Genomic DNA, 60,948 nt, shown 5'->3' with positions numbered 1-60,948 from the left:
TTTAGTTTTTGTTTGGAGGATCTATCTGGTGGTGACAGGGGTATGTTAAAGTTACCCAGTATTATTGTGTTGTGGTCTATTTGATTCTTGAAATTGAGCAGGGTTTGTTGATGTACTTAGATGCTCCATTGTTTGGGGCATAAATATTTATGATTGTTATGTCTTGTTGATATATAATTCCCTAAAGCAGTATGAAATGGCCTTCTTTGCCCCTTCTGATTAACTTTGGCTTGAAGTCCATTTTATCTGATATGAGGATAGGAACTCCTGCTTGTTTAAGTGATCCATGTGAATGATATTTTTCCCCAATTTTTTTCTCCTTCACTTTATGGATGTCCTTGCCTATGGGGTGAGTCTCTTGGAGACAACATATTGTTTGGTCTTGTTTTTTAAAACCAATCTGCCAGCCTGTGTCTTTTGATTGATGAGTTTAGGTCATTTACATTGAATGTTATTATTGAGAAATGATTTTTTTTAGAGAGAATTTTTAAAAAATATTTATTTGTTTTTCTTATCAGTGGATACAACATCTTTGTTTGTATGTGGTGCTGAGGATCGAACCCGGGCCACACGCATGCCAGGCAAGCGCGCTACCACTTGAGCCAAATCCCCAGCCTGAGAAATGATTTTTATTCCCTGTCTTTTATTAAGAGAGAGAGAGAGAGAGAGAGAGAGAGAGAGAGAGAGAGAGAGAGAGAGAATTTTTAAATATTTATTTTTCAGTTTTCAGTGGACACAACATCTTTATTTTATGTGGTGCTGAGGATCAAACCCAGCGCCCCACGCATGCCAGGCGAGCGCGTTACCTAGCATGAGTCACATCCCCAGCCCTTGAGCCATGTCCCAGCCCAATTGACTATTCTTCTAGCATAGTTCCTCCCTTTGCTGGTTTTCACTTTTATTTTTCATCATGAAATGTTTTTTTGAGTATGTTTTGTAGTGCAGGTTTTCTACTTGTGAATTCTTTTAACTTTTTTTTTTTATCATGGAAGGTTTTTATTTCATTGTCAATACTGAAGCTTATTTTTTCTAGGTATAGTATTCTTGGTTGACATTCATTTTCTTTCAGAAGTTAGTATACATTATTCCAGGACTTCCTAGCTCTGAGGATCTGGGCTGAGAAATCAGCTGAGATCCAGATTGATTTCCCCCTATATGTAATCTGATATTTTTCTCCGGCAGACTTGAAAATCCTTATTCTGTTTGTTAGGCATTTTCATTATAATGTGCCTTGGTGTAGGTCTGTTGAAGTTTTGTACATTTGAGGTCCTGTAAGCCTCTTATATTTGATTTTCCATTTCATTCTTTAGGTTTGGAAAACTTTCTGATATCATTTCATTGAAAAGATTGTGCATTCCTTGTTTATATCTCTTATAAATCTTAAATTTGGTATTTTCATGCTATATTTCCTGAGAGTTCTGTTCATGGTCTCTTAACATCTTTTCTCCATAGTCAGCTGTCTATAACATTATACATTTTGTGTCCATTGTCCAAAACTCTGTCTTCCGAGTGGTCTAGTCTGTTGGTGATGCTTTCCACTGAATTTTTAAATTTGGTTTATTGATTCCTTCACTTCCAGGATTTCTGCTTGATTCTTTTTCAGAATCTATACCTCTTTTTTGATCTTTCACTTCCTGTATTTTCTTTCTGATTTCACTCCTTATATCATCCTTTACCTCACAGATCAGTTTGACTATATATACGTTCTAAATTTCTTCTCTGACATTTCTTCCACCATGGTGTCGTTAGATTCTCTTATTGAAGTATCTTGGTTTGTTTGGGGTGATTTGTTCCCTTGCTTTTTCATATTATTCGTGTGTCTACCCATCTAGAGTATGTCTCTGACACAAAAGAGTTTCTACCCTGTGAACTTGTAGTGTCCCGGAAGGTTTCCAGGACCTCACAGCATAGGGACAAATAATAACAACCAATGCAAACAACATACAGCATTAACCCAAATAGTTCCTACTATGACATCTACAGTGCTAATTGTCACAGAGAACAGAAATGATATGTTCAGTATTGCCCACAGTAAAAATAGTTAAGTTTGCAAAAGGGTTTATAATTTTGAATGGTTGCCTGGGAGAGAAGAGCAATGATGCAGCATGTGATGATTATGAAGGAGGAGGAGTTTTTTGTTTGTTTGTTTGTTTGGTGGTGTTGGGGATTGAACCTAGGACCTTGTCATGTGAGGCAAGCACTCTACCCACTGAACTATATCCTCACCCCCAAGGGAGGATGAGGGAAGATAGAAGTAAAAAACTAAAGGAAGAGTGAAAGAACAATAGAGACTGGCTGTTAGCAGAAGAAAAGAGAGAAAGAAATAGATGAGTGAAATATATATGTATATAGATTAAAAATTAGAAAAATAAAAAATATAGAATTTAAATATACTACCAAATATCCTAGTGCTCAAAATATTGACTCATGAAAAATAATTGGCTTCAGAAATGCTAGAAATGGGGGGAAAACAAACATGAATCTGTATAAATGTCCATGAACCATTAAGGTCACAATTAAAGAGAGAAAATAGAAAAGAAAAAAAGACATCTCCATGAAAAGTTAAAGAATTGAGTCCTTTGGAGTTCAAAACATTCTCAGTTTCCCTCTCAGCAGTGTTGGTGGGTGGCTGGGGTGAGAAAGGGGATCTTGGAGGCGGGACTCCCAGAGGCGGAGTTTAGGCTTAGGAGGGCTCAGGCTCTTTGCTAGGTGCTTGTTGGTCTGGAGGTTTTTAATCAGTGCCCCTCCATGGTTGGGCCATTATTTCTTAGAATATATTTTTCTGGAAGTTTTCTCTGAGAAAGAAAGGTCACTAGTTTTTGCATGGAAAACCACGGGTCTGGCGCTTTCTGGAGATCAGTTTCTTTAGAACAGGAAAATCAGTGGCAGGTGCCAGCATGCAGGTACACGTTAGGGCTTTTATTCATTTCTGCAAATGAACTGAAGCCCACACAGGCTCAGAGCCACTGACCTTCCACCTCTGTCTCTACTGGGGTCTTGCCCAAGCCCCACATCTAGTTCCCCAAATGCGTCCCCAGCCAGTGGGAGCTCACCTCACCACTGGGGCTGCTGCCGTCCAGCCACGCACCTCTAGGCCAGGTGATCCAGAAGGTTGAGCACCGTGGCCCCCTGCCCCCAGCCCTGGCCTACTGCAGGCCCCAGCCTCCCCTCCCCATTTCCTCTCCTGTACCCCCCAACTCACTCCCCACCAGGCCAGGCCACTCTGTGTGGCAGGTCTACCTCCTCACTACCCTGAGTTCAGCCACCCATCCAGGAAGATGAGGAAGACAAGCCCTGGCTCCGTAGGACAGGGACCTGAGTGTCAGGCCCCTGGCCTCCACCTCCTGCAGCCTCTGGTTGCTGGGTGGTCTGCTCAGGCCTCCAGGAAGGGTTGTGGACTGTAGGGCCCACATGATCCACTCCGATGCAGACCTCGGGGCCCCCAGCTGGCCTAGCTTCCTCCTCCGTGAAGCTGCCAGGCTGGGGTGTCTGCCACAGAAGTGGGGCCTGTTCCTGAGCCACTATGGGCAGCTGCCAATGGGGACTGTCTCAAGATTCAGGAGACGGGCCTGGCAGCTGGGCAGGTTCCAGTGAAGGGGGTGGGCTTGAGGGGGCCACAGCATGTGCTCGGCACCAAGAAGCCTGACCACTGACCACTGCCTTGGCTACTCCCCAGGCTCCAGGGCTGCATCCTGCAGATGCCCAGCCAGCAGCCACTTGCACAGCAGGGGCCTTCTAGGATCAAGGTGGTGGGGACAGTGATACCCTCAGGCTTGAAGCCCCAGAGCTGCAGGCACCCCGTGACGTAGGTCAGGGGAAAGAACTGTGGTGGCAGGGACTCCTGGCACAGGGTGCTGGCACCTGCTGCCTATTTTCACACAGCTCAGGGGTACTGTGGAAGAGTGTTTTTGAATGCCCTGTCACGGCTAAGATAAAATACCTTCTCTCCTTAGGAGGGACCATCTGCCTGGCTTTCTTGCCTAGGCCGCCACCTGGTGGCAACATCTTTGAATTGCAGCCACAAGGGTCTGGGGGTCAAAAGGAACGTTTGACCCCATGAGGAAACTAGCTGGGTCCCAGGCAGCACCCCACCCCAAGACCGCGGATGGAGAAGCAGACCAAGGCAGCAGACACTGGTGTGCTGCCACGTGATACAAGAATGATTTATTAGAACTGCATGACAAATCATATAAAATAACCATTTTCTGAAAGACACCCACGAGACCACCTGAGAACAGTGTACAGCCATACCTCCAAGAAGCCAGGCAGGTAGGTACTAATCCCAGGTCAGAGGTTGGAGGGGAGGAACACAGGGACTCGTGTGGGGGTGGGGACACCAATTTGTGCATAAAAAGAATTGTACAGCAGTGAGCAGGGGTGAGGGTGGATAAGTCTTGGACAAGGCAAGTGGCCACGGCTTGATTCTGGGAAACAGGATGTGGGCAGCTGGGAGGGGCATGCAGGGGTGGGCGGCACCCGGGCAGGCTGGACTAGCACCTCCTCCAAATGGACAGTGGGCTCTGGGGACAGGGCCAGGCGGGATCCCCCAGCCTCCCTGCACACACACACACACACACACACAAACACACACACACGTACACACACATAAACATGAGGTGGGCCAGGGCACGGGTGTGCAGGGCCCTGCACTGGACTCCACGCCAGCTATCTGTAAACAGGGAGCCCATAACCGTGGCCTGCAGCCACCTCCCACAGTGGAGGGCCCACCAGGGTCCCACGCCTGCACTGACACCAAGAGCAGCGCAGGCACAGCCACCATCTGATCCCGGGGCACGCCCCACCCTACCACAGCCAACAGGCTCTTTGGCTTGGTGGCCCCAGAAATGGCCACCGCTGCAGCAGGGGAGCAGGTTCTGCTCCCCCGCATGCTCCCAGCTGAAGGATCCTGAGAAAGCACAACCTTCCTGGGCCCGCCCATGCTCCCCACCCTGGGTCAGGCAGCAGGAGCCTGCTACGGAGGACTGACTTAATGCCACAGCACAGGGAGGACAGGGGAGCGAGAGGCAGCCATGTTGTCCAGACCACCAACCAGGGAGCTTCGGGGAACCTGCTTCCCAGCCCCTTTGGTCTTGCGCTCACCTCACCCGGGAGCTGTGCGCCCATGTGCCCACCCCCAGGTCCCCTAGAAGTCCAGGTCCCTGCCTGAGATGACCTCTGCCGCTCTTTGCAGTCAGTGTGCCGGCGGACCTGGGCTGGCTCTAGACGGACACTGTCTCCACAACTCTGCACCCGGGTCCACAGGCCAGCTTATGCCACCTGCCCACACGTGGGCCGTCTCCCTGGGGCAGCCTGAAGCTCCATGGGTTTGGCAGTTATGTTGGCACCAGAAGCTTAGAGTTGTGGGCTTTCTGCCTCAAACACCTCCAGGGTTGCTCACCTGCCCAGGCTGCTGACTGGGGCAGGTAGAGCCACCAGGGCAAGTCCTCTCCCTCCTGGACAGGAGTGGGAACATGCCCGAGCCCTCCCAAGCTCCACGTCTGGCACTGAATGACCCATGCCCAGCACACAGGGTGGCAACAGTTCAGAGCCTCCCAGTGAGTCCAGGCAGGGCCCTGACAGGCTGAGGGTAGCATTGTGGTCACCCGGTGGGACCTCCCTGCAATGGCACAAACTACATTTTTCTTTAAAGCTAAGAACAAAAAAAAAAAACAGTGATGAGGGGTGGGTATGTGTCCTGCAGGGCTTGCTCTTGGCAGTGGCCACACCAGACACTGGGCCAGGAGGCTTGTGGGGGTAGGGGCAGCCATTGGAGGCTGGATGAGGTTGGGGTGCTGGCTGGGGCTGAGGGGGCCTGGGCGTGGGAGGTGCTTGCCCATGGGGTTATGGCACATGTGGGGTTTTTCACAGAGAACTGCCCGAGTTCGGGCAGGTGGGACAAGAGGTGGGTGGGCAGGTGCAGGACACATGCGCACAGGGAGGCTGGCCTGGCCCTCCTGGCCTGGGCCTAGATCAGGAACCTCTCTGCATCGGGGAGGAAGGCAGGCTCCGGGAGGCCGGGGGGCCCACAGTTGGCCCGCTGTGGGAAGCTCCTTAGGGGCAGGGCTGGCAACAAGGTCTCCACTGAGGTGGGCGTGGACGGGCTCTGGGCTGCTGTCCAGCCCTTCCCGAGCCCGGGCTGCCCCGAGCTTGTGCAAATTCTGTTTCCCGTGAGCAGGTCCAGGTTCCCAGTGGGGTCCACGATGGCATTGATGACTGCAGGTTGGAGGTCAGGAGGGTCAGGCCACAGAGGGTCCAGCAGCAGGGTGGCCCAGCAGCCTCCCCCTCACCTGCCCCAGGGCTGGGCCACACCTACCTTCCAGCTGCTTCTGCACTCTCCGCAGTTCCTTCAGGATGGAGCTGATCTCCTGGGGGAAGAAACAGTGGGTGGGTGGAGCAGGACCACTGCGGCATCCCCTGCCAGGCCTAAGCGGGTCCCGCCCTGACCCTGCCCACCCAGCCTCACCTTGTTTGACGTCTTCAAGATGGGCACCTCATTCTCGGCGTTGATCCTGGCCTCCAGGTCCTCCCATGCCCGGCCCGTGTTCTGGAACAGGATCCTTCCAGGGGAGGGACAGGACAGAATGAGGATGCAGGGGACCTGGGCATGACACCTCCCAGACCTCTCCTTCTCACGTGACCCATTCCTGGGCCCCAGAGCATAAGGAGGGCCAGGCTGCTGGTGCTGTGGTCCCCATCTTCGTGCAGAACACTGAGGGACTAGGGAGGGAGGAGGTGGGGTTCTCCGAGCCCAGGTTCTGCTTGCCACGTGGGGCCGGGTTCAGGTGTGCAAGCGCACCATGGGGCCCTGCAGGCCATGGCTCGACAGGGTCTCGCCCACCTACCACATCAGCACCTGCCTGAGGGCCGGACTCACTTCATCTTCTCAGCAAGATGCTCTGTGTTCTCACGGATGGCATGTGACAGCTGGGACACAGGATTCAGCATCAGGTTATCGAAGATCACCTGGGAAGACCGGGCATTAGCATGGCCCAGCAGTGCCCAGGTGGCCCTGCTCACTCCTTGCACCTAGACAGCCGGCCAAGATCCCGCGAGCATGGTGGTGGGGCAGGAGGGGACCCGCACCTCCTCGCGGCTCCGAGGCCGCGTCTTGTTGGCCAGGGCACCCTCTCGGTTGTCGTTCATGTTCTGGTCGAAGTCCCGAGAGTTCATGGAGCCAGGTGGCACCTTCTGGAAGTTGAGGCTGGCCTCTGGGATGCGCTGCACCAGCTGCAGAGGGGCAGGGCGGGCAGCATTGGCACGCCTGGCGGAGGGCAACCACCAAGGGGTGGAAGGAGCGGCCCCTCTGCTACAACAGGCAGAGAGCATGAGGGGCTCTGCTCCCTTGGATGGGGCAGCTGAGCTTCAGGTGTGCTGGCCTCCCCAGGCCATGGCCTCTTGGGGGGGATGGCAGGGGGTCAGCCCAGAGGGTCAGAGCTCAGGGTGTGCAGGACTGGGGAGTGACAACAGCCCTCTGCCTTGGTAGCAGGTACTGTCCCTGGCACAGGCACCCAGGAAGCCAGGGCTTACCTCCTCACGGGCGGAGATGGTTGAGGCGGGGGTGCTGGGCACATTCCCAAGAGAAGGACTGCGGGTGGGCCCTGGTGAGCCCAGCGAGTCACCGTCTCCAGCTACGTCATGGATCTCCTGGGCCAAAATAGCCACGTCCTTCACCAGGGTCTGGCTTAGCCTGCAGCCGGCAGGAAGGACAGGTCTGTGGGGGTCCTCATGGAAACTCCCACCATGGGGAAGGGGCAGCAGGAGCCCACGAGCCTCGAGGTTGCCCCACCTGGTAGTGCACTTCCTCCAGGCACAGGTGGGACCCTGCCACGTTGACGTGGCACTGGATAGGGGACAGGGGCCTGGGATATGCAACCCCCCACTCTGGCCCCAAGCCATGTCCAACTAGCCATAGCAGCAATGGAATGGGCCAGAGCCCCACCAGGAGGTTCCACTCACCACTGCCCTGGGGAGGGACAGGGTGGGTCTGCCAAGAGGAGGGCAGTGCCACCCCCTGCTCCTGGGCAGGACTGGGCATGGTGGCTGCTGGGTGTGGGTGTGACTCAGCCACAGGGTGTGTGGGGCACAGGACCACCCCTGCAGGCAGGAGAGCTGAGGCAGGGAAAGGGTGGACCGCCAAGGCAACTAGAACCTGGGTTCCTAACACCCTGGGGGAGAGCGGGGCAGAGGGTGGGGGCAGAGCCTGGAGGCCAGGGGCCTTTCTGCAGGCAGCGGCCAGGGAGCAGCGAAACTCCCTGCACCCTGGAGAGGGCAACAGGCATGCCCCAGCAAGGCACCTAGGCAGCTGGAGGGGGCAGAGACCTGCTGGGGGTGGACGCTGTTCCCTGGCCCTACCACCCACATGGCCTTAGCTGGGGCCACATCCTGGTCCTGGGACCCATGGAGGACCAGGTCTCTGTCCCCAGCTGTCACAGGGTGTCCACTACCTGCCCCTCTGTGAACAGCACTGCCTCTGGCCCATGCTCCAAGCTGGGCTCTGTCTGATCAGCCTCCCCATGCTGCCCACCAGGACTGGGACCCCTCACTGGTTCCACCTCCTACATGACAAGAACATAGAAGGATGTCCCTCTGACGTGGGGGACGTGCCTTGTCTGCTGCTGTGGGCCCTCTCTGCCCAGGGGCACACTGGCACTCAGGATCCGCCGCCCCTTCGCCTCGCCCAGGCACAGTGCCTCCATCCAGGGACCACACCTCTCTTCTGGGTGGCCACACAGCCCCCATGCTCTGCTCAGGTGGCATCACCCGCACACCGTGGGTATCCAAGGGACAGCTCTGCCCCAGCCCTCCTCTCTCCACAGCTCCCAACACACCTACTCCACAGTGGCTTCAGTTGCCATCCCTGCCAACATGCCTGTGTCCCCCATCTTCTTGTGGGTCACTCTCTGGAGGGCCACCTGCCTCTCGTCAACTTCGGGGTGCCTCAGGGGCTCTCAGGCTGAGCATCAACAAAATACATGGCATCCACCTAGGTCCAGGACCTCACCTGTCCCTCCATGAACCTTTGAGGCCCAGCCTTTGTGGCATGACCACTGCTCAGGGGAGACCATGTCCACTCCACTTATCTCCCCACACCGTCCTCCCATCATCTGGGCTGGAGACCGACAGCTGCTGAATGTCCATGTGAGGAAGCTCATTTCTAATAGAAACACTGGGGTACCGCCTTGTTCCTGGGGTCCCTGATCCTCGTGGGCAGATCTCATTCATCCACTGCCCGTCCAAGCATTCTCCACATCTACCTGGGGCCAGGAGGAGGGCCCCAGCCCAGCCCCTGCCGCTCTCGGCCACTCACCTGGCTATCTCCGCGATCTCTGCTGTCTGCACGATGAAACCATAGGGGTCAGGCTCCTCCTCGTCATCAGTGTCCCGCAGGCCAGGGGCCCGGGGGCGAGCACGGCCAGCACCACTGGCCCGGGGGGTCTGCGTGGCTGTTGAGGCGTGGGAGCGCGAGTGTCTGGGGGAGCCGTGGTGGGAGCCGTACTCCTCCTCGGAGGTGGACGTGTAGTCCGAGCCCTGCTGCCGGCGACGCGCGTCTTGGGTGAGTGGGTTGGTTCAGGAGCAAGAACAGAACAGAGCGAGCTCAGCACCCATGCACCCTGGGGCCCTTGAGTCCCCAGACTGCAGGTGCCTGCAGCTGGTGCCCATCCCAGAAGCCCTTCAGCAGAGCACCAGCAGTCGCTGAGCTGTGGGGACCACAGGACACCACCAGCCACCACCTGCCCAGAGAACACGTGGGCTGAGTGGCCAGGTACTCCCAAGTCCACCTCAGTGACCCAAGTGACATCTATCCCTGATGAGATAGGAACCAGTCCAGGACAGCAGGGAAAGGTGCTGAGCCGACATGGAAAATGGGGGTGGACCTCGCCTGAGGGTCAGCCACACAGGGGGTTAGGGCACAGGGTGAGTCCAGGCACGCCCGTGGGCAGGGTCCTGGCTCTTGACCTAGCCCTGAGCTGAGGCTCTGAAGCAGCTTCCAACACACAGGCTCCGTGGCTGGGCTGGGCGCCTGAATGCCTGGGAGCATGGAGGTGTGGCATGCAGTGACAGTGGGTTCTGCCAAGCAGACTTCCTGCCAGTGCACCCAACAGCCATGGGTGGGTGGCAGGTAGTGGGGGCAGGTGGGCCAGCCCTGGGCAGGGCAGTGCGGTCAGAGCAAGGGCAGAGCTGCAGCTCCTCAGCCTCAAACCAATCTACTCCATGAGCACAGCTCCCTTGGCAGGTCAGGAGAGGGCAGGCTGTGTGTGTGAGGACCCTGTCAGCGCAGGTGGGCAGCAGCTCCAGCGGCCACTGTCGCCTGTCACTGGACACATGGGCCTCGGGTGCAGGGTGGGTCTCTCATGGGGTCTGACCCAGCCTTCCCTGGCGGAGAGGTCTGTGGGCTCAGAAGGCTGTCAGAGAGCCTCCCACCAACGGCACAAGAACCCAGCGCTCTCCCCTGGGCTTCAGTCACAGCAGCACGGGGAGCAGAGGACCATGGAGAGCACCCCCCCCCGCCCCCCAGTCCCCAGGCCCTGTGGTGGGTGGCTCAGGAGTCACAGGAGGACTCAGCTACAGCGTAAGAAGAGTGGCAGGGCCAGCGCCTGGGCCCAGTGGGGAGTGGGATGTGTCCCTGTCCCCAAGGAGGTCAGAGTCATCTGCCTGCATGGGGGCAGCAGGGACACTGCAAGTCGGCAACCCAACCTCCAGCTCTGGGAGCAAGGGCTCCCCTGGCTGCCACGGGGCAGGCAGACGTGCGGGAGGTGTGCAGGCGCTGGAGGCCACCCTGGTCCCGGCCCGCTCGCCAGCCCACCACCCACACTCACTGGAAGAGTATCTGGCGCTGCCTGGGCGAGCCCGGCTGAAGGGCTGGCGGGAGCCCGCAGTGGTGGCGGTGGCAGTGGCGGCGGCCTTCCTGGCAGCGGCGCGGGCTTCGGCCATGGTGGGCTTGCGGCTGGTGGAGTACAGCTCGACACTGCGGCCGGAAAAGCCTGCGCGGGCCGGGGCTGTCTCAGAGTCGCTGGGCCCTGTGAAGGAGCCTGCCCGCTTCCGGGGCATGGCCAGGATGTCCAAGCGCGACAGCTTCTTGGTCTGCTCAGGAGCTGGCCGGCTGGCCAGCTCGGGATTGGCCAGGGGCCCCCGATCACTGTCCATGGCCTCGGTGTCTGAGGTGTCCCCCAGTCGGGCTCGTCTCAGGCGGGAGGCCCGAGTGGGCCGGGGGGTGGACAGGCTGTTGGAGCGGGTCAGTGCCTGATGTACCTTCTGGGCACTGGTGGAGCTGCGGTTCTGCTCTTCCCGAGAAGCGGGCGATGGCGGGGGGGCCACTGGCTTCCGACGAGGTCCTGGCCGACCTGCCCCAGTGGCCTCCAGGGTCTCATGGTTGGAGATGACCAAGTCTGAGCTGGGTGGGTGGGTGAGGCCAGAGCCCCGCTCATCATCAGGCCAGTCCAGGGAACCTCGGGGCCCATGGCCCCGCCGTGCAGCCAGGCGTCTTGGGGGCTCCCCGCAGCCCAGGTCTGCTGGGCCTGGTGGGTGCTGCTGCTTCTCGGACAGCTGTTCCCGGGTGCTGCTCTGGGTGGCACCCCCAGGGTCTGGCACTGCTGGTGGGGAAGGCAGCTTCTCCTGTCGCCCTCGGGGCTGGGGGGTTGTTGGACTGGGTCCATTCTTGCCACTGAGCAGGCTGACGGTGCTGGCCGTGTCCACATCTGAGTCCCCAGACAAGGAGTCCTCTGGGGGCCTGGGGGTGCTGTCCCCCTCACCCTCTTCCTCTGCAGACTTGGAGAGCAATCGTGCCTCCAGGGCGGCCAGGGCTGACTCGGTCTCCTTCAAGATCAGCTGGGTGTCCTGCGAGTGGCAGTCCATGCGTGAGGCCCGGGCTGCAGCCAGGTCCTGCAGGAGGGGGTGACTGGAGATATGCGGGAGCTTGCCAGGTGCAGGGCAGCTGCTGGCCGGCTCCTTGGTGAAGCTTTCCTGCCGCACAAAGGCCACGGCTTCCTTGGGAGCGGGCAGGCAGGGGCTGTGGGGCTCTGGGGACGGCCCAGTGCGCAGCTGGATGACCATCCTCCCACTGGTACTGACATAGAGGCCATCGCTGGCTGGGGGGCTGGTCTGGGCTGCCCGACCAGGGCCCTGCACCTCCCCAGGAGCCAAGTACGGCTTCTGGGAGGAAGTAGCCTCCCTGCTCTGGCCTCCAATGAAGAAAGATGTGGGGGCCGGCTCCCCAGGAGTCCTGGGTGAGCGCCGTGCCCCAGCTGGCCCCTCCCGGGGGCCTCTGCGCCTCCCCTCCATCTGCTCCGCGCCTGGCTCTGGGACCCCGTCCGACCCGCTGGCATCACTCAGGCTGTCGGGCTCCAGGTCCTCCTGTCCCACGGGGTAGCTGGCCGGCTCTCTGCCCAGGTCGGGTGGCCCGGGCCCACTCCTTCTGGCAGCCTCGTGACCTGCAGGACTGGCAGCCCTGTCGCCGGGTAGCCGTGGGAGCAGTCGCCGCGTGCGTGCAGGCAGGGGCCCCTCGGCTTCTCCAGCCCTGGGCCCAGGGCCGTCGTCTGCAAGGCAAAAGGACAGCAGGTTAGAGCGCCTGCAGGTCTGCAGCCCTGAGCATGCGGCCCCACCCTGCTCTAGCCCAGGACAAGGCAAACCAAGAATGTGGCCGGTGGCCTGAGGCTGTCCTGACCTGGCCTCCACCCCCATGGCCTCCCTGGGTCACGTACCTGGCAGACCTGGGTCTGAGTAGCTGTCGGCCAGGCTGGCCCAGCGAGACACCCACTTCTGAGCCCCAGGAGAGCCCGGAACCAGGAGGCCCTGCAGAAAGAAGGGCAGGAGTATGTGTCCACAGCATGGGCAGCACACATCTGGAGGCCAAGAGCCAGGAGGGTATCCACTTGTGCTACCTGCACCTGCCACATGCACCCCCAGGCACAGACAGCAAGGTGACCCCACTCCCACGGTCTCACCTGGGCCTGTGTGAGCCCATCATGAATACCCACTGGGCAAGCTCTGCCAGAGGGGCAGAGTCGGGAGTCAGGGTTCAGCTCTGGTCAGCAGCTGTGGCTGTGCCCTGATCCTTGGCTCCATCTGTCCAGTCTAAGGCATCCCATGCCCCTGGTACCCAACTCAGCTTGGCCTCAGCACCTGGCCCTGAGTCCTCCATGCCAGAGCCCAGCCCAACTGCCCTGGGAGCCTGCCCTAATCAGAGGCCTGCTGACCTCGGGCCCCAGGCCCTCTCTGGAGGGCCACCTGGGCTCACACCTGGTGCTCCACCTGGGGTGCCAAGCCTGGTGGCCGGGAGGCAAACTCCTGCAGCAATGCCATGCGCTGGGCCACACCCTCATCACTGGACTCCTCTCTGTCCCCTTTGATGACTGGGCGAAAGGTGGCCGCTGACACCCTGGAGAGTTCGGGAGACTCGAATACCCCAAATACCTGCAAGACAGCACTGAGGGTCAGAGGTGCCTGGTCCCACTCCTACTGGAGGGGACAGGGCAGGATATAGCTGGACATGTCAAGTGGGAAATGGGCCCAGCTCCAGTCAGGTAAGAAGCTGGACAGGGCTGCTATGAGGCCTCCTGGAGCCCCTCCACCCAGCTGGACCAGGCATGGGGCCAGAGGCCTGGAGCAGACCAGTGGGAGTGTCCTCCGCCCGCACCCCATGGGCACTCTCCTAGCTGCTATGGCACCTGGTCAATCATTTTGCGGGCCTCCTCCACCTCCCTGTCCTGGGCCTCTGTCTCGATGGTGTAGGTGCCCGCATCGCTGAGGCTGTCCTCCTCTTCCTGTCTGCGTGCCTTGGTGAGCTGGGGGTCTGTGGGAGGTGGTGGGGGTGTTGGGGGTCCCACGGGGCTGGCCCCTCGGGGTGTCAGGGGGCCAGGCAGCACTGGGGGCACCTTCTCGGGGCCAGGTCTGGCGGATGGGGAGCTCTCCCGCAGACACTGGGCCATGAAGTCCTGGGCCAGGCGGGAGCGGCGCCCCACGCTGCCGAAGGGGCGGGCAGGTGCCCGGGGGGCGGGCGAGGTGCTGCCCAGCCGCTCCTCAGTCTTCTCCCGTTTGAGTGAGCTGGCCCTCTGTGGTCCCGAGCCGCTGCCTGCCGTGCGGGTGGGAGCACCCGGGCGCTCCCTGTCGGCAGTGCCCGGGCCTCGGCGCCTGTCGGGCTTGGGCTCCCCGGCAGGCGTGTGTGTGAAGGACTGAGAGCGCTTCTTGCGGGGCGTGTCCTCGTCAAAGAACTCGATGACAAAGGCCTGCTGGTTGTGCAGCAGTTCCTGCGGGTCCCGCTTGATCTGCCTCTGCAGCCGCACCTGCTCCCCGGAGCCCTCGGCGGTGGCCCCGGCCCCCGTGGCCGCCTTCCCCAAGGGGTCCTCGGAGTCGCTCTGCGTGCCGTCCTCATGCTTGTGGCCTGGGGGGGCCAACACATCAGGAGACAGCACTCAGCCCAGAAGCCTCGCTGCCCTGGACAGAGGTGAGCCATCACACGTGGTCTCATGTGGGGAAGGGCAGGGCAGGGCACCCCACATGCAGGACCCTGCCCCTCAGGCCTGTGGTTCTCGGGAACTCATCAGTGAAACCACCACTGGCATGGTGGACGTGCGGCCACCCACAGCCCCCACCCGCTAGCCCCTGGGCAGCACTCACCCTTCAGGGTGCGGGTGTGGATGGGCAGGTCACTCTTGGTGCTGTGGCGGTCATCCCCGGGGCCGGGCCGGCGCAGTAGGCTGGGGTCATTCTGCACCAGCCAGTCGGCCACCTTGGTCTCCGCCGAGACGGCCTCCACAGGCGTGGGCTCCTTGCTGGGCGGCCTTCGCTGCCGCAGGGAGAACTTGGTGATGTGATCCTTGATCTTCAGCTTGCCGGGGCTGCCGGCGTCGAACTCAATGGTGAAGGAGGCGTGGCTCTGCACCACAGGGGCCGCGCCCCCACCCCCCTCCTCGTCCTTCGTGGGCACCTCGTGCACAGGCGTCTCTGGGGGCCGTGTGGGCTGCAGGGCCTCCTTCGTGGGGATCTCGAAGTAGCTGGGCTCCCGCCGGAGCGAGTAGCCCTGGGGCTCCACAGGCACACGGAAGCCATCCAGCTCTCCATCCCGCTGGGCCGCCTCCTTGGGACGCTCTGGGGAAGCAATGTTCTCAGACCAGGCCTCAGGGCAGCCACCCTCTGCCACCATGCCCGTCTCCCCACAGGGCCCAGCCGTCCCCACCCCGCACCCCTGGGAGTGGGGAGGCATGTGCCAGTGTGGGGCCCACCTGGGCAGGGTTCCTCTTGGCGCCGGTCCTCAGGTGTCGTGCCACTGTCGTCCTCACCCCACCAGGAGGGCTGCCCATAGAGGGGCGTGCGGTAGGCCACTGCCTCTGTGGGGGGAGTTGAAAACTCTGGGACTGGAGCTGGGGGACAGGCGGGGCTCTGGAGCGGGCCCTGGCATCACCTCCTGGCTCAGACTGTGCTGCTGAAGACCCTGCTGGCAGCTCCCTGCTCTGAGCCACATGCCTGGGGAGGGACAACTGCCTGCAGGGCCTTATCCCTGCCTGAGCCTCCTTGGGAGTAGCCATGCAGGAACTCTCCCTAGGGGTATAGTCCTCCACAGCCCATCCCTGGGGCAGGCAATCTGGTCAGCCCTGGCTGGCCCTCTGCTCCTGGAGCCTGCCCAACACCCTCTTCTGGCCACGAATGCTCTGTAGACGGCTGGTCACCCAGGCCCACGTGGCACCTGGGTGCTTTGGAGCACTGTTTTTGTCTGAACACTGGCCTCCGAGGTTCAAATCACAGCTCATGTGAACTCTGGCTTTCTAATTCCTGCTTGCACTTGTTCCACCATCAGCATAGTGGCTGCGAGGTAGCAGAGGGTCTGGAGGCCAGGCCACCGTCCAGTACCCCGTGCTCCTGTGGTGAACCTCCCTGGGCAAGCACCCCTCCCCAGGACCTTCCTTGACCCAGCACAGCAGCACACATCTGCTTCAGGGCAGCCCTTCCCTGGTATCTGGCCCAGACCCTCTACTGCCCCTCAGGGCTGAACCACCTTCCTGCCCAGCTGACTGCTCTGAGCCACTGTCACCAGCTGTGTGTATTCACAGCCTAGACGCAGGCAGGTACTCCAGACGGCTCAGATAACTTTCTGGAAACCTTCCCAGTTCCAAAAGACAAGCTTGGGCTGGGCTCCAGAAAGCAAAAGGTGTGCAGCTGCCCCCGAGCCGGACACTGGCTGCTCGCAGCTCCTTGCTGCAGATGTGCAGGCTGAGGCTGGGGGAGGACAGGCAGAGTCCCTGGACACACGCCCTTCCATCTCCACCCCGCACACCCCACACACCCAGCCAGGTGCTCTCAGGCCTCCCAGTGCTACGCCCTCCCCCTGTGCACACCCAGAGCTGGGTGGCAGCTACCATCCCACGCAAGACACAACCAGGTTTTGTGGTGGAGGCCCCCAGCCCCCGGTGGCTCTGTGGTGCAGAATTGTGTCCAGATGTCTGATGCTGGGCAGTTTAGCCTTCAGCATCCACATTCTGCCTGCCTCTGACCTGCCTGAGACCACACGGGTGGCCAGTTGGTGGCCCACCAACTGCAGAATCTGGGATGTGGTGTGCCAGGGCAGGTGTGTACAGAGTGAGGGTGCAGGTATGTAAGGGCACCTGAGCCCGTGCACAAGCAGGCAAGGTGTGCCCTAAGTGTGCAAGCTGGGGTGCAGGGGCATGCAGGGAGGGGAGGAGGTACACTTTGGGGGAGATGGGGTACAGTGGGGAAGGACAGGACATGATGGGGGAGCTGTGGGAGAGGAACATAGTGTGAGGATAGTCACTAGGTGGAGGAAATATTGTGGGTGCATGGTAGATGGGACATGAGGATGGTCCACCTTGTCCCTGTTCATCACCAGCCCAAGGCCTACCTGCTCCAGGTCTCCGGTCCCCCTTCTCCGGCCTGGGATGCAAGGACTCGCAGTAGGGTGTGTGCTCGGGCAGTGCCTCGCCTTTCTTGGGTGCTGGGCCCTTGACGCTCACCTGCAGCTGGCTGGTGTACTTCTCATGCTACGGGCAGGCCGGCAGGGGTGAGGGGTGGGCACCAACATTGGGATACAGCCACCCAGGGTGGACCCAGCCTCTCCCTCCCACTTGGACAGAGCATGAGACCTGCCCATTTAGGCAGCTAAGGATCCACACCTCAGGCCACAGAGCTTTGAGGGGCAGATGGGGTTTGCTCTGATGGGAGGTGGCAGTTATGGACACCAGCACAGAGTGTCTGGACACTGCCATCTCCAGGCCCCACCAGAAACAGGTCCAGGTGGCAGGGTTTTAAGCACAGGAGTCCTCAAGGTTGGGGACCAGAGACACATGCATACTGGCAGAGTGGGCTCACAGGCCCTGCTGCTCTGGCTGTGCGACCCCATGCTGCCCACGGTCATTTGAAAAACAGGCTGAGGATGGTCCACCCACTGGGCTCCTCGCTGAGCTCTAAGCAGGTTCCCACACACCTGTGCTCCCACACAAACAAGCAAGGGCAGAGGGGACACCTGCCTCCTGTGGCTCCCCCAGGTCCCAATGAGGGCTCTGCACACATGACCCAGCATACTCAAGGGCACCTGCTCAGAAGGTGCTCCTGTGGCCTCCACACGTGTGCCTCCTCTTGCCCTCCTGCTCCTAGCCTCCACAGGACCCTTCTCATACCCAAGATGCTGGTGGGCCCTGGGCGGCCACAGGGGTCCAGTTTCTTGCCCCACCATTGGTGTACTCTGCTCCCAGTGAGACATCTGTTCCAACGGGTGACCTCAGCAGCCCCTCCCTGGGCTCTTGGCCACCTACCCAGCCTTAGAGGCCTGTCCTCTGAGCCACAGAGCCAAGCATCATGATGGCGGCAGGCTGATGGCTCAGCCTTACCCCACCACTCCCTCTCCAGCTGCTCCCCATCTGCTACTGCATACGCCTGGAGAGTAGTGGCTACTTCCTCACCTGCCAGACTGGGCTCTCTGGCAGGGCAGGACAGGTCAGACTGATTCATGGGATCCACAACCAGGATCTGGGCCTGGCGAATGTATGCCAGGGAGATAAGGCAGAGGAGGCAGAGACGGGGGGGGATGGGGTTAAGGTCTCACGGCCAAGGAGTCCAGGACTGGACCTGCTCAGTCCTGGGCTCACGGGCACTAACCTTGAGTGCCTCCTCAGGAACACGGTGCTGCACACGCTCTAGCACGTACATGTTAGAATGTGGACTTACGTTAAAGAGAACACAGAGCAGAGAGAGCTGGGAGGACGTGCACCCAGAGCATGCCCAGGGTGAGTGGGCCCACTCAAGCCCAGCCAGAGCTCCCTCACCATGTCCCACATGCTCAGAGCACAGGACATCCAGCCTGAAGAGCTTGCGGTCAAACCAGGACCCTGGTTCCAAGGAGTGGTTACTTGATCCCCAGCCCTATGTGACCTCGGGCTCAGCAAGTAGGCTGGCAAAGGCCTAGACAGGGACGGGAGCTCCCTGGGTCCCCAATAGGAGGTGGAGCCCAGCCATGGGCACGGTGCTCTTGAGTCGCCAGGACCTGGCTATGAATGTTAAGGCCCCTACACAGTTCCGGGACGAACTGTGATTCTGGTTCTGGAAGGAGAAGTCCAGAGGAGGGGAGTTTCTCAGGAAAAGGATATCGTAGCCAAAGCGGATGACATCATTGAGCTTCAGCGTGACATACTTCTGATCTGGGATGCGCACATCATTCACAAATGTCTGTAGAGGAACGGGGCAGTGCTCTGAGCTGTGAGGTCAGCCAGGGACAGCTGCTGAGGCTCTGCAGACCCTCCCTGCTGACCTGTGTCCCTGGCTGACCTCAGGGTGCCACAGACAGCCTACAGCTCTGTGACATTAGAGCCCAGTCAGGTAGCTGGCCCTCCAGGGCCCAGGAGTGCAGATCAGGTCAGCACTCGGGGGGCCCTCTCAAGCCCATGCAGGTAACAGAGGAACACCTGTTATTCATGCAGCCCTGTACAGGTGGGCTGCCCCATCTGATGAGTGGACTTAAGGGGAGGGGCCCGAGGCAGACCCCAGTTGGACCTGAGGCCCCCTTGCTGGGAGCATGTTGAGCGGCTACAAAGGGTAGGACTCGTGCTTGTAGGAGGCTCACAGTGTAGGGAGGGCCTGAGGCCATGGTGGGATCCCGATTCACAACTGCATGGGTGGGAAAAGGATGCACCCTGATGGCTTGTTCTCTCATTGAAATAGCATCCTAGGATGGCCCACGTCCATTAAAACAGAGATCCCAACAGTTACCTCCAGGATCGACATCTGCGGCCCTGTTTTTCCACTCCACACACTGGGCTCCTCTCAGCCAACCCTCCCGACTCCTGCAACCAGGGTCTCCCTCCTGGCCACCTCCCTGCTCCTGCCAGTGACAACTCACAGAAGGGAAGGTCACAGAACTCCCATACCCAGAGAGGGCACTTGGGCATGGGTCCTTCCATGGAGGTACACTTCCCAGCCCTGTCTCCTCTATCACCTGAGGTGTCCACTCACCGGGAAAAAGCCACGCCACCCCTGGAGATCAAGTCCCAGCCAGGGAAAGCCCTTCTGGCCTCTAGCAGAGAGGAGGATTCCTCCCTAGAGGAGCAGGAGGCTGGGAATAGACTAGGGAATGAGGGTGGGGCCAAGCTAGGAAATGAAGAAAGGGGGCAGAGCTGAGGGGAGGGGCCAAGGACAGGAGATGAGGCAGGGCCAGAGCTGAAGGGAGAGGCCAGAACTGAAGAGTGGGGCCAAGGTAGAGGGGAGGGGCTAGAGCTGAAGTGCATGGTCAGAGCAGGAGTAGGGGGTGGTGCTAGGGCTACGGGGAGCGCCACTGCAGAGTCCACCACACTTACCCCATTGAGGCTGCCCAGGTCCTTCACCCAGTGCTCGTCGCGGTCCTGGTCATAGTTGATGACGGCATGCTGCTTGTCCACGCTGCGTGACTGGGGAGGCATAGAGACAGCCTCAGATGCCTCATCTCAAGAGGAGAGGCACCCCTGCAGGCCCACCCAGGGTGGAGCACCCCATGCTGCCTGCACTCTTTAGCAATACCAACATTAGCCCCTGAGCCCCCAACCCCTGGCAGAGGGCACCCCTTAATGCCACCAGGACAGGCCACAGGGCATTAGGGCAAGATGCCTGGGCCACTTCTATCTTCTGCTGCCCCCTGGCCCTGCTTCCAGGAACGCCCTCTCCAATGCCCCCTCCCATTCAGCAGTGGGAGCCCATGGGAACCCGTGATCATCTGGGACAGGCTGTTCTTCAGAGGGCAGGCAGGGGCGTCCAGTAGAACCCAGAGGGAAGCAGAGCAGGAGACTTGTCTCAGGGAGGGACCTCCTCCTCCTCCTGGCCTTGCCCCACAGGGCACACAGCGTCTCAGTGTGATAGACACATATGCGTGTGAGTCTCAGGCTCACTCCTACGCTGAGAGTCACCCAATTCCACCTCTAGCTGCCACCCACCCTCCACACCCTGGTAGGCCAGGGCCTGGCACCTGCCCACAAACCCCTCAACATACACATGGTACTTCCACCTGAGTCTCAGTTTCCCTGGCCACCAGCCTACCCAGGACCCCTCTTCCCCCCTCTCTTTTAGAGAGAGAGAGAGAGAGAGAGAGAATTTTTTAATATTTATTTTTTAGTTTTCGGTAGACACAACATCTTTATTTTATTTGTATGTGGTACTGAGGATCGAACCCAGCGCCCCGTGCATGCCAGGCGACCACGCCACCGCTTGAGCCACATCCCCAGCCCCCAGGACCTTTCTTAAGGACAGTCACCCCAGCTCTCTCATGCTGTCAGCCTTGACTGGAAGACCATAACTGAGCCCCCATGCCCTACCAGGACAGAAGCAGAGACAGGTCACATTCTATTTACTTAGGGTCTGCCAGTAGGGGCCATGTCACCCGGTCTACAAGGTCATGTGTCTCAAGTCTCAGGTCTCAGCACCCAGCATCCCCACACCCCCACACCACAAATCACGTTGCACAGCTTGGGGCTGTGGGTGTCTGGGTAGTGGCTGCATCCCTGCTGACCCTCTCCCCCACGTGAGAAGCCACAGGCCTGGGGCCCAGCCAGCAGGACCAGCCAACCCTGGGAAACCATCAAGGACAGTGTGTGCTCCAGGATGCACCCCCGCAGGACACTGAGGTCAGCCTGCAGAGCCCCTGTGGTGAGATTAAGGCTGGCACGACTGCTCCCTCCTCCCTTCAGGATGGCCCCCAGCCACAAAGGTGGTCCAGGACCTGTGTTCCAGTGGGACCTCCCCCCAAGCTGGTCATTCACACCTATGGCCACTGCAGAGCCCCTCCTCCCTGATCCTCTCCACCTGCCCTGCTCCATCTGTAGATAAGCACTAGAGGCCCCCAGGACATAGCCTCCTTCCTTGTCAGAGTCCAGGGAACACAGCAGGGGCTGGGGGGGGGGGACACAGGCAATGTCACATGGTTTGGCCCAGGGTTAATGTCTAGCCCTGCAGGTATGCCAGCGCAGACCCTAGACAGCACTGCAGCTAGACAGACTGGTCTCCATGCTCCCATAAACACTGCCACTGAGGAGGGAGCACCCGGAAGCCCCAAGGTGTCCAATTTGCCCACAAGGATGGTGCTGGCAGTAGAGACCTGGGGAGCCTGAGAAGGGAGCACAGGAGGGCGGGGCCCAGCCACACTCTGCACTCCGCCCTCTGTCTTCTCAGGATGTGGGCAGGGTGTGGGGGACAACTGACCCAGGAGCACTGGGTCCTCGGGCAGCCGTCTCTGAGTTACCTCCCTTGGCACAGCCCACATCATCCATGGGAAATAGAGGTTGGTGGCTCTGCCAGCCAGTGCCCTCACTGAGAGGCCTCAGGATCAGTCCTGGTCCAACTCACCCACCCCCAGAGCAGCAGGACTCTGGCAGAGGGGGTCAGACCTTGAGCCCCTGAGCCCCACTTCTTCCCATCCCAGACTCTTCATCCAAAGCTGCCCCCAGCACCAGTCTCTGCCCTAGAGAGGACAGGCCTGAGGGGCATTCCCAGCACTGCTCCCTCCACTGGCCTCAGCCTGTTCCCCAAGGCCTTGGATGCTCCTCGTACTTCCTCCTCCTACGGGCCCTGGTGGCCGGCAAAGAGCAGGGGAGGCACTGGTTGGGGGACACTGGCACTCCTTCCTCTGGGCATTACTCCCCCAGGGCGGAGGGCCATAGGGTGGAGGGCCTCGCAGCCCTCTAGGTGAAAGTGGGTACCTGACGCGCAGACCATTTGACTGCCCCTCTGGGCAGCCCTGAAAGACAGGCACATGGTTCCTACTCGGAGCCCACTAGTAGCCAGAGGCCTAGGGCTCTGGGATGGGCTGGAGGCTCACCTCTGCCTGCCACCCGCCATCTATACAGGCCAGCTCTCTAGACATTCAGAAGGAACCCACCGCCTCAGAAAAGCCAAGCCTGAGCCTGAGAGCTGGGCTCTGGCCCCTCCTTGGGCCAGGGTCTGAAAGGCGCATGGGGAAGAGTATGGCCTGGGGGCTTCTGAGGCCACCTGCTCTCACCTGAAGGGTGCCCAGGACAGTTCCGGGCTCTGCTGGCCCGAGGTGAAGGGGATGGGCAGCTTAGACACTGGGTTTGCTGAAGACTGAGCCCTGGAAGGGCTTCCACCTGAACTTCCCAACCTGTGACCACATGGGCCTGCTGTCCACAAGCCAGCCTCCCTGGACACCCTCCAGGCCCCCCCAGGAGCACCAGCCCCACATACCCCTTGCCACTCCCGGGCACACACACCACTGGTCTTCATCCTTAGTCCTCAAGCTGTGGCCATACCCTGGCCACTCCCCCCGTCTGCCCCACCCCCACCTGGCCCTGGCCAGCACTCTGATCTTGTTACTCTGCTGCTGAAACTTTCTGGGACTGTCCCTGGCCTGGAGGAACAGTGGACTTGCCTGAGAGCCACAGGCCCTGGGGACCTCTCCTTGCCCTCTCCCTGCCAGTCCACCATCTGGCTTTGGTCACACCATTCTGGGGACTCTGAAAGTGTCATCATTGAGACCCTCGCCTGGCCCTGGTCTTAGCCCACATAATACTCTCTGTCCAGGCTCACCACCTCCCCGTCCCCAACACCTCCCCTCTCCCAGAAAGATGCTTCCCCCACCTCCAGTTCCCAGTTTCTGGACTCAACACAGGGGTCCCAGCAGCCCCCAATCACACCTGGGCTGGGCTACCCACGTACTCCCAGGTCTGACCCTCTCCTGCTGGCCAGGGCCTCGTCCCAGACACCCTTCTGCCATGGCCCTCTCAGATCACACATGTTCCAGGAACTCGTGTCCCTCTTCCAGAAACCTCCCTCCCAGCGCGACACCTCAGACCAGACCCCACCCTGCCAAGCCCACATGCTCAGGGGCTAGAAGCCAGCCCACCCATGAGAGGCAGCTCCTGGCCCAGGGCTCAGACCTGAAGCACCCAAACCAGGCCTGCAGGAAGGGAGGCCTCTGACAGCGGAGACCAGAGTGCGAGGCCACCAGGGGCTCCGGAGTTGGAGGAAAGGTCTGACAATTTGTACTCACTTTAAAATGGAATAAAGATATGTCTCCCAAGTTTATGTCTGATGTTCCCTGTGGAGGAGAGCCCTGAACTGGCTGTGCTGACCCTGGTGGTGGTCACAACCCGAAGTTCAGGCACACCCTCCTGCCAGCTCATCCCAAGGGTCACCACAGTGAGCCCGCAGTAGGCTGACTGGACTTGCTGCCAGCAGGGGCTCCCAAGGCTACTCTGATTGTGGTTTCTGGTTCAGGAGGCAATTATCCGAGTCCCAGCTGTCATACTTGCCCATGGACAGCATGGTGGAGGCCAAGAGGACAGAAGACACTTCCCCACGAACTAGCAAAACACACACACACACACACACACACACACACACACACACACACGCGACATACGAGTACTCACACACACAGACACGTGTGCCCAGGCCTCCCAGCCCCCATGCTCATCCTCCTCCCCTGAAGGGGCCCTCCTGCCTGGCCCCTCTGCCACTCTTGTTGATCCTCCCTGCTCACACTGTGGGCCTGGTCAGCCCTGGAGCCCCAGTCCTGCCCACAGTGCTGCCTTCTTTGCACCTCTCCCCATATGGGGGTGAGCGGGGACATCTCACTGATGGGTGACATGTTCGTGCCCAGCTCCTGCCTGGAGAGGACAGCACAGGAGCACTTTCTGGGCCCAGAGAGGAGGCCTAGGGCGCTCGGGGAGCCAACGAGAAGGTGCTGGCTAGTGGGCTGGGGTGGGGACTGATAGAGTCCACATGGGGAGGTAAAAGTGGAATCAGGTCCCCTGGGAAGCCAGCACAGGGGTGAGGGCTGGGACTCCTGTCTGTGAATGGGGTGGGAGGAGCACTCAGGGGCTCCAAGTGTGGGGTGAGGGGCAGGAAACAGTGGAAGAGAAGGGGCCAGGCTGAGCCTAGGTGCGGGCCTCTGAGAGCGCTGGTGCAGCCGTGGAGTGGGGCCAGAAACTAGAGCCAGGGAGGGTGCGGGACAGCATGTGATGGCCTGCCACAAGCAGGAGCAGAGGGGCCTGAGGGCCCTCAAGTGCAGGTCCCAGAAAGCCACTGGGAAGGGGATGCCCACATGTACCCAGCTCCTGAGGGCCCAGAGGGGTGGTCAAGGGAAGGCAGCTGGGGAGCCTGCAGCCAGCTGGGATGGGGGCCAGGGCTCAGGTGGGAGAAACACTGGGTGGGCTGCTGGTGGAGGAAAGAAATTCCCAGCAGAGGTGGCTCTGCGGGGCGTGAGGAGGAAGGGAGGCTGGCCCGACCCAGGCCCAAATGGCATGAGGAAGGGTGACCGAGCAAGGGCCACAGGGGTGAGGACAGGGAAGGGGCAGCTGCCAGGGTACCGAGGGCTGCCGCCGGCACTCACCCTATGCCTGCACCAACTCCTCAAGCTGTCTCCCATGCAAGACATTACATGGCCACACATGGAGCGGCAGAAACGCAGGCAACCCAGGAGGGGCCACCTGGCAAGGAGACCTGAGAAGCCACCACTGTCCTGCCCTGCTCAGGGCTCTGCCACTCCTAGGCTGAGAAGCAGGACTTGGGCCTCAGCCCTATCTGGGCACCCCAGGACCTAAGAAGAACAGCAAGCAGCGCCAGGGCGGGGCCACCGAGCACCTAGGCTAGGTCCCCCGAACCCCAGGCTCCCTGTGGCTCCTCTCAGAGCCCTCCTGGCCACCAGGGGGAATTGCAGGGCACACCCTCATCACACCTGAATCAGGGCTATGCAGCTCCACACCACACTGTGGAGCAACCCGCAGGTCAGGCTGGGGCTACTCTCCAAGGCTGGGGACAGCCTGAGCCCCCACATCTTACACAGTTTTGGTGCCTTTCAATGAGTAAAGTCATCACCAGATGGCTTCATAGCAAAGAAAATGATTCGAGGTGAGTGTCCCACACACGGCCTTGCCTGTCCCTGTGGCTGTCTTTGAGCGACACACCCCTGCAGGGGCAGTGGGAAGCACTGGCCTGCTGCTCCTGCACATAGCTGCTGACATGGTCTGACCACCTACAGAGGCACCAAGAGGGTAAAGGGCAGAGAATAGTCTGGGCCCAAGGAACAACCTGAGGCGTGCCAGGTGCAGACCCAGGCACATGGGAGGACATTTGTTGAGAAGCCAGGGTCTGGCTCAGCCCTCTCTGCCCTAGGACAAGACACCGCAGACTGGGCATTTGTAAGCTACGGAGACATCACTCACGATGCCAGAGGCGGGAGGGCCAAGATCACGGTGCCCGAGACTAAGGGCCCTGTCGGCCTCAGTCCTTTCTTGGCAAGCCCCTACGGGCTTTCTTAAGGACCCTCATCCCATTCATAAGGCCATCAAGTCCTGATCCCACCAAAGGCCCTGCCTCTCAATACCATCACCCTGGAGACATGTTTCTATATGTGAATTCAGAGGGACACAAACTCAGACACAAATGGAGTGTCACTAGGACAGTGCTTTCCCCAGATGGAGGTCAACAAACATTTGCTGCCCAGGTAAATGTGCTTGTGAGGGTACCCTGCCACAATCCCGGCCCTGCCCACCTGACAGAGCTGGGTGCACCCGGGGAGTGCAGTGGCAGCCAGGGTTGCACATGGGAGGCCACGCCAAACCAAAACGTCCTGGGGGGTGGCAAAATCCCCCTCAGCAGCCCCTCAGCTGGACAGACAGATTGCCCAATAGGATGTTCTTCTCCTTCTGAGGATCCCAGGAGGGGCCAGGGCCCGGGTGCCATGCTGAAAGGTGGGGTGCAGGTAGGCTACAGGGAGCCCAGCTCATTCAGGAAAGGATATCCCAGGCCAGGATGGCAACACTGCCCTTCCTTCCCAAACAGGTACATGCAGAAGCCCCAAGAAGCCAACCCAGACTCTGAGACCCAGGGCATCCAGAGAAGAATTTCTGATTGCCCAGCACTCCTCCCTACTAGGCCCTTCCCACCTGGGGCACCATTAGGAAGCCCCCAGCTTTCACCTGGACACATAGAGGAACAAGACCACCAGGACCATCCTCAGATAGTTCTGATGGCGGACAACGAGGACATGGAATACCCTCTTTCCAGCAGCTTCTGTGGTGAGCCCTCGGCCCTCTGCCTGCACAGGGCAGTATCACCTTCCTGGCCCTGATGCTTTGAGGATCCAACGGAAGCCCAGGCACTTTCCCGTAAGAAATGGGCCTGACACACAGAAGCCAGCCTGTGCCCACAGCACACTCATGCCCCCCCATACCTGCCCACAAGAGGCCCCAGAACCCTCCTGTGGGTCAAGGACCCAGGCAAAGAGGCCCCAAGCCCCCACTCACCTGCAACATGAGCTCACATTCATCGCGTCCCACAAAGATCAGCTCGCGTGGTAGCCGGTGGCGGGTGCCGCTGCTGCTCACCAGAAACCATGACGTGACGCTCATCTTGGTGCTGACGAGGCCTATCTGGCCCTGGAGGGAGGTGGTCATGAGAGTGGGGCTCCCTGGTCTGGGCCTTGGACCCCTGTACACACCTGAGGCCCACCAAAGATCTGCCCATCTAAGCTCAAACTGGTTGATTCCAGAACTGCTGGGCTTCAGCATAGCAGGCCACCCAGCCCTCCTAGGCGTGCCTTCAATCCCACTGCCTTTGTCTTGTATGACCTGCCTCTCCTTGGAGGCCTACCTGTGGACCACCCAAGGTCCTCCCCATCCCCCAGGCCCCACCTATTCCCCTTCTCTCTAGGTGCCAGGGGACAAGGTCCATGGAATTCTGGCTACACTGCCTGTATGTGAACCCACATGTCCACCTAATCCAGCAGGAGCACCTCACAGTGACCCCTCAGGGTTCCCAGGACATGAAACCTGAGCCAGAGGGCCCACTTCTCCAGCAGTACTCTCTGGAAGCCCTGACACAAGAAGGCCTCGGGCACAAGACTGGCTCCATCGCGGCTCAGTGCAAAATGTAAGTGCGGTGGCCTCGTCTAGGCTGACGCTGAAGGAGAACTTGTGGCTCTGAGAGCAGAGCATGCACTCAAAGGCGGGGTCTGGGCAGGAGCTTATACCCAGTGTACAGGTTCCTTGCCCAGGAGGCCAGCCCTGGGGCTCTGAGTCCCTGCACATCACAATCTGCTTCATGTAGAGAACAGGTGAAATTAGGAGACAAGTCCAAAGGTGATCTGGAGACTGGTCAAGAAGTGAGGGCAACAACCCAGGACAGAAGTGACAGTACTGGGACCCTGGTGAGTGCACAGGTGGAGATAAAGGCAGGGCCACTGCAAGTAGAGGTGTAGAGGTGGACATGAGGGTGGGACAGAGGAGCTGGGAAGGATTGGCAGTCCTGGACAGAGCTAGACAGGTGGGGGCCATCGCTAGCTGGGAACAGTCACACAGGGTCCCCCACACATCTCCCAGGAAGTGCACACAGTCTACACATACGAGGTGACACCAGTCACCCTGGCCCTTGGGGCCCAGGCCTTATACTGCAAAGCCCAACACCCACACCAGAGGCTAAGCCCAGCTCTTCACTGAGGTCTCAGCTGCATTCCAGGTGGGCAGTGCAAGACCAACACCATGCTCCACCCATCTGAATGCCCAAGGGGCCATGCATTCCATGTGTACTGTCACCTTGCCCAGAAGGCAGGAAGAGGGAGAACCGTCTGCACCAGGAGGAGGCAGTTTCAGTTCACCAGCACGCCCCTCATTCTGGGACCCCTGCCCTTTCGTAGAGCCCAGCCTCCAGAGAGGAAACCACTGGGGACCTCAGGGTGAAACTTCAGAGTCTCCAGAGCCCAGACAGCAGATACAAAGCCTCCACAACCCTACCACCCAGAAAGCCCTGATCCTGCTGGGGGAGATGACAGGGCTCTCCAGAGAGCCCCCACCCCATCAGAGTCTCCCAGCCCCCATCCAGCTTTAGGTCTCATTCTCTGCTGTCACCTGCTGCTGGTTCCCTGTGGCCAGCAGACTGGGCCTCCCCCAGAGGAGGCCACAGCCTCTGCCTAAAGCAAAGGGAGGTCAAGCCCCCAGAGCCTGGTCAGGCGGCTCTGCAGGAGACAGGCCACACACTGTCACCACCAGCCCATCCTGAAAAGGCCTGGGAGTCACCCGAGGTTCCCAGCAGCCTGCCGCGGGTTTGGGGCTGGGCTGGCCTGGCCATGGTTGCCAGGAGGGAGAATAATAAACACCCCAAACTTGTCCCCTCAGCTATCCCAGCCAGAAGGGCCACAGCCCAGAGGGGAGGAGGAGAGGAGGCAGCGATGCGGAGAGGCTGGGGACAGCAACGAAGTAGGCTGGCGGCTGGAAGGAGCAGGCAGGCTGGAGACAGGCCGAGAGGTGGCAGGGACAGCGAGGAGACGGCGGCGGCGAAGGGAAATGAAGAGAGGAGGAAGACAGAGGGAGGGACAGAGGGAGGAGGCCGGGAGGCGGCCCGGCGGGAGCGCCAGGCCTGGAGGGGGAGGGAGCGGCGCCTGCTCCTGAATCAGCGCTGGTCGGGGGCGGCCAAGGCCCTGCCGGTGCCAGGGCGGGGACCCAGGTCCGGGCCTGCCCCCTCCACAGGCCGCGTAGACGCGCACCGGGCCAGGCCGCGTAGACACGCGCCGGGCAGCCCCTCCCTGCCTGGCGCAGACCTGGGCCGCCTCCGCGGCGGCGGGGACCGGCCTGGCCAGGTGTGCCGGCTGCCCCCACCCCCGCGCCTTTGTCGGAGCCGCACGGGGACCTCGCTCCCCTCCGTCCCTTCCCCGCGCCGGCTGCGGCCCGAAGGCGCGCAGGTGCCGGCGACTGGAGGCCCCGCCGCGGCAAGCGCGGGCTGGCGCGACCTACCTGCGGTTCCGGCTCGGCCCCAGCTCGGGCCCCGGCTCGGCCCCCGGCTCGGCCCGGCTCAGCCCGGCTCGGCTCGGCCCGGCCCTCCCGCCCGGCCGGCCGAGCGCTGGGCGGGGCCGCAGCCTAAGACATGCCCGGCGCGGCCCGCACGCTCGCCGCAGCCCCGGCCGAGCCCACGGGCAGAGCGGCGGCCGGCGACCTCGCGCGGCGGGTCCCTGACGTCTGCGGGAGGCACGCCCCGCCCCCGCCCCGCCCCGCGGCCCCGCCCCCGGGCACGCCCCGCCCCCGCCGGAAACCAGGTTAGGGCGGGGCGGCCGCCCGCAGGTGAGTGCGCCCTCGTGGGCGCCGCCCAGAGGCTCCGCGGGCCCCGCCCCCGCCCCGCCCCGCCCCCCGCCCGGCTGCCCCGGGCCCCCGGCTCCCTCACCCCGCCCCTGCCCACCTGCCCACCTACCCGTGGGCTGCTCCCGGCCCCACTCCCCTCCGGTCTCCGCCCCACCCCGAGTCTCAGCCGCGGGACCGGTCCCTGCGTACTGGGCGGAACCCGGTTTGCAAAGCAGCTCAGCGTGCTGGCCCTGGGCCTGCGGGTTAACGCTTAACCTCGCTTCTGGAGCCCAGCCGCATCCCTAGCCCCCAACCTTTGGCCCCAACTGTCCAAACGAGGGGTAGAGGATGAGGGAAGTCGGGTGAATCCCAGAGGCCTACCCAGCCCGATCGGGAGCTTTCCTCCCTGCTCACCGCGCCTGGCGGATGGGGCGTGGGTCCAGTGGCCTCAACTGTGACCGCATCTCTCCAGCCGGCTGGGGGTGGGGTGGTAGGCACGGACGCGGCCCTCCCTGGACGCCCTCTGTGGGCCAGACCTTGGGGGGGCCGGGGCGGGGCTAGGGCTGGGAACTCCAGGGCACTCCTGGTTCCTAGGGTAAGTTCTCACGGGCTGCGCGCTCTGTGCCAGGTGCTACTGTAGAGTATCCAGTGTCCCTAGAGCGGAGAAGGGGAAGGGATTAACGCTGGGGGCAGGGCGTCTTTGGAGACGCTATGGACGATTCGAGAGAGCATTCCTGCATTCCAGGTGGGGAAATGGTGTGAGCGAAGGCGTGGAGGTGAGGAGCCCAAGTGGGGCTTTATCCTAAAGGTGCTGGAGCTGCCGCGCCTGCCCGGACTACAACAGCGCCTGCCCCGCGTCGCACCAGGGCCTACTGGCCACTCCGTTGTGCCTGTCCACAGCCTGTGTTGACTGACAATCGCTGGGCCGGATCTGGGGGCGGGAGCACTGAGGGAATCCGATGTACCCCCAAGGGAGTGTGCCAGGTGGTGGACACTATGAGTACGCCAGGGAAGTACCTGCATGGAGAAGGTGAGTTTGTGGGGGAAAGGGAGGGCCCTGTAGTCTGGTGATCAGGCATTTGGACGCCATCCCAAGGACAATGTGGCGCCAAAGTTTTGATGCCAGACTTGTTCAGACGAAGGCTTTAGAGAGTACTCAGGTGTCCACGCAGGTGGGTGGTAGAACTTGATAGGGGTGGGCCTTGTGTCCAACCAGAGGCCCTGGGCTGGAGAGGTAGGGCAGAGGAGGACCGGAGAAGGGCAGATCTAGTGGGAACCAGGAGGAAGAGGGACTGTTGGTCACCTGTTTCCCAAAGAGTGTCACAGGCCTGCTCTCCCAGAAACTCCACCTACTTCCCTCTGCCCTCTGCCCTTGGGGCTCTGGGGAATCCCCTTCCACAGGACTTCATCCCCCTCCTGGTTTTGCCTTTGTCCACAACTTGGCAAGTGACCCTTTATAAAAGTCATTTTTTCTATTTTTGCCTTTCTTCTGCCAGGACCTGGCCTTCCTCCAAGGGGAGGGGGAGGCAGGGATGATGCCCCGAGTTCTTCCTGGGCCTCCAGAGCCAGCTGTGTGGAGGTACTGGGCTGAGGTACCAGGGCCAGGAGAGCAGGGGTGGAGTCAGCAGTGGGGCCTTGGACAGGAGCTGGAGGCCTGAGCGGGCCAGTGGCATTTGGTCTCTCCAGCCAGGGAGCAGTGTTAGTACTGCCCAAGCACTGTGATGCTGGAAGCCCACAGGAATGGATCGTGGCTCTCTTGGGTGTACACCGAGAACCCACTGGGAGACCAGGAAAGGAAACGAGGGAGTGGGTGAGGCTCCAATTCGCCTAAGTTGATCCAGACCTTACATGCAACCCCAGTAAAATTAGCTTCAGATAGTTTTATAAATACACAAAAATTTGCAGTGGCACATGCCTGTAATCCCAGCAGTTTAAGAGGCTGAGGCAAGTTCAAAGCCAGCCTCAGCAACAGTGAGGGACTGAGCAACTCAGTGAGACCCTATCTCTAAATAAAATACAAAGTAGGGCTGGGGATGTGGGTCATGGTCAGTGCCCCTGAGTTCAATCCCCTGTGTCTTCCCCAAAATTAAAAAAAAAAGGTAAACAAAAAATCTAAACTTCGTGAAGAAATAAAGATGCAAAGATGACTGGTCTTGAAAGGACTGGAGTAGAGTTTCTCCAAAGAAGATACACAAACCACCAATAAGCACATGGAAATAATCTGACACCACTAATCATTAGGGAAATGCAAATCAAAACTACAAGGAGAAGGTCTGGGATTGTGGCTCAGTGGCAGTGCACTTGCCTGGCATGTGTGAGGCACTGGGTTCAATTATCAGCACCACATATAAATAAATAAAGGTCTATCAACAACTAAAATAAATAAAGGTTAAAAAAAAAAACTACAAGGAGATACTATCTCACACCCAATAGCTACTACCTGAGCAAATCAAGTGTTGGCATGGGTACAGAAGAACTGGAGCCCACTGTAGATGGGCACAGAAAATGGTTTAGTCGCTACAGAAAGCAGTGAGACAGTTCCTAAAAATTTAAAAATCACCATATGATCCAGAAATCCCATTTCTAGGCAAAATTCAAAGTGGGGACCTGAGCAGATGTCTGTACACCCATGTTCATATCAGCAGTGTTCACAGCATTCCCAAGGTGGCAGCAACCCAGTGTCCACAACAGAACAAAATATGTGTGTGTGTATAATCTGTGACTAAACCTTGCAAAGAAAGTGGGACACAGGAGCAGCGTTGACGATCCTCCATGCTGCACTGGGTGGAATGAGCCAGTCACCAGGGCCCAGCAGTGCACCTGCACTCATGCGAGGCCCCTGGAGTGATCAGAGTCACAGACAGAGGGTGTCGGGGTAGGTGCCAGGGGTGGGGCAAGGGAGATGGCGAACTGGTGTCTAATGAGGACAAAGTTTCAGTTTGGGGAGATGGAAAGGTTCTGGAGCTGGAGGGAGGCAATGGCCCCCTGGCAGTGGGTCCTTAATGCCACTGGGTTGTTGCCTAGAAATGGTTCCTGAGTCCATGGTGTGTTTTGTACATTCTACTACAATAAAAAGGGATGAAGAGCCTATAAAACTTAGAAAAGGAAACAACACTGGTACACTGTCCTAGGACCAACCAGGACATTGTTTTCTTTCTTTCTTTTTTTTTTTTTTTTTAGTTGTTGATAGGCCTTTATTTTATTTATTTATTTATATATGGTGCTGAGAATCAAACCCAGTGCCTCACATAAGCCAGGCAAGTGCACTGCCGCTGAGCCCCAGCCCCCGTCCCTGCCCCAACCACCAGGACATTTTGACAGCAGCTTACTGGACACAGGCCTGAGGTCATGGCCACTTAGAGTGATTTTTTTGTGCATGTTAAAATCCACGAGGAACAGGGATTGATCATGGGATTAGGGTGTTGAGACAAGAGGGTGGCCATCTAGGGAAAATGTGCCCTTGGACCCCTATCCCCCTCCTGTGTAGGAACTCCATAAATCAGAAGTTTAAATGCAAAAAACAAAACCACAAAAGCATTAGAAGGAAATACAGGAGTTTATTTCATAATCCAAGGTTTTTGTAAGCATGACACAAAAGCAAAAGCCACAAACACATTCCTGAAAAGCGTAACTAAATTACCAATGGAAACAATTGCACTGACACAGTTTTAGAACCCAAGGACTGCGGCATGCTGGGGACGCAGGTCAGAACTCACAGGCCCGGCCAGAGATGGCTCAGCAAGCCAAGGACCCCGCACCTGGAGGGTGCCAGTGGCTGTTGCCATGGGATGCTTAACTTCACCCACAATTAGAAATGGAAGGATGGAAGGGCTGCAGGGCAGGTGGGCAGCCCAACTACCAGCAGGAGTGTGAGTGCGTCAGGGAACAGGTACCGGCACAGGGCTTCCGCCTCCCCTGAGGCACTGCCAGAATTGTTTGGATGAGGATGCTACACTAGTGGGAATTTTGCTGTCCTTTTTTCTGTTTTGGGAAGGGGTCTTACTTTGTTGCCTAGGCTATTTTATTTTTATTTTTGTGGTGCTGGGGGTTGAACCCAGTGCAGGTGAGGCAAGCCCTCTACCAACTCAGCAATATCCCCAGCCCTGCCCAGGCTATTTTGTTGTAATCTTTAGGGGACAGGGTGTGGAGGTAGGAATCCCCAAGGGATGTTTCAGAGTCAAGAGGTCATGTGGATTGGGGTCAAGAACACCATGACCTCAGGGCCAGACAGGACCCAGCTGGTGCCTGGGGCTAGAGGCAGTATGTAGGTATCCCTTAGGAGCCACAGTGGGGCCAGCCCTGCCTGTGGGCCTTGCTCACCCACACTACCTGCCCCCACCCCATTCATGCCTCCACACCACTACGTTCCCACCCCAGTGCTGCTGGCCTTCCAGCCTCCTGCATTAGCACCCCACTGCTCCCCGACATTCACCCCCAAATCCCCTGTGCCAATTGCCCCCGCATCCACGTCCCCATTGCTCCTCTGTGTCCATACCCCCTGTCTACTCTCCATCCCCCATGTCCACTGTCCATCTCCCCTTGTGTCCGCTCTCCATCATCCCTGTTTCCACACCCCCATTGCCTTCTGCATTCATGGCTCCATCTCTGGCTCTGGGCTTATGAGACCAGTCTGGATGGGACACTGATGATGTGTAGGGAGAGACGTGGGGGATCCCTGAGTTCCTGTCTGAGCGTCTGATGGGCACAAAGCCAGCTCTCCTCCTGGCCAGGCTCCTTCCCAGCCTTCACCCTCCACACACAGAACTCCACGGTTCCCCTGGTGGACAAAGCCAGAGAAGTCGCAGAGCTACTTCCTGCGAGAGTTTGTGATGCTGCAGGAGCCATCTTGTGACCAAGAAGAGACTGCCTGGAGCACAGCAGAGGCGATTCCAGGTCCTGTGCACCTGAGCTGGGCCCAGCTGCAGAAACTCTTTCTTCTCATTAAATGAAAGAAGCACAAACCCCCTGTTGTTGAAACAATTGTCTTTGGAGTTTCTTTTAATTGCAAATGAAACATGCATTTAGCGTAGTGTGGTTAGCTTAGCTTCTTCCAAACTCTCTTCCTTGAATACTGGTGAGACATATTTCTAAGAAATACATGTCCATTTTGGTGATATTTGCACAGATAATTTTTAATAAAAATGTGTTAGCTCTGCCTTCCACCTCCATCCCCCGATCTCCATAACTACTGACTTGGAGCCCCAGAAACTACCATGAACTCTCTTTCTGGGGAGGGTGACATTGGGAGGAAGAACCTTTAACTCTCCCCTACTAGGCTATGAATTCTTCCATCTTGCATTCCTATAAGGAAATCCCTGAGGCAGACCACTTTATAGAGAAAGGATTCCCACTGCAGAGGAAAGTGGCTCTCAGACCCTCTCTGGGCCTAGTCCCCCAGAGAGGGTAATTGCAGAGTTGTGTGAATGAGTGGAGGTTGGGAATGAGCCTCCACCTAAAGGGGAGCTGGGCTCTGTGCCCCTGAGGCAGGTCATTTAGGCTCACACTTCTGGAGGCCAAGGTCCAGGGCTGCGTCTGGTGGTAGCCCTCTTGCTAGAAGAGTTCCTGGTGGTGCAGGGCCTCACGTGATGAAACGGGGAGCACACGTGTGCGAGTGTGTGCTTGCACACTGGTCTCTGAAGCCACCAGCATGCAGTCCTGTGACCTCCACTAATCCTAATCTGCTCCCAAGGCCTTTCTGACACTGTAGTCAGATTAGGTTTCCTCCCTTTAGACCTGACGAGGGGGGCTCAATTCTACCACACGAACCCTGGGGGCACTGAAACCAGGCCAGAAACCCTGGAGCACGCGTCCTGGCTGCCCCACACCCTGGCCAGGCGCCAGCCCTGGGAAGGAGGGCCTGGAGACAGCTCTGAGGTGGGTGCCTGGTGTTAAGAAGGTCTCAACGAATTTGAAGATCAGAATAATGGAGTATGTCTTCTGGTCACAGTGCAATTGTGCCAAAATATCACAGGCAAGGTGGCAGTCCTGGAAAGTGAGCGTGGACACCTGCCTCTCGTCTCTAGGAGTGGCAGCTCCTTGAGTTCCTCTGCCTTCTGGGAAGGCCCCTGTCTGCCCAGACTCCTGCAGGAACCGGTCCCCACCCCAGGCTCACCTCGGGCTGCCCACCTGTCTCGACTGCCTTCTTGCCCCAGCTGCTGCGCTACCTGTGGCCAGTCCCCACCAGGGCGGCCACCCCCAGAGTGCCCTCACCTCTGTTTCCTCCCTAGGTGGTCTTGTCCTTGGGCAAGCACTGGCCATCCTCCCAAGCCTCCCAAGAAGCCTGCAGGACAGTCAGTCACACGTCTGCAGGAGTGGGAGGCGTGGAACTAGGTGGGCCAAGACTTCCACCCTGGGACTGTTAAAATGAGCCCGTGGACCAGGTGGACCTAGCCACACCAGTCCAGGGGGCAGCTGTCCAGAGGGGCGGGAGCTCCTGGCCCCTAGTGGAGATGCTGACTTGTTGTGTCCTGCAGGTGCCCTCTGGAAAGCAAGAAAGGGGCCAGAAGTGTGAGCAGGGACTCTCACAGGCAAGGACCCCCTCAGGAAGCCCAGGAGGCAGAGGCCGAGGGCGAGCGGTGGCTCGAGGCAGGACTTCCATTTGCTTCACTGGCTTTTAGGATGGGGAGCCTGCAGTGGTGGAGCCAGCAGCGGGTGGAGGTGCTGGGGCACTGGGAGCTTGGTGGGGACGGCTGGAGGGGTCACAGGCCACCAGCAGAGAAAGGCAGCACTCTCCAGAGCAAGTGGAGGGAGGCTGCAGTGATTGAGCACCACTGTGTGCTGCCCCCAAGCCCTGGCCTGGCCTTCACACCACCTCCACTTGCAGGTGATCACAGGCAGCTCCTGTGCTGAGCTGGGCATGAATGGTGGCAGCAGGTGTGCATCCAGAGTGGCTGGCGTGGCTCCTAAACAGGCCTCTGGGCATCATCCCCCAGACCCAGGACTTGGGGCCTCCCACCTACACGCATCAGCCAACGCGGCTGGACTTTCTGAAGGTCTTGGTGCTTCTCTTCCTAGGACCTCCCCTCCCAGCAGGCAGGGACCAGCCATCGACCCCCCACCCTTGGAGGGAGTGGCTGGTGTGTCCACAGGGACAAACCCAGGGTAAGCAAAGACACAGGGTGTAGAGGGGCACTGCCCACCGTGGGGGTCAAACAGTCCAACCCCTGTGACTCCAGTCTCCACTCCGGTGGGGCCACGTGACAGTTGGTGCAGGACAGCCACCAGCCTGTGAACACAACAGAGGTGCAGACGTTGGAAGAAAAGGGTACCAAGCCACCTCATGTGCATGAATACAGGAGGCCTGTAAACCACGTCCTCAGCAAAACAAGCTGGTAAGTCGTCCAGAAGAAAATATTCAGTGATCAATGGTTTTTTCTGTGTTAATAATGAGCTACTAGCAATGGAAATGGAAAATCTATCTTTATAAGAGTGAAAAAATAGAACATGCTTAAGAAAATCACTAAGGAGGCACAGAACCTAAATGAAAAAAAAAATGGAATGAATGATATAAAACAGGATCTACACAAAGGAAATGCACTACCAGCTAGAAGCCAGGAAGGTGGGCATGGTGGTAAGATGACCCAACTCTTACATGGAAGAGAAAGTGGCCAAGAACAACCAAGCCCAGAATGGGGAAGAAGAGTGAGGGATGATGCCTTCCAGATAGCTGCAGAAAGTCTCTAAGGCTACTCCAGCCCAACATGCATGGTGTTGATTTAGGACCAGCAAGTAGATTAATGGATCAGAATTGAAATCCTCTAAACAGACACATCTGACAGAGAGAAAGGTAAACTCAGAGGGAAAGGATGGGTCTGTTGTTCAATGAATAACACTGTGCCAGCACAATGAGATCACCTCTCTAAGAAAAATTCACATAGCAGGCAAATATTAAAACCAGACCTTACAAATACTGGAACACTGAAGTAAAAAAGGTGGGGAAAAACATGCTGTGGGAAGAACTGGTGCAAGCCAGGAGCCTGGAGCTCCGCAGGCGTGCCAGACCCTGGTGTGCAGAAAGACACCCAGACAGGCTCCGCGAGGAAGTGGAAGGCTGGGAAGAGAGACGACAGTCGAAGAAAGCACAGCACAACAGAAGGGTCTCTCGGAAATTCATGGGAAATCAGAAAAATGGACCAAGGGCAGTTAGTGATTCACTGAAAGGCAAAGATGAGCGGTTGACAAACATGTGAAGATGCTCAGATCCACCAGCCATCGGGGAAGTGTCGATTGAAGCACCCACCAACATGGCTCCATCCCAGGCCCCCAGAATGCAGTCAGGCTAGCCAAGAGTGCCAGGGCTGGGGACCAGCACGTGCCGACGGCAGAACGAGAATCATTATGGCCTCCTTGGAAGCAGTCTGTCAGCCGTCTTTTTAATACAATTAAAAAGACCAAGGGATATGACCCAGCAATCCCCTGAGAATTTCTGCCATAGAAATAAAACAGGGCTGGAGTTGTGGCTCAGGGGTAGAGCGCTTGCCTCGAATATGTGAGGCACTGGGTTTGATTCTCAGCACCACATATAAATAAAAAATAAAGGTCCATCAGCAACTAAAATAAATAAATGAAATTTAAAACACAGAAAGAATACATGTTCACAGCTGTCTGGTACAGCATTGTTCACAGTGGCAAAACAAAACAAAACTATGGGAAATAATGTGAGTAGAAACATATGTAACTGATTCCTTCATTCACTAGTGCACTTACCAATTACATATGGTACCCTGTTCCATGTTTTTAAGATTCCAGGCTGAAACAACAAGCAAACCAAAGCTCTAGCCCTTAGGGAAGGTTTTTTTTTTTTTTTTAAGTCAAGGAAATAGAAATAAGTAAGCATAATTAAAATTTAAAAATTTAGGTATTGATGAGTCATAAGTAAAAAATAATCCAAGAAATAAAAGGAAATTTAGAAAGCAACAGCATCTAAAATAACTAAATACTTAGGAATAAACCTCCGAAGAGGCAATTCTACAAGAAGATGAAAGATTGATATGCCCCAAACCGAAAACACTGTTGAGAGAAATTAAATTAAGAAGAGCTAAATGAATGGAGAGAAATTCCATGTTCAAAGACAGGAAAATTTCCATCCCATGCTCGTGGACAGGAAGACTAAACATGGCTCAGATGCCAACACCTGTCAGAGATGGTCAAATAGCATCCAGTCTCCATCACAATCCCAATGGCATTTTTTTTTCCCACAGAAATAGAAAAGCCAAATCCTCAAAATCATGGAGAATTGCAAAGACTACAAATAGTAAAAATTGTTGTTAAAAAGAAAAATAAAGCTGAAGGACTCACATTTCTCAACTTCAAACTTACTACAAAGCCATAATAATTAAAGCAGTGTGGTGCTGGCATAGACAGACTAGAAGGTCAGAGCAAGAAATCAAGAAAGACCCCCCCACACACACATGTGGTGAAAAAAAAAAGTTGTTTTTTTTTTTTTTTTTTTTTTTGTACTGGGGATTGAAGCAATTTTCCACTGAGCTACATCCCCAATATTTATTTTTATAAAATAAATTCTGCACCGAGGACTTGCAGGGCGCTCCTCCGAAACAGAGGAACAAGTGTCCACCTGGCCAGGCACAGCGGTCAGCAGGAGGGCAGAACCGCAGACTCGCCAGGGCGGCTGCTCCTTTGCGCTTTCTAAAGGAAACAAGGAACGTGGGCGAGGGCGTGGAGACATCGGGACCCTCCGCATTCACGGTGGGAATGCAAAACCTTGTGGCCACGACGGAGGACGGCCCAGCGGCTCCTCAAAAACCAAACACAATCGCCAGTTCGACCCCGCGATTCCACGCTCCTCACGCGGAGGAGAAGCACGGCGCCCGGGGGTGGATGGAGAGACCCCGGGCGGCCCATGCCCACCAACCGGACGGCTCCACCTCGGAGGGTCCTGCACAGGAGGACGGGAGGGCCCCGGAAGCGTGGCCAGAGAAACGGGTCAAACGCAGAGCCCACGTGCCGCAGCATCCCGAGTGGGCACTCGCAGGGACCCGCGGCAGAGAAGGGTCAGCAGCGCTGGCCAGGGCAGAGGGAGGGGAGGACGTTATTCCTGAGTAACGGGCCCAGAGTCAGAGATGATGGGAAAGTTCTGGAGACAGGTGATGGTGAGCATCCCGCCACGTGGCAAGACCCTTGACACGGCTGAACTGGACCCTGAAAATGCTCAGGATGAATTTCATAGTATAGACTTTGCCATGACAAAAAAGAAAAAGAATTTTGCCTGGGTGTGTGGCACACACCTGCAGTCCCACCTACCAGGAGCCCGGGAGTTCAGGGCCAGCCTGGGAAATGCAGTATCTCTTAAAAATAAAACATTCAAATCAATGTAGATGTATGTCTAAGAAATGGGAAGGGAAGTAAGGGGTGCTCTAGAAAACCCCTATTCAACAAAGAAGGACAGTCTTGAGTCCACATTCGTGAGAGGGTAGAAGAAAGGAAATGCCTGAGTAAGCTTGCCTTAGTGGCCACACGTCCAACCTGGGGACATTGAGGACTGATTGAAAGGCAGAGACTGGCAGGGCGGAGTCAGAAACAAGATACAGTGTCTGTTAGAGACACACTTAGACTCACAGCACAAAATATTGAAAGCACTGTGGTAGGAAAAGATAAAACACAAACCAAAATCAGTTAGAGCCTTTATACTGATATTAGAAAACAGAGCATTAAGATAAAAACTGTCACTAGAGACAAAGAAGGGTGCGTTATGATGATGAAAGGAAGCTGTGGCAGTCAGAAACACACTCTCAACAGAGCCCCTGGTACAGGGGAACAGAGAGGACAGAATCAGAGGAAGAAGTAGAAGATTCAGCCACCTGGAGAGATTTCAGCACTCCACCTTCAGTCACGGACAGAGCCCCTGACAGAGGGGTCTGGACATCATCGACCTACCACCTAACAGACCAGGGGGGACGTGTTCCACTCAACCGCATCAGTACACACACTCTCGTCCAGCCTCAGGAACTCACTCTGGAACAACCAGTCAGGCCACAAAGCAAGTCTCAATAACTGAAAAGCTCTGAAATATAGGAAGTACATTGTCATGGTGCTCCAAAGAGACAGAGCCACTAGGGGAGAGAGAGAGAGCCACTAGGGGAGAGAGAGACAGAGCAGGCAAGGGGGGCTATGGGGAGGGGCTCACCTGAGGCCACAGTGGAGCCATCCTACCCTAGGCCATCTGAAACGCAAGACCCTGGGGTGCCAAGGTCAAAGCTCAGCCCAAATTGGAGAAGCTCCTGGCATAACTCTCAGTCTGAGACTGAAGGCCCAGGACCCCAGGAGGCTGCTGGCACAAGTCCCGGTGAGCCTGGAATTCTGGTGTCCAAGGGCAGAAGGAGGGACTGTGTCCCAGCTCCAAGGGAGAGAAGGGAAATCCCTGCTGTTCTGTTCCATCTGGACTGAGGGAGGGTGCCCCACACGGAGGGCAGCCCCTCACATGCCAGCCTCCTCTGAAAACACCCTCACAGACACCCAGAAACAATGCTGCCGAGACACGGTGCCACCAAGTCTTTTAAGTTAACACCTAAAATCAACCATCACACGAAGTATGCTCTCCAATCACAATGGAAAAACTAGAAATCAATAACAGAAGGACGTGTGAGAAATTCACCCACATGTAGATAATAAACCACACGATTTTAAATAACCAAAGAATAAATAACAATGACATTCTAAGTACTTTGATACGAATGAACACGAAGACATGACACTCCAAAAATTATGGACGTAGCTAAAGCAGTTTTAGAGGGGAATCTACAGCTGCCAATGCCTTTGTTAAATACAGACATCTGAGAAAAACCTCAGATCAATACCCTAAACTTCCCACTGAAGAAACTGGAAAAAGAGCAGACCAAACAAACCCAAAGCAAGACAAAGGAGGTGGATGATGAAAAGTGGAAAAAATTGAAATAGAGAAAACATGAATGACAGAGAAAAATCAATAGAACCAAAGGTTGGTTCTTTGATAAACAAAATCAACAAGCCTTAAATTAAACTGACCTACAGAGAAAAAAAAACTATAGATTGATAAAATCAGGAATGAAAGTGAATACTTTATTATCAACCTTAGAGAAATGAAATGGAGCCAGGCAGGGTGGCACACACCTGTAATCCCAGTGGCTCGGGAGGCTGAGGTAGGAGGATGGAGAGTTCAAAGCCAGCCTTAGCAAAAGCGAGGTGCTAAGCAACTCAGTGAGACCCTGTTTCTAAATAAAATCCAAAATAGGGCTGGGGATGTGGCTCAGTGGTCGAGTGCCCCTGAGTTCAATTCCTGCTGCCCAAAACAACAACAACAACAACAACAACAAACACCTACAAAAACTAGGTTAGGAGTGGAAGTTCCCTTCATCTAATGAAGGGCATCTATGAAGACACCCTGCTACCATCATGCCTAATGATGATCAGTTGAGTGTCTTCCTGCCCAAAGACCAACAAATGTGCCACTTCCACTGGAAACTCTAGTCTTAGCAAGGAAAATAAACAAAGGACATCCAGATTGGAAAACAAGATGCAAATAACACAATCTTGAATATACAAAGTCCTAAGGCTACCACTCACTACACACGTATTTGAATTAAAAAGTCATGCAAAGTCAACCTACAAAAAGAAATATCTTTCTAATACACCAATGATTAATTTGGTGGAAAAGAAATCAGGAAAACAAGTCTATTCACAATAGTCTCAAAACAACAACCACAAACTAGGATAAATCTAACCAAGGAAGTGAAGGACCTCGACCATGAAAATTACTGAAAAATGCTGAAAAAAGAATTAAAGAAGACACTAGAAGATGAAAGGATAAGCAGAGTTAACGGTGTTAAAATGACCATATCACCAAGAGTGAGCCAGAGATCCAGAGCAATCCTCATCAAAATATCAATGATGTTCTTCACAGAACTGGACAAAAAGAGTCCTAAAACTCAATCGGAGGAATAAAAGACCCAGAGTAGCCAAAGCAATTCTAAGTCAAAAAAGCAACAAGGCCTCACAATACCTGACTTCAAACTATACTGCAGAGCTACGGTCACAAGACTGCAGGGTTCCAACATGAAGACACACAGACCAGTGGGACAGAGCAGAAGACACAAGGACTACCACACAGACCCGGTAATCTGATCCCTGACAAAAGCACCCAAAACATGTTTTGGAGAAAGACAGTGTCCTTAACAAACGGTGCCGGAAAAACTGGATGTCCACAGGCAGAAGAAGAAACTAGATCCCTATCTCTCACCCTGCAAGCAAGTTAACTCAAGTGGATCAAAGGCCTAGGGAACCAGTAACACTAGACCAGAAACTTGGCGACTGCCAGAAGAAAACAGGAATGTTCAGGGGCCGTACAATAAGACCAGGAGAGCCGTAGCCTAATCAGTTCACCCTAGTCTGAATGAACTGACTGGGGGAAACTGGGCAGGTGGGGTGGTGGCTAGAGGGGGTCCTGGAAGAGTGCATCTCCCCTGCAGCCCCTTCCAACACCCCTTCTTTTTGGTACTAGCAAAAAAGTTTGTTAAGTTGTTGAAGCTGGCTTTGAACTTGCCATCGTCCTGCCCCAGCCTCCCGAGCTGCTGGGACTACAGCGTGCACCACCGCACACAGCACTTTCTCTCACTTACCCTTTGCTGAGTGGCTTTCCTCTGCTGGTCCTTCCACCATGAGGTGCTGCCTCACCTTGAGCCCAAGGCAATGGAGTTGGCCATCTCTAGACTGAAACCTCTGAAATTGTGAGCCTCAGATAAATTTTCTCTCCTCTAAATTGTTCTTGTTGGGTGTTTTGGTCACAGAGATGAAAAAGCTAACTAAAATGGAACTTCTACAATGTTGGTGGGACTGTGTATAATGCAACTACTATGGAAATCAGTATGGAGGTTCCTCAAAAGGCTAGGAGTGGACTGAGCATGGTGGCACATGCCTGTGATCCCAGCAGCTTGGGAGGCTGAGGCAGGAGGATCTCGAGTTCAAAGCCAGCTTCAGCAAAATGAAGGCACTAAGCAACTCAGTGAGACCCTGTCTCTAAATAAAATACAAAATAGGGATGGGGATGGGGCTCATTGGTTGAATCCCTGTGAGTTCAATCCCCAGTACCCTCTCCCCATAAAAAAGAAAGCTAGGAGTGGAACCACCCTACGACCCAGCTATACCACTCCTTGGTATTTATCCTAAAGAATTAAAGTCAGCATAATATAGTGACACATGCATACCCATGTTTATAGCTGCACAATTCACAATAGCCAAATTATGGAACTAGCCTAGGTGTCCATCAGTGGATGAATGGATAAAGAAATATGGTATATATACACAATGGAGTTTCATTCACTTATAAAAAGTGAAATGATGTCATTTACTGGTTAATGGATGAAATCAGACAACACCAAGCTAAGTGAAACAAGCCAGACTCAGAAAATCAAAGGCCATATGTTTTTTTTTTTCTTTCTCTACTTTTCTTTTTTTGGTATTGGGGACCACTAAGCCACACCCCCAGCCCTGTTTTGTATTTTATTTAGAAACAGGGTCTCACTGAGTTGCTTAGCACCTCACTTTTGCTGAGGCTGGCTTTGAACTTGCCATCCTCCTGCCTCAGCCTCTGAGTTGCTGGGATAACAGGCATGTGCCACCGTGGCTGACGTTTTTTTCTTATATGTGGATGCTGGAAAGAAAAAAAAAAGAAGAAGAAAAAAGTGGGGAATCTCTTGAAAACACTTGCAACTCAAAAATAATTTTTAAAAATGACCTAATAAAAACATGGGCAAATGGTGTGAATGGACATTTCTCCAAAGAAGCATATAAAAAGCACATGAAAAATAGGCAACATCAATGGTCATTAGGGAAATGCAAATTAAAGCCACGGTAAGACACCCGTCACACTAGCAGGCTGGCCACCATCAAAACCCACCCAGGACACGCATTGAGGCTGTGGACCCTGGGCCTCAGGCTGCTGGGAGTGAGACTGCTGGCACACAGCAGGTAACACAGGATCACTACATGACCCAGAGACCACACTCAGGGGTGAGCAAGAGAACTGGAAACGTGTCACCGCAGACGCTGGCACCCAAGTGCTCACAGAAGCACTGTTCAGCAGGCTGCGGGAATTGCCCAGATGTCCACCACCAGGACTGGACTAGCAGAGCATGGTCCATCCACACCAAGGAGCATTCTTGAGCATGAAAGGGAATGAAGTGCCGATGCACGTCCCAACACGAGCCTGGAAGCCCTGCCCTGAGCCAGCCTCTCACAAGGCTGGATTCCGCTCGATTCCATCTTATCTATAAAGCCCAGAGCAGGCTGATCCACAGAGACAGATAGCAAATCAGTGTTTCTCGGCCGGAGGAGGGTTGGGAGTGACTGATAATGAGGGCTGGTTTCTTTCGGAGATGATGGGAATGTTCTGGAATTAGATAGTGGGGATGTTTGCACAAATCCAAACACCCTGAAAACTCCCAGATCATACATGACATAGCTGGGAGCTTTGTGTCACGCGACTTCTGTCTCAGTTTTGAAAGTCTTTTACAAGAGAGGAGTCAGAGATATCCTTTCAGGCTATTCTATGAGAACCTTGCAGGCAAGCCCTGCACCTTCCACTGTATGTGAATCATCCTTCACCAGAAAATAAAGGGAGCATGCTCACAGCCACAGTGGTGCCCAGGGTGTCCTTGAACCCCCGGGCTCCAGCGATCCTCAGCCTCAGAGTAGGGGACACAGGTGTGCATCCCAGTGCCCTGCTTGACTTCAGGTTGGAGCTCAGTACTTCCTGCAAGTTAGTTCTCAGTCAAGATGTGCTAAGACAGCAGCAGCAGGGTGAACGCACGTCTTTATTCAGGTAGGTGTAGGACACAGGTCTTGGTCCACCCCTGCTGCTGTGACTAAATGCCACAGATGGGCATTTGTAAATTGGACACTGATTTCTCACAGTTCTGGAGGCTGGAATCCAGGGTCAAGGGTATCTGTTGAGTGTTGGGGCTTGTGCCTTCTCACAGTGTCCTCACATGGGGGAAGGGGTGACTTTGCTCCCTTGCGCCCATGAGCATCGAGCCCTCAAGGTTGATCATTGCCCCAAACACCTCATCTCTTAACACCATCTCCTTGGGTTTGTGGTCCAACACATGGATCTTGGAGAGGCATAGTCATTCACCCATAACCCACAAAACACAATTTAAAAAAAAAAAAAAATATATATATATATATATAAACACACATCCCAGGACTTTGGCAACTGCTGGTGTGCTGGGCAAGCGGCTGGCCAGGAGAGGACGTGGGCAGTGGAGACTCAGAGATCAGACCAGCTGTGGCTCAGGAAGCCTCCTGGAGCTCCTGGGTCCAGGGGTCCTGGGGGCAGGTGGGGCCCTCCTCCTTCCTGACCACCCACATCTTTTCTGCCCCCCGGGGCAGCCACCCCGACAATGCAGAGGCCCTTGTCCCATCTCCAACCTTCCTGGCCTGGCCCCACACGGTGCAGACAGCACCCACCTCCCCAGACCCCGGCCCTCCCACTCTGCTCTGGCTGGCTGTCCTCCATTCCTTCTAGCCTCAGCCTCCACCATGGCTCCCTCAGAAGCTGTGTGCACAGCTCCAGGCCATCTTCCACTCTGTGGTCACACTTCCAGCCTGCAGTACCCGGCAGTTCCCAGCCCCCAGCCCCATCCAGGCCTTTCTCTGCTCCTTGGGTTACAATGTCCACCCAAAGTGCCAGAGCAAGATCATGGTCCTGCCCTGCTGATCTGCCCCACTCTGTCCCCAATCCACTCGTTCAGTGGACACTCAGCCCTGGTACCCTCCTACTGCCCCTTCCCTGGACACCAGGTCCAGACCAAACAAGGCCCTGTGTTCCACCCTCCCTGTTTCTGACCCCTCACTCTCCATTTAGTAGACAAAGCCACCTACCCCAGTGAAAACCCTACTGGGTCCCACTGCAGCTTAAACCCTCCAGCCCATTTTTCTCCTAGGAACCCACCCCACCCCGTTCAGCCCCTCCTTAGGCCCCTTCCTCTGATCTCTGGCTGCTAATCAGATCTTGGTACAGTTGTCACCTCCCCTGGGGCACCTTCCCCTTTCCCGGAGGACCCTCACCTTCTGGAGCCCTACAGAGCCTTGCAGGCAGCTGGGACCCCTCCAGCTCAGCGCAGACGGAGCCGGGGCGCCCGGGGTCTCTGCGCTCTGCCCTGCCCAGGACAAGGCGGGAACTCAGCAATCCAGGGTCGCTGCAATTGTACCAGCGCCCGCTGGGTAGAAGGGCAGCACTAGCCCTGGGGTTCCGCACTAGGAAGCCTCTGGGTGAGAGCCCAGCGTCCACTGCTGATGCAGAAAGAGGGAATCCTCCGGCGAGGCGCCATTGCGCCGCGTTGCCGCCAGGGGGCGCGCTGGTCCCGGGGACCCGGGGCTGGCCTCTCCCAGGCCGCGCTAATCCGATGCTGAGGGCGAGGAGAGCGGCTCTTGGGTCAGTACGCCGCCGTCCGGGCTGGCGCCGCTGGCCACCGAGCGAGAGTTCGGGGCTGGTCATGGTGTGGCCTGAGGATGACCTGGGAACCCCTACCCCAGATGTCCCCAGGGCAGAGCTCCTCGGATAGAGCGAATCTTTTGCTCGTGGAGCCTCATTTACTCTGCAGGGCCCAAAGGGGCGAACCTTGGCCACGTCTGCCTAGGGAGGTGCCACTCCGGCCTGAGGGGTTCTGCAGCCTGGGCAGAGCCTGGACAGAGCACCCACCCGCATCTGCCCCTGTGCCACGGTCCTGCAGTGTGGCAGTGGTACCCAGCCCAATGCCCTGCGCCCCCCTCCTGGCAGAGCGCCTTCCATCCAACAGCCAGGCTATGGTCAGAACGCAGCTGTGATCCTGTCTTCCAAATCCCTTCCAGCCCCTCAGGCCTGTGCCACTGTGCCCCGCCCCCACCGGACACCTTGGCCTCCTTGCTGAGTCCCCCTCAGGCTTCTCTTCCTGTGGTCCCTCTGCTGGAATCTTTCCCGCTGTGCCCAAAGATCACCAGGTGAGCCAGGTTGTCCTGCCATCACACCTGTCAGCCCAAGATGTCCTTTGCCTGCTGTGCCAAGGGAGACTGCACCTGCCTTCAAGAATCTGCACTGGACGACCCAGAGCCTTTGAGAATCATCCAGAGCCCTCAGGTGAGCTTCTGCAGCAGACCCCAGAAACCCCTGGAAGAGCACCTGCATCCCTTCCCTACCTGGGCCTCTGTCTCTGTCCCCACAGCAACCACTGCCCCTAACCCAGCCAGGACAAAACCTCAGTGGCTCATCCATGCAAGTCCGCCAGGCCCCTGTGATCAGGGTTTCCAAGCCTCCCAGAGTGAGCGCTCAGGCAACATCCCTGGCCCGTTTGCCATGCGACTGATCTACTTCCTACCCGCCTGCCCCAGACAGCCTCTGTCCTTCCATCTATGCATGGGTCCTTATCCCTATCCCCCACCTGATTCATCCTACCCCCCACCCATCCATCCATTCCTGATTCACTCTTCCACCTATGTCCTTCCCTCCTTCCCCCTATCTACTCCTGATCCAACTAGTCATCTCTCTGTACCTGCTTTTTAAGGCATCTCAAATCCTAGGGGTGTGAACTTATTATCTGACCAACTCCTCCCTCCCATCCTCTAATGACTTCTTAGCCAGGGTCCAACCTGTTCAAATATTCAAATGGTCCAGTTAGTTTAAAATACCTCCCTCTCAGGGATCAGGGTGATGGAGGAGCCGAGGATGAGGGAGATGGAGAGTGAAATTAGTCCAATTATGTTTTTAATGCACAAATATGCCACAACGAAACTCACAGTTCTGTATAATTAATTTGTACCAGTAAAAAACAAATGGACAGGGGGATTCAAGATGGCAGGTTAGAGGAAGCCTGCATTCCTAGTTGCTCCATGGCTCAGGATTTGACCTGTGGGAATACAACTCCTCAGTGAGCCAATGGCCATTTGTGACAATTTTTATTTTAAATATAGAAATACACAAGAATACCAAAAATGGACCTAAACAAAAATAAAACTGATATGCTTTTTTAATATTTATTTTTTAGTTTTAGGTGGACACAGTATCTTTATTTTTTTATTTTTACGTGGTGCTGAGAATCGAACCCAGTGCCTCACGCATGCTAGGCGAGCACGCTACCACTTGAGCCACATTCCCAGCCCCGTTATGCTTTTTAAAAATTTTTTTTTGTGACTTCCGCATTTTTTTTATTGTTGGTCGTTCAAAACATTACACAGTTCTTAATACATCATCTTTCACAGTTTGATTCAAGTGGGTTATGAACTCCCAACTTTACCCCGTATACAGATTGCTGTATCACATCAGTTACCCTTCCATTGATTGACATATTGCTTTTCTAGTGTCTGATGTATTCTGCTGTCAGTCCTATTCTCTACTATCCCCCCTCCCCTCCCCTCCCCTCCCCTCCCCTTTTCTCTCTCTACCCCTTCTACTATAAATCATTTCTTCCATTTGTATTGTCTTGTCTTACCCCTCCTTTCCTCTTATATATCATTCTCACTCCCTTTCCCTCCCACCTCTCATCCCTGTTTAATGTAAATCTTCTTCTCAAGCTCTTCGTCCCTACCCTGTCCTTGTTTACTCCCCTTATATCAAAGGGGTCATTTGGTATTTGTTTTTTAACGATTGACTAGCTTCACTTAGCATAATCTGCTCTAATGCCATCCATTTCCCTCCAAATTCTATGATTTTGTCGTTCCTTAATGCAGAGTAATACTCCATTGTGTATAAATGCCACATTTTTTTTATCCATTCATCTATTGAAGGGCATCTAGGTTGGTTCCACAATCTTGCTATCGTGAATTGTGCTGCTATGAACATCGATGCAGCAGTGTCCCTGTAGCATGCTCTTTTTAAGTCTTTAGGGAATAGACCGAGAAGGGGAATAGCTGGGTCAAATGGTGGTTCCATTCCCAGCTTTCCAAGAAATCTCCATACTGCTTTCCAAATTGGCTGCACCAATTTGCAGTCCCACCAGCAATGAACAAGAGTGCCCTTTTCCCCGCATCCTCTCCAGCACTTATTGTTGTTTGACTTCCTAATGGCTGCCAATCTTACTGGAGTGAGGTGGTATCTTAGGGTAGTTTTGATTTGCATTTCTCTGACTGCTAGCGATGGTGAGCATTTCTTCATGTACTTATTGATTGATTGTATGTCCTCCTCTGAGAAGTGTCTATTCAGGTCCTTGGCCCATTTATTGATTGGGTTATTTGTTATCTTATTGTCTAATTTTTTGAGTTCTTTGTATACTCTGGTTATTAGGGCTCTATCTGAAGTGTGTGGATTAAAGATTTGTTCCCAGGATGTAGGCTCCCTATTTAACTCTCTTATTGTTTCTTTTGCTGAGAAAAAACTTTTTAGTTTGAGTAAGTCCCATTTGTTAATTCTAGTTGTTAACTCTTGCGCTATGGGTGTCCTATTGAGGAATTTGGGGCCCGATCCCACAGTATGTAGATCGTAGCCAACTGTTTCTTCTATCAGATGCCGTGTCTCTGATTTAATATCAAGCTCCTTGATCCATTTTGAGTTAACTTTTGTGCATGGCGAGAGATAGGGATTCAGATTCATTTTGATGCAAATGGATTTCCAGTTTTCCCAGCACCATTTGTTGAAGATGCTATCCTTCCTCCATTGCATGCTTTTAGCCCCTTTATCAAATATAAGGTAGTTGTAGTTTTGTGGATTGGTTACTGTATCCTCTATTCTGTACCATTGGTCCACCCGCCTGTTTTGGTACCAGTACCATGCTGGTTTTGTTACTATTGCTCTGTAGTATAGTTTGAAATCTGGTATCGCTATACCACCTGATTCACACTTCCTGCTTAGCATTGTTTTTGCTATTCTGGGTCTTTTATTATTCCATATGAATTTCATGATTCTTTTATATATTTCTACAAGAAATGCCGTTGGAATTTTGATTGGTATTGCATTGAACTTATAGAGAACTTTTGGTAATATCGCCATTTTGATGATGTTAGTTCTGCCTATCCATGAGCAGGGTATATTTCTCCATCTTCTAAGGTCTTCTTCTATGTCTTTCTTTAGGGTTCTGTAATTTTCATTATATAAATCTTTCACCTCTCTTGTTAGGTTGATTCCCAAGTATTTTATTTTTTGGGGGGATATTGTGAATGGAGTAGTTGTCCTCATTTCCGTTTCAGAGGATTTGTCGCTGATATACAGGAACGCCTTTGATTTATGTTGATCTTATATCCTGCCACTTTGCTGAATTCATTTATTAGCTCTAGTAGCTTCTTTGTAGACCCTTTTGGGTCTGCTAGGTATAGGATCATATCATCTGCAAATAGTGATAATTTAAGTTCTTCTTTTCCTATTTTTATGCCTTTAATTTCTTTCGTCTGTCTAATTGCTCTGGCCAGTGTTTCAAGGACTATGTTGAACAGAAGTGGTGAGAGAGGGCATCCCTGTCTTGTACCAGATTTTAGAGGGAATGCCTTCAATTTTTCTCCATTCAGAATGATGCTGGCCTGTGGCTTATCATAGATTGCTTTTACAATGTTGAGGTATGTTCCGGTTATCCCTAATTTTTCTAGAGTTTTGAACATAAAGGGATGCTGAACTTTGTCGAATGCTTTTTCTGCATCTATCGAGATGATCATATGGTTCTTATTTTTAAGTCTGTTGATGTGGTGAATAACACTTATTGATTTCCGTATATTGAACCAGCCTTGCATCCCAGGGAGGAATCCTACTTGATCATGGTGTATAATTTTTTTGATATGTATTTGAATCCGATTCGCCAGAATTTTATTGAGGATTTTTGCGTCAAGGTTCATTAGAGATATTGGTCTGTAGTTTTCTTTCTTTGAAGTGTCTTTGTCTGGTTTCGGAATCAGGGTGATGTTGGCCTCGTAGAATGAATTTGGAAGTTCTCCTTCTTTTTCTATTTCCTAAAATAGCTTGAAAAGTATTGGTGTTAGTTCCTCTTTAAAGGTTTTGTAAAACTCTGCTGTATACCCATCCGGTCCTGGGCTTTTCTTAGTTGGTAATCTTTTGATGGTTTCTTCTATTTCCTCTATTGTTATTGGTCTGTTTAGGTTGTCTATATCCTCCTGACTCAATCTGGGCAGATCATAAGACTTAAGGAATTTATCTATGCCTTCACTATCTTCTATTTTATTGGAGTATAAGGATTCAAAATAATTTCTGATTATCTTCTGTATTTCTGAAGTGTCTGTTGTGATATTGCCCTTTTCATCCCGTATGTTAGTAATTTGAGTTCTCTCTCTTCTTCTCTTCGTTAGCATGGCTAAGGGCCTGTCGATTTTATTTATTTTTTCAAAGAACCAACTTTTGGTTTTGTCAATTTTTTCAATTGTTTCTTTTGTTTCAATTTCATTAATTTCAGCTCTGATTTTAATTATTTCTTGCCTTCTACTTCTTTTGCTGTTGTTTTGCTCTTCTTTTTCTAGGATTTTGAGATGAAGTAAGAGATCATTTATTTGTTGGTTTTTTCTTTTTTTGAGGAATGAACTCCAAGCGATGAATTTTCCTCTTAGAACTGCTTTCAATGTGTCCCATAGATTCCGATATGTTGTGTCTGTGTTTTCATTTAACTCTAGGAAGTTTTTAATTTCCTCCTTGATGTCTTCTATAACCCATTGATCATTCAGCATCCTATTGTTCATTCTCCAAGTGATGCTTGATGTTTCCTTCCTTCTTTTATCATTGATTTTCAGTTTTATTCCATTATGATCAGATAAGATGCATGGTATTATCTCTACCCCTTTATATTGTCTAAGAGTTGCCCTGTGACATAATATGTGGTCTATTTTTAAGAAGGTTCCATGTGCTGCTGAGAAAAAGGTGTAACTACTTGATGTTGGGTGGTATATTCTATATATGTCAATTAAGTCTAGGTTGTTAATTGTGTTATTGAGTTCTATAGTTTCCTTATTTAACTTTTGTTTGGAAGATCTGTCCAGTGGTGAGAGAGGTGTGTTGAAGTCTCCCATGATTATTGTATGGTGATCTATTAGACTCTTGAACTTGAGAAGAGTTTGCTTGATGAACACAGCTGCACCATTATTTGGGGCATATATATTTATGATTGTTATGTCTTGTTGGTGTATGGTTCCCTTGAGCAGTATGAAGTGTCCTTCTTTATCCCTTTTAATTAACTTTGGCTTGAAATCTATTTTATTAGATATGAGTATGGACACTCCTGCTTGTTTCCGCAGTCCATATGAGTGATATGATTTTTCCCAACCTTTTACCTTCAGTCTATGAATATCTTTTCCTATCAGATGCGTCTCCTGTAGGCAGCATATTGTTGGGTCTTGTTTTGTGATCCATTCTACTAGCCTGTGTCTCTTAATTGGTGAGTTTAAGCCATTAACATTTAGGGTTATTATTGAGATCTGGTTTGTTCTTCTAGCCATATTTGTTTATTGATGTTACTAAACCTGATTTGTTATTCTCTTTGACTACTTTCCCCCCTTTACTGTCCTACCTCCCATTGTTGGTTTTCATTGTTGTTTTCCATTTCCTCTTCCTGGAATGTTTTGCAAAGGATTTTTTGAAGAGATGGTTTTCTAGCTGCGAATTCTTTTAACTTTTGTTTATCGTGGAAGGTTTTAATTTCATCTTCTATTCTGAAGCTTAATTTCGCCGGATACACGATTCTTGGTTGGAACCCATTTTCTTTCAGTGTTTGAAATATGTTGTTCCAGAATCTTCTAGCTTTCAGAGTCTGTGTTGAGAGATCAGCTGTTATCCTGATTGGTTTGCCCCTAAATATAATCTGCTTTCTTTCTCTTGCAGCTTTTAAAATTCTCTCCTTATTCTGTATGTTGGACATCTTCATTATAATGTGTCTAGGTTTGGATCTCTTATGATTTTGCACATTCGGCGTCCTGTAGGCTTCTAGGATTTGGGATTCTGTCTCATTCTTCAAGTCTGGGAAGTTTTCTCGTATTATTTCACGGAATAGACTGTTTATTCCTTTGGTATGGAGCTCTGTGCCTTCTTGTATCCCAATGACTCTTAAATTTGGTCTTTTGATATTGTCCCATAATTCTTGGATGTTCTGCTCATGGTTTCTTAGCAGACTTGTTGAGCTGTCTATGTTCTTTTCCAGTTGAAATACTTTGTCTTCATTGTCTGATGTTCTCTCTTCTAAGTGATCTACTCTGCTGGTAGTATTCTCAATTGAGTTTTTAAGTTGGTTTATTGTTTCCTGCATTTCTAGGATTTCTATTTGTTTGTTTTTTATTACCTCTATCTCCCTGTGAAATTGATCTTTTACTTCCTGGATTTGTTTGTCAATGTGATCTTTCATTGTCTGATTTTGCTGTCTCATGTCTTCCTTGAGACTCCAGATCATCTGAAGCACATATATCCTGAACTCTTTATCTGACATTCCATCTGTTGCAGCTATTACCTCTTCTAAAGTTGAGTTGACCTGCATTGCTTGTGGTCCTTTCTTTCCTTGTCTTTTCATGCTGCTCACGTTTCTTTCTGCTTGGTGAAACTGTTGTGTTTATGAGTTTTTCCCCCTAATTATTTATATTGCTCTTGTATAGTTGAAAAATCTCCCTTGCAGGGCGGGTAGTGGCTGTGCTCCTTCTCTAGTTGGGGTGATCTCAATATCGCGCTGGCAGGCCGCTAGGCCTGCTCTGCCAGTTGTTTGCAGGTCTGCCCACCCTGCGGGAGCGGGTGGCGGCTCTGCTCTGCCCCCCCTCCAATTGTGGCGATATGACTATCACCCCCTCGGGTCGTTGGGCCTGATCCGGATGCGGGCGGCTGCTCTGCTCTGCCCCCCTACTCCAAATGGAGTGGCGTATCTACCATGCTGGCAGGCCTCTAGGCCTGTTCCGTTGGTGGGTCTCAGGTCTGCCTGACTCTGGCAGTAAGGGGAGTTGGGTGTCGAGAGTCCTTTGGTCCTTGGGGTCACGCCCACAGAGAGATTTTGAAGTTTCCCGGTTGTTCGCCAGGTGGGCGGGGCTATTAGCAGAGCCCGGAGGGCATGGCCATGTACGGGGCCATGCGGGGACCCTTCTAGCTGAGTCGGGCCACCGGGAGCCACGTGAAGAGCGGGGTAGCTGTGTCTGCGTGGTTAAGATCCGGGCGGGTGGTTTGGCTGTTCGCCAAGCGAGAGCAGGGCCTCCCGGGAGAGCCGATATGGCAAAGGCGTCTGCCGGTTTGGGCTGCCACTCCGCTCCGGGCCGCCACCGCTTTCAGAAGCTGCTGGTGGTTGCGGGATTGGACCTCTGCGCCCGCTGGGGGGGCCACCTGTAGAGCCGGGTAGCTGCGACCGTGTGGTTAGGGACCGGGTGGGTGATGCGGCTGCTCCCAGAGCGAGCACTAGGCCTCCCAGAGGAGCCCGGATGGCGGAGGCCGAATTCCAGTTCGGGCGGGGCGGGCCAAGTCGCTCCGGGTGTCCGCCGCTTGCAAAAACGGCTGCTGTTTACAGAAGTTGATTTCTGCACCCGCCACCGCGGGGTCACCTGTCTAGTCGGGTAGCTTTGGCCGCGTGGTTAGGAACCGGGCGGGTGATGCGGCTCCTCCCAGAGCGAGAGCTAAGCCTCCCGGGGGAGCCGCTTGCGGGAGCGGCTGATGGCTGTGGGACTAGATTTCTGTGCCCGAGTGGCCGTCCAAGATCCACTTCTCTGGGACAAACTGTCACTTCCAATAAACCTACCAGTTCACAGCAGCTCTCTTCTTAAGGGAATTATGCTAGAAGTTCCTCCGTAGGTAGGCTGCCGCTGTTCCGATGGGTCTTTCTTATCTGGTTAAAGTGGAGACGTTAGAATCGCTGCTTCCTTGCCGGCCGCCATGTTGGATCCCCAAAATTTTTTTCTTTTTAAAATTTTTGGTTTTGGGTACCAGGAATTAAACTCAGGGCACCGAGCCACATCCCTAGCCCTATTTTGTATTTTATTAGACATAGGGTCTCACTGAGTTGCTTAGCACCTCAAGAAATTGCTGAGGCTGGCTTTGAACTCGAAATCCTCCTGCCTTCGCCTCCTGAGCTGCTTGTATTACAGGCGTGCCCCACTGCCCCAGCCAAAACTGGGGCACTGTGGAGCATGCTTGTAATACCAGCAGCTTGGGAGGCAGAGTCAGGAGGATTGCGAGTTCAAAGCCAGCCTCTGCAAAAGCCAGATGCTAAGCAACTCAGTGAGACCCTATCTCCAAATAAAATCCAAACTAGGGCTGAGGATGTGGCTAGGTGGTGAGTGCCCCTGAGTTCAAGCCCCAATACCAAAAATTTTAAAAAAATAAAATAAAAACCCCACATCCAATTTAATGTCCCTGTTCCCACCGATTCCCCACCAATCCCCTGTGGCTGGCTGTATGTGACCTAGGGGACCTTCCCAGGCACGGAGGTGCTCTGCTCCTCTATGCCAGTTCCTTGGACTGAGAACCAGGGACCCACCCTCCGTCCCTTCTCTGAAGTCAGGTCCTTCCTAGTTGGGGGTGACAGGAGGGAGAGAGGGTGACATGGCCCCTCCTGCTGTGGCCTGCTCTCCCTTCCTACAGCTCAGCAGTCTCCACAAAGTGGAGGTCATGTTCTTCTTAGCACAGAAGTTGGCCTCAGTTGGAGGGCCCCTCCCTGAGACTCCCAGAGGGCAGCTGCATGTCCCTTGGGCCCCACCAGCAGCTCCTGGCTCTGGGTCCTTCTTCACGATCATCGCCCTCCCGCTGGCCTAGCCACTGCCTGCAGGTGGGGGTGCTTAGTTCCCGGCCATCCCCTACCCCCTTGCTGCTCCTCCTGGAGCCTCTGGCCGCTCTGAGCTCTGGAAGACTGGCTGCTGTGGATGGCCCCACATGGGCTCCTGGGCCAGCTGACTTTTGGCCCAAAAGTTAACATTTTTAAAAAATAATTTTGTTGTTGTTGTCAATGGACCTTTATTTTATTTCTTTCTTTACGAGGTGCTGAGAATTGAACTCAGTGCCTCACACATGCCAGGCAAGCACTGTACCACTGACCTACCACCCCAGCCCTGTTAGCCAACTTTTAAAAGGAACAGCTGGGTATGGTGGCACATACCTGTAAACCCGTAGCTTGGGAGGCTGAGGCAGACGGATTGCAAGTTCGAGGCCAGTCTTGGTAAGTTAGCAAGGCCCTGAGCAACTTAGTGAGACCCTGTCTCCAAAAAGAGCTGGGGGGTTGCTGGGGTTGTGGCTCAGTAATGAGCACATGCCTTGACACATGAAGACTGGGATCTCTCCTCAGCACAACATGAAAATAATTTTTTAAAAATATTTATTTTAGTTCTCGACGGACACAACATCTTTGTTGGTATGTGGTGCTGAGGATTGAACCCGGGCCGCACGCGTGCCAGGCGAGCGCGCTGCCGCTTGAGCCATATCCCCAACCCCAAAAATAGATTAACAAAATGAAGATGTTGTGCCCATCTACAACTAAAAAAATATTAAACAAACCAACAAACAAAAAAGAGGCAGCCACTTGGCTCAGTAGTAAAGCTCCCCTGGGTTCAAGCTCCCACACCTAGAGATTAAATAAAACAGAAAAGGCACAGTTCACTTTGGCTCACCATTTCATAGGTTTCCGTCATGGTCACCCGCCTTCCTTGCTCCTGGACCTGTGGAGAAGCAGCACAGCGTGGCACAGTGTGGCAGGAGGAACACAATGCCTTACCTGGGACACAAAGGACGGGAAGGCAGCATCCATGTGCCCTCCAGGGCTCAGGGGCCCAGCCTCCCCCAGGCACACCCCAGGCACACCCCAGGTCTCCCCCAGGCACACCCCAGGCACACCCCAGGGGCCCAGGCCTCCCCCAGGCACACCCCAGGCACACCCCAGGGGCCCAGGCCTCCCCCAGGCACACCCCAGGCACACCTCAGGGGCCCAGGCCTCCCCCTGGCACACCCCAGGCACACCTCAGGGGCCCAGGTCTCCCCCAGGCACACCCCAGGCACACCCCAGGGGCCCAGGCCTCCCCCAGGCACACCCCAGGCACACCCCAGGGGCCCAGGCCTCCCCCTGGCACACCCCAGGCACACCTCAGGGGCCCAGGCCTCCCCCTGGCACACCCCAGGCACACCCCAGGGGCCCAGGCCTCCCCCAGGCACACCCCAGGCACACCCCAGGGGCCCAGGCCTCCCCCAGGCACACCCCAGGCACACCCCAGGGGCCCAGGCCTCCCCCAGGCACCACCCCAGGCACACCCCAGGGGCCCAGGCCTCCCCCAGGCACACCCCAGGCACACCCCAGGGGCCCAGGCCTCCCCCAGGCACCACCCCAGGCACACCTCAGGGGCCCAGGCCTCCCCCAGGCACACCCCAGGGGCCCAGGCCTCCCCCAGGCACCACCCCAGGCACACCTCAGGGGCCCAGGCCTCCCCCAGGCACACCCCAGGGGCCCAGGCACCACCCCAGGCACACCCCAGGGGCCCAGGCCTCCCCCAGGCACCACCTCCTGTGGCTCCGTCACCTCCCCCCAGCACCACAGTTTGGAGACGTGGCCTTCAGTCCTGGGCCTTTGAGGGACTCTCCAGATCCACCTGCAGCAGGAGAGGTCAGCAAGCGGCTGGGGAGTTTGCAGGTGACTTAGGGCCTTTCTGAGCTCCTCCCAGCGTAGGTGCCGTCCCTGCCCATTCCGGGCAGCACCCCGGGGCAGCGTGCCTTCCTGGCCCGGCTCCTCATGGGCTCTGGAAGCACCCTGCTCCCCTGTCTTTCGGCCGTAAGCCTGTAGTGGTCTCCTGGTTTTGAGGGCCTCTAACACCTCACTGCCCCTCATTTGCACCCCAGGTGTGCTCACACCTCTGCAAAGTGCACCTTTAATGACAGTCTGTATTTGAATTGTCTAGCAGGGACCCTGCTTCCCAACAGCACCCTGACTGTCGAGCCCCAGGGTGCAGGAGTGGTCTTCTGAGTGGGGCTCAGGGCCCAGGTCCTGCCCTATGGTAGAAGCCCAAGGACCTCCCTGAAGGGGCAGTGGCACGCGGATAGCCCACTGTGTGGTGCCGTTGCAGGTGCGTGGACCTCTCCTGAGGTGCCAGAGCATGGTGGAAGGCAAGGTTTGAGAATCCGTGGACTAATGCCAAGGCAACAAAGTCACTGCTTCCCACTGCTCTGTGGTGGCCTTAACAAGCCCTTATCTCCTGTCCAAGGGAAGGAGGTGAATAAGGTCCAGGCACTGGATCTAACTGGGCAGGCTGAAGAACTGCAGAGCTGGCTACATGTGTGGCCACAGCAAGCCCTCAGGCTGTGGACAGGACTGCTCAGGATGGATGGGGACATCCACACTGGACCTCCCTCTTGGTTGCCCAGTAGGGGCCCGCCTGCCTTCCTCAGACCCCTCCTCCCCTCCGCTGCTGCCCTCTGCACTGGGCCTCACCTGTGCGGAGCGGCCATGCAGACTGGTTGCTGCCAGGAGGGTTACACCAGGAAAGGCTATGGGAGATGGGGTCAGGTCCTGGTGCTCAGGGCAGCACTCATGCAGACGTGGATTTAACCTTGCCCTGGGGCAGCAAGGAGTGACCCAAGAGTTAGCTTGGCTGGTGGGTGGAGCAGAAGCTCGACCTTTGACCCTAGGTAGGTAATGAAATACCCTCACCCAGTTCCCCCCAGTCAGTTCATAGACCCAGAGCCTCACGGGCAGGGAGGCTGGGCCCTGGAGAAGGGGAACTGCAGAGGGGTTCAAGAGTCCACTGTGAGGATTCCACCTCTTGGGTCCTCTTCTTCCTCCGGGAGAAGTCTTTTCTGCTGTCCTTTAATAAACTTCTAATTTCTACTCTGACCTTGCCTCGGCGTGCTTTTCTGGTGTTATTCTTCAACATTCGGGAAGCAAGGACTCGTCACCGGCCAACAGTGGTAACATATTGGAGGTCCAAGACCGAGATTCTACACCGAGGTAAGTGCAAGCACCCCATGTCTGTTTGAGGTGCATCTTTCTCTTTCTATCTGGAGGGTAAGGTGGGCACCTGATGGCTACTTAAACGCAATGAGTGCAGCCGCCACTCTTCAAGACTCGGGTGAGAGGTTTCCTGGCCTAGGCAGCTCTCAATCACCCTTTCAATACAGAGCAGGCATGTTGGGTTCTGCCAAAGCCACTTCCAACTTTTCTGTCTGGGCCCGGAGAGCAATTGGCGTCAGTACACAGTGTCCCGAATCCCCATCTGCCTCGGATGCGTGGAGGTGGAGGAAGGAGTTTGGAACAACTGCGGAATTCCAGTCTGGGCTACACTCAGACGATTCCTAAGGTCCTTTCTCTTGAGCCCCCTCCTGACAGCCCTCAGGGGTATCTAGGGTGATTGGTAGATGAATGGCACTGTGGGAAAGCCCCAATCACATTTGCCTCCATATGGGCTACGCAACACTCCCAACCATGCATCCATTCATCCTGGATGCTCCCCTTCCTTCGCAGGTCAGAAATGTTAGCAATTCAGGTTGCAGGACTGAGAAAGGCATGGGGTAATTAGTAAAATCTGCCCAGGTTCCCTAAGAAACCTGGGGAGATTTTTCTCTTATCTGGTCTGTCTGTTTTAAAGGTTATTATAGAGGGCTGGGGATGTGGCTCAAGTGGTAGCGCGCTCGCCTGGCATGCGTGCGGCCCAGGTTCGATCCTCAGCACCACATACCAACAAAGATGTTGTGTCTGCCGAGAACGAGAAAATAGATAAATAAATATTAAAAATTCTCTCTCACTCTCACTCTTTAAAAAAAATAAGTAAAGGTTATTATAGATTGTTTCTTGGGGATAATCTAGGCTAAATGTGGGTCTATGTTTCATTGTAACAATCTGGTATCTAAATGAGTTTGAAGCATTGCATAATCTTGCAGTTAAAAGTTGAGGTTAGGTAATTGATTAGTTTGATTTCAGATAATTCATGCCAGAGAACTTAAATACTTAGGATAGAAAATTAAAAAAACTCTACTTCCAAGTTGGCAAGTAACTCCCAATCATTTAGTTTTATTTTTTTCATCAATTTTTGAACTGGGTAGCCTGAGAAGATTTCACTAGGTGTACCAGAGCATTAATTTCGGCAAGGATAGTAAATTATGATTTGGTATCTGTTCCTCTCAGTGTGTAGGATTTAAGAAAAGAAAGTGTTGGATTGGAACGCTGATCTGGCTTATTAAAATGACATGAAATAACAACAGTCTTGGAAATTTTTAAAGCTTAATTTTGGATATACATGATAGTGTGTGGTTCTCTTTTAAAATTTTTCAGGTGATTTAATGTAACTTAATACTACTTTAGGAACTTCAGAACAAAGAAAGTGGCTTAATGATCCTGAAGGGATCTCTTCTGATGGTAGCTTTATATTATTAAGTAAGATCCTATTTTCAGTTTTGTGTGAGCAAGTTTTTCTAGTGTAGAAAGATGTAAAGGTATGAAATTTTGGGAATTGTATCTTAAACTTGTATCATAATTTTTAACATCCAAACCTGAAAATTGTGACTTATGGTTAAAATGCCTTAGGCATGAGGTTTCTGCTCAGA

The 60,948-nt window shown here is 54.8% G+C and overlaps 1 protein-coding gene and 1 long non-coding RNA gene across 6 annotated transcripts; one reads left to right on the top strand and one right to left on the bottom strand.

Moving 5' to 3' along the window:
• Positions 1 to 4,139: 4,139 nt before the first annotated feature.
• On the bottom strand, positions 4,140 to 29,346 carry Cep170b (centrosomal protein 170B). 3 transcript variants are annotated; one of them, XM_078051045.1, is made up of 19 exons: positions 29,208 to 29,346; positions 26,727 to 26,858; positions 19,794 to 19,883; positions 18,591 to 18,669; positions 18,103 to 18,161; positions 16,850 to 16,988; positions 15,219 to 15,323; positions 14,614 to 15,084; positions 13,665 to 14,377; positions 13,249 to 13,410; positions 12,699 to 12,789; positions 10,818 to 12,533; positions 9,308 to 9,548; positions 7,528 to 7,687; positions 7,084 to 7,227; positions 6,875 to 6,963; positions 6,464 to 6,557; positions 6,314 to 6,365; positions 4,140 to 6,213 (listed from the first exon to the last, which is right to left on the bottom strand). In XM_078051045.1, the coding sequence occupies exons 2-19, from the start codon at positions 26,829 to 26,831 to the stop codon at positions 5,966 to 5,968; spliced, it is 4,758 nt and encodes a 1,585-aa protein (XP_077907171.1). In that variant the 5' UTR covers positions 26,832 to 26,858; positions 29,208 to 29,346; the 3' UTR covers positions 4,140 to 5,965. The 3 variants fall into 3 exon arrangements, with proteins under 3 accessions (XP_077907171.1, XP_077907170.1, XP_077907172.1); XM_078051044.1 differs by having other exon boundaries at positions 13,237 to 13,410; positions 29,208 to 29,345; XM_078051046.1 differs by lacking the exon at positions 13,249 to 13,410.
• Positions 29,347 to 29,478: 132 nt separating this feature from the next.
• On the top strand, positions 29,479 to 34,508 carry LOC120886137 (uncharacterized). 3 transcript variants are annotated; one of them, XR_013439354.1, is made up of 3 exons: positions 29,479 to 29,531; positions 30,274 to 30,558; positions 34,291 to 34,508. It is a non-coding gene; the product is annotated as an uncharacterized LOC120886137 (long non-coding RNA). The 3 variants fall into 3 exon arrangements; XR_005728862.2 differs by lacking the exon at positions 29,479 to 29,531 and having other exon boundaries at positions 29,665 to 30,558; XR_013439355.1 differs by lacking the exon at positions 29,479 to 29,531 and having other exon boundaries at positions 29,665 to 30,558; positions 31,025 to 34,508.
• The last annotated feature ends 26,440 nt before the right edge of the window (positions 34,509 to 60,948 follow it).

Source organism: Ictidomys tridecemlineatus, chromosome 5 (assembly GCF_052094955.1).
Source record: "Ictidomys tridecemlineatus isolate mIctTri1 chromosome 5, mIctTri1.hap1, whole genome shotgun sequence".
Classification (NCBI taxonomy): Eukaryota; Metazoa; Chordata; class Mammalia; order Rodentia; family Sciuridae; genus Ictidomys; species Ictidomys tridecemlineatus.
This window is presented reverse-complemented; position numbering and strand designations above follow the sequence as displayed.

Excerpts from the sequence above, each read along its gene's own strand:
- Cep170b (XM_078051044.1), bottom strand. The coding sequence starts at position 26,831 with ATGAGCGTCACGTCATGGTTTCTGGTGAGCAGCAGCGGCACCCGCCAC. Across the intron at positions 18,162-18,590 it reads TGTCATCCGCTTTGGCTACG|ATTCTAACATGTACGTGCTA; the intron begins ATATCCTTTTCC and ends ACGTAAGTCCAC. Across the intron at positions 13,411-13,664 it reads CCCGCAAAATGATTGACCAG|GTATTTGGGGTATTCGAGTC; the intron begins GTGCCATAGCAG and ends GCTGTCTTGCAG.